This window comes from Oryctolagus cuniculus, chromosome 9, assembly GCF_964237555.1.
Source record: "Oryctolagus cuniculus chromosome 9, mOryCun1.1, whole genome shotgun sequence".
NCBI lineage: Eukaryota > Metazoa > Chordata > Mammalia > Lagomorpha > Leporidae > Oryctolagus > Oryctolagus cuniculus.
Genome location: NC_091440.1, coordinates 63,920,715 through 63,992,294, shown reverse-complemented (window position 1 = coordinate 63,992,294; position 71,580 = coordinate 63,920,715). Strand labels below are relative to the sequence as shown.

General features: G+C 46.9%; 1 long non-coding RNA gene and 1 pseudogene across 2 annotated transcripts; one reads left to right on the top strand and one right to left on the bottom strand.

Moving 5' to 3' along the window:
• Positions 1-7,720: 7,720 nt before the first annotated feature.
• On the bottom strand, positions 7,721-7,802 carry LOC138843923 (small nucleolar RNA U13; annotated as a pseudogene).
• Positions 7,803-34,998: 27,196 nt separating this feature from the next.
• On the top strand, positions 34,999-60,172 carry LOC103349058 (uncharacterized). Of its 2 annotated transcripts, none has more exons than XR_011378794.1 (3): positions 34,999-35,304; positions 35,498-35,578; positions 41,384-46,940. It is a non-coding gene; the product is annotated as an uncharacterized lncRNA (long non-coding RNA). The 2 variants fall into 2 exon arrangements; XR_007920972.2 differs by lacking the exon at positions 41,384-46,940 and adding an exon at positions 60,085-60,172 and having other exon boundaries at positions 35,018-35,304.
• Positions 60,173-71,580: the final 11,408 nt, after the last annotated feature.

Genomic DNA, 71,580 nt, shown 5'->3' with positions numbered 1-71,580 from the left:
CTGTGTGGGGCTGGCATCTGACAATGGATGCGCAGTCTGCTTGCCCAGAACCAGGAAGGGATGAAGGATGTTAGCTTTTTCCCAGCCCCGATATGGCCTGCTTAAGTGCTATGCACAGCAAGTAATGGCTGGTTTCTCCTGGGGGAGGGGTAACCCAGGCACCTCCAGGGGGAGGCGGGAACACCAGGATGCTGTGGGGGAGCTCCATGGCGTGCGTGTAAGGTTGACTTTGTTCCCATCTTGGATACCTTGGCTGTTTCAGTCTTGGGACGGCTGTTGGCATTTAAGTATTTTCTTTCTTTATTTTTTTTAAAGACTAATGTTAGTTATTTGAAAGAGTTACAGAGAGAGGTAAAGACAGAGAGAGAAAGGTCTTCCATCCACTGGTTCGCTCCCCAAATGGCCACAACAGCCAGAGCTGAGCCGATTAGAAGCCAGGGGCCAGGAGCTTCTTCCAGGTCTCCCACATGTGTGCAAAGGCCCAAGGACTTGGGCCATCCTCCACTGCTTTCCCAGGCACATCAGCAGGGAATTGGATTGGAAGTGGAGCAGCCAGGATTTAAGTATTTTTAATAGCATTTAAGTATTTTAAATCGCACATAGTTATGGGGACATCTCAAAGGCATAAAAGCTTTGCCTAAAAAGATGAGCCCTGGATATCGATGAGCTTCTTGCCTCAGAAACAGTGACACTGAGAATCCTGTTGGCCCAGGTAAGGGAGTCCAGGTGGCTCCCTAGAGACAGGAGAGTCCATGTCGTTAACTTAATGAGGGGATCAGATTTGCCACCAATAAAAATCGCATAGTAATGTCAACATGTGGCATTTTGTTGACCTTCCAGGAGCCTGAGTTTTATCAGTTGGGGGTCTCTTTTTACCAGCTTGATTTCCGAGTAAGGGGTCCACACAGGCTGAAGCAGAAAGAGGAGGTGGGTGGTGGGACCCCAATTACAGATGAGGGGTCCCATCCTGCCTCTCAGGGAGGCAGCCCCTTCTCTGGATCCAACCACAGGGCCTGCACTGTGCCTCCTTCTCAGACTCTGGCAGGGCCCCCTGGCCCTAGACCCCGCACTGCACCTGAGGGCCTGGGCGCAGGACGGGTTTACAACAGCTTGTGTTTCCCCTGTGCCTTTTCCTGGGTTCCAGCTTAGAACCCTGAGGCTCAGCAGACACCGGAAGGGAGGGGAGGGGGGAGGAAAAGGGAGGAGGAGAGTAGAGGGGAAAGGAAAGGAGGAGGGGAGGGGGGAGTAGAGGGGGGTAAGAATGGAGGGGAGAGGAGGAGAGCACTACATTACTCCCATCATCTCTGTGCTGGAGACTTGGGACCAATTTTGTTTTTAAAACAAAGATTCATATTTTTTAAGTTATATTTTTTAAAAGATGATGATGGTTACACTTTATTTTATTTTTATTTTTAAAGATTTTATTTATTTATTTGAAAGGCAGAGTTAACGGAAGAGGGAGAGGGTGAGACAGAGAGAGGTCTTCCATTCACTGGTTCACTCCTTAAATGGCCACAACTCCAGAGCTGTGCCGACTGAAGCCAGGAGCCAGGAGCTTCTGGGTCTTCTACATGGGTGCAGGAGGCCAGGCACTTGGGCCATCTACTGCTCTCCCAGGTGCATTAGCAGGGAGCTGGATCAGAAGTGGAGTAGCTGGGACTTGAATTGGCACCCGTATGGGATGCCGGCGCCACAGGCAGAGGATTAACCTACTACGCCACAGCGTCGGCCTCTAGACCAATTTTTCTTAAAGGATAGGGCAACTCCATAAGGTTAAAGTCAAGAAACAAATTTAAAAAGTGCACTTTTTTTTTCCTGAAGGGCCAACATCCTAGAGCCACGTTCCACATGGACAGGGGGTTGTGTGCTCTTATTTCTCTCTCAAGCCCAGAAGGAGCCACGAGTTATTCCAGCCTGAGCCTGGGGTCTGATTCCCTGTGAAGTCGCAGGAGGCTTTCCTGAGGGGTGGCTGTGAGAGGGGACCTCAGGACAGGCAGGTACTCTGTTTTCCTTGAGGCCCTGGTGCTGCACAAAGGGAGGTGCATTAACGATAAGAAAAACAAAAACCTTTAAGTCATGATTACTTTTTTCTAGCTATCAAATAAAGATATGTTCATCAAGGTGGAAAAAGGCTTTGTGGATTCTAAAGTTCATACAATTTGGGGTAGTTTTTAAAGGAAAAAAATTACAAAATCAGCTCTGGTTTGATTATTTGTTTTTGAAGGGGCTCCTGCAAAGGAGAGAGCTGAGGGTCAGCTTCATTAGCTTCAGGTTGAATCTGCCCCTTCTTCCCATCCCGCCAGACAGCCTCGTCCTTTGGCAAATAGCAGCTTTCTTGAGATGTGGTTCACATACCACACAAGTCCCGTGTTTAAAGAAGGCAAGTGCATGGTTTCCAGAACATTCTCAGAGCTGTGCAACCCTTCCCATAATCCCTGTGGGACATTTCCATCCCATCCAGTTTGGTGGGGGACATGCCTGTGTTTCCAAGGAACAGAAAGGGGCTGGTGGGGCAGGAAAAAGATGAGAGTGAGAAAATGAGGACCGGCACATAACAGGTGTCAGATCGCGTGGGAATTCCAGCGCATTCTAAGGACTTTAGTCCCTCAGTGTTTTGGCCAAAGGGGCATTTTCAGCAGGGCAGTGTCACCTGTGAGTGCAGGGCTGGGCCATTTAGATATTTATAGCATCATCTGGGGGCCATACAAATTAATCAACTTAAAAGATTAGCCTGCTATAGATTTATTGAATTTTGCATCCCACCTGTGGTTGCCTTGGCAGGGCCAGACTAAATGATTTTCCAGGCTTTCTATGGCCCATGGGCTGGACATTCCCCCATCCCTGTAAAGACAGCTCTGACTGCTGCCCCGGACACAACCTGGAGGAGCAGGGGCAGAAGCATTGTGCCTGGTCCAAAGGCTGTGGCAACGATCTGGGGGGTAGGTGATGGTGGTTCAGAGTAGCGCGGTAGTAGTACTGGGAATGGTTAGATTCTGGATTTGTTTATTTTAAAGGAAACTGAGATAGTATTTGTTGATGTGTCGGTTGTGAGATTTGGGACAAAAAGACAAAACCACAATGACAGCTAGGTTTTGGGGCTAAGTGGCTGGCCAATCACAGAGATGGAAAAAAACTCATGGCCTCATGGCTTAGCAGGTTTGGCAGGGAGGTGCGGACTCATGTAAGTGCTACTCTTTTAAGAGATTTAACCAAGTAAGGAAGGAGAGACACAGGTGGTAGCTGTATAGGAAATGAGATTGAGTGGGTTAAGGGCAGAGAGAATGGCGGGTTTCAATGCTGATGGGATCCGTTCAATAGAGAGAGAAATGGCTGGTGCAGACAAAGGGAGGGGAAGGCTGAAGCCAGGCAAGTGGGTGGTGGTGGGCATGGCTGTAACCCTTAAGCGCAGGGCTTGCTGTTCTGTAGTTGGAGGGGAGGGAGCAGGCAGGGGAGCAGAGTGGGAGTGCTCTTCGCAGAGCTTCAGGAAGCCCGAGAGCAAGGGTCTGGGAGGAGAGCTGAGGCTGGAAGGGAGCACGCACGCCGTGGGAAGGGAAGGCCGGGGGAGCTCCCTAGGATGTCCGGGAAGATTGAGGCCCCCCGAGGGTCGTGTTGGCTTTCCTTCAGCTGGGTCAGCTGCGGGGTGCAGGTTTAAGGTGGGGGGAGAGTTGGGTTTTACCAGGGTTGAAGAGTAAGTAAGCCTGGTTCAAGGAAGGAAGTCTGAGAGAGTATTATTGACCACAGATAGGAAAAAAAAATGCATGATGATACATTTCTGTACTTCTGTTTTGAAAAGGTATCTATTTATTTGAAAGGCAGAGAGGTAGAGAGAGGGAGATCCACTGGTTTCCGTCCCCCAAAACCTGCAGCAGCTGTGGCTGGGCCAGGCTGAAGCCAGGAGCCAGGAAATCCATTTGGGTTCCCGTGGGGGTGCAGGAACCCAAGTTCATGGGTCACCCTGTGCTGCCTCCCAGGTGCACGGCAGGAAGCTGGATGACAAGCAGAGCTGGGACTTGGTTCCAGGTACTCCATCTGGGAGGTGAGCATCGGAAGCCGCATTTAACCTGCTGGGCACAGTGCCTGCTGGAATTTGCTAAGGAGCAGGAGGGAAGAAGGGACATGGGGTGGGGGTGGGGGATGAGGGACAGTGAACAGCTGCAGGACCAATGGATTCCAAATGTCAGTGTAGATGCTGAAGCACAGCAGTGTTCCTTGTTTGTTTTCGGCACCTGGGGGCAATGGGTGCAGTTAGAAACGTACAGAACTGAAGCCACACGAACATGAATCCAGTGTCTCAGCTCAGTCACTCAAGAGAGGCTTAGCCGAGCCTTGTTCTCTCTTTCCTTTAGAGTTAAGTGAGCTGTCATTTGGAAGGCCCCCACGGATGGCCGCAGAGGGTGGCACTTGGTGGGGGAAATCCCATGTCCTCTGCGCACTGCACATCCCCTTGACTTTTGGAACAAGTCCTCCAACCTGCAGGGAAAGAACTTAAATGTTTATTTACATTATCGAATCACTTATTGCTCATATTAATAATTTTTTGTTATTAATTACTTAATTAATCATTTAAACCACACTTTGAAGAGAGTCATTGATGAGAAATTAGTTTAAAAGGTAAAGCGAGGGAGGGAAGTTAGAGGGAAGTTGGCCCATGGGCACCAAGCACGGTCAGATAGAAGTCACAGTTCTAGTGTGCACAGCTCAGCAGGGTGACTGCACTTCACAATAACAGATGATACTCTGTGTAAAGAACCGGAAGTGAGGTGTTGGCAGCCTCCAAACACAAATAAAAGATAAGAAAATGCTAATTGCCCAATTTGATCAGTTTCTACTGTGTACATGTGTTGAAATATTACACAGTACCCCCACAAAAATGTACACATTTTTTGTTGTTACAAGTTAAACAAAAATTTTAAAACATTTTAAATTAAAAATATATTTAAGGAGACAGAAAGGATAAGGGGAAAACATAAGTATAGCCCCCAAAATTCAAAGGTGAAAAATGGAGGCAGGAGAGAAGGGGAGAGGAGATGAGAAATTCAACTGTGGCCTTGGCCAAGGAAGCGCCCTTGGTCTGCTCTTTAACTTGCGCTCAGTTTCCCCTCCCCCTTTCCATTTACTCTGCATGGATAAGAGGCAAGAATTAGGCTCCAGGGCTGTGCATCAGGTGCTAGCTTCCATTCCTGTGCCTGGGATAGTGGATTTGACCTCAAGATAAGGTCTTTCTTTTTTTAATTTCAAGTTTATATATTTATTTTTAAAAGATTTAGTTATTTGAAAGGAAGAGTAACAGAGAGAGAGGGAAAGACAGATCTTCCATCCGCTGGTTCATCCCCACATGTATGCAATGGCAAGGGTGGGACCAGTCCAAAGCCAGAAGCCAGGAGTTTCATCCGGGTCTTCCAAGTTGGTAGCAAGGCCCCAAGCACTTGGACTATCTTCTGCTGCTTTCCCTGCACATTAGCAGGGAGCTGGCTTGGAAGTGGAGCAGCCAGGACAAGAGCCAGCACCAGTAGGTGGCCGCTGATTCTGCTGTGCCACACCAGGGGCCCTAAGATAAGGTCTTTCTTAAGCAAAAGTTTGGTGGGGGGGTCCTTCCGGAGGAGGGTTGTCCTGGAGGCATTTGTGGTGCCCATATTTTGGGGAGGCAGGTGCAGACAAGATTAGTACCTGACCCTGTCCACAGAAGGGTGTGACAGCTTCTTTCTCATTTCTCTCCCCGGTATTCATGTTTTGCTTCGGGATCTAGGCATCGTGTTCTCCTAAAGCGTGGTCCCTAGAAAGTGCTAGAAAGTAAATGTTCGTGAGAGATTCAGCTTGGGGAGGTGTGCAGTGGGAATGCTGTCCTCCCACAAGGGTGACCCTGAAGGAAGCAGAGACAATCACCTTCCACCCCCGCCCACCTGCATTCAGGTTCCGGCCTGGTGGGCGTGCCTCTCTGAGCCGGATTCTCCTTTGGTAAAATGCATAAAATGCGCGGTGCTCGCCTGGGTCTGCAGCCCTTGCTTTCCGTTCCTTCCTCTCCCAGAGAGCAGCTTCGCTGAAGGCAGGGGCAACTCTGGATTCCCTGTTGTGTCCCTGGAACTTCGCACGGAGCTTGTCACTCAGCTCAAGTGAGTTCCAGGTCCGCCAAGAGACTGAAGAGCTCTTTCCGACCTGTGTCAGGTTACCAAAAGCTCTGCGGTTTTAATCAGGTTTGCCTTTAAAAAAAAAAAAAATCTCGTCGTCCAAGGCCTCTCTGCTGGGAGTGATTTCCCTGTGACAAGCTTCTCGCTCAGACCAGGGCTCAGCCACAGCTTCAGTGGGCGATTCTCTTACCCTGAGGATTAGTCCTGGGGACCTCCTGCTATTTAAGGTCTGGTACAACGCCCGCCGCGTGAGTATCTTGAAGGAACGGAAATCCCAGGAAAGCGGTGGAGACCCCTTCTGCACTGAGGTTGCACAGAAGGCCATCTGTGGGCACACGTCCTTTCTTGCTCTGTTGCCTGCTGGCTGCCAGGGAGCCACTTGCTGTGTTGTGACAGGTCCCAGGGAGGCAAGGCGCTGATGGAAGCCTCTGGCCAACAGCCAGCGCAGAGCCAAGGTCCTCGGAACACCTGTGAGGAGCGGGCCCGATGACAACCACCTGAGTGAGCCAGGGCGGGGACGCTGTGCCCTTGAACCTGGAGATGCCTGCAGCCCCGGGCGGTCCTTGGCTGCAGCCGGCAGCGGCAGATGCTGAGCCGCGCACCACCAGCTAAGCTGCCTCTGGGTTCCTGACCCACAGACACTGGGACACAGCCAATGTGTGCTTTTTTAAGTCAGTGAATTTTTATGCGGACAAATGAAATAAATTTATAAGTTGAAGAGCACAGTTTTGTTTAAAAGGAAGAAGACAGGAGGCAGCCCCTTCTTGGGAGAGGGTAAGTGAAACACAGTGGTTACCGGCCTGGCTTTAAAGTTATCATGGGGGCCGGTGCTGTGGTGTAGCGGGTAAAGCTGCCACCTGAAGCACCAGCATCCCATACGGGCACCGGTTCAAGTCCCGGCTGCTCTGCTTCTGATCCAGCTCTCTGCTGTGGCCTGGAAAAGCAGTAGAAGATGGCTCAAGTCCTTGGGCTCCTGCACCCATGTGGGAGGCCCGGAAGAAGCTCCTGGCTCCTGGCTTCGGATCAGCGCAGCTCCAGCCAATGCAGCCATTTGGAAAGAGAACCAGTGGATAGAAGACCTTTCTCTCTGCCTCTGCTTCTCTGTAACTCTGCCTTTCAAATAAATAAATCTTAAATAACAACAACAAAAATAGTTACAATGGACATGAGCTGGAGCTTTGGGGCTGTGCTGAGTTGCTCTGTGACCTTGGGCAAATTACCTGAACTCCATCATTAAGAGGTAGCTTCAAAAAATTCATGGAAAATGTTTGTCATTTTTTTAAAAGATTATTTGTTTATTTGAAAGGCAGAGTTACAGAGAGAGGAAGAGATGGAACAAGAGAGACCTTCCATCCACTGGTTCACTCCTCAAATGGCTATGATGGCCAAGTTTAAGTCAGGAGCCTGGAACTCCATCCAGATCTCCCCCCTGGGTGGCAGGGACCATCTTCCACTGCCTTCCTAGGTGCATTGGCAGGGAGCTGGACTGGAACTGGAGCAATCGGAATTTGAACCAGCGCTCATATGGGATCCTGGCATTGCAGGTTGCACCACAATCCTGGCCCCTGTATGCCATCTTTTTTTTTTTTTTCTTATGTCAGATGGGTACTGTGCTGATAACATCTCACAGAATTGTGTATACACTCAGTCATCACGCTTGTGAACCACAGAAAAGATCCGTATGCCATTTTTAAATTCCATTTTCCTTGAACTGGTTGAAACCCCTGGTGTCAGCTCCCTTGTTTGTTAACTAAGTAAGGCCTCACTTTGTTGTGATAATTAAATGAGAGGCGCATATAAAGCATTGGTCTCCACAGTATTCAGTAAGCACAAGCGGAAGAAAGATCAAACAGGGACCCAGAATCCCAGGGCTGAGCGCCCCCCAGCAGTGTGGGAAGGGCGCACTCCACCCTCAGCTTATCTGGTATTTGGAGGGACTCCTGTCTGAGCTCCTAATTGTGAAATCATCACAGATCTTCCTTGCCACCCACAAGTTCGCTGTCGAAATTCCTGCTGGTTTCGATTTTCATTCTTCAATATTTTTTGGATGGAAATAAACCATGTGCAGTTGGGACCTGTGGAGACTCCAGCCATGCAAAAGGCTTCTCAACAGGAGCCCGGCTCCCCCTGGGAAGCCAGGCTTCCTCCCACCCACCTTCCCAGGCCTTCCAGGAGAGCTGCTTTAGGCTAGCTCAGGAAGGTGGCCTGCACAAATGCAGCCGCCCAGGACACACGCATAGGACCCTCCTGTCTCCTATGCAAGGCTCCAGGCCTCTGGGGTAGAAGGAGGGAACTGGCTTCTCCCTCCCAGGCTGGGGGGCAAAGGGGCTCCTGGACAGGTCTGGTGGCTGCACCCTGGGAGAAAGACACAGAGGGGTGGGGCGGAGAGGGAGCAAGAAACAGAGAGCAATGAGCAGGGGGAGGGAAGTGGGGGTGGGGGAGGATGGAGGGAGCACACACAGCAAGAAGTCCCTGCCTGTTGTAAACCCCTCTTGGAAGGGACATGCCGTCTCTCCCACCCTGTCCACCATGGGCCAGTCTCTAGAAGCAGCCACAATCAGGGGGAGGGACAGGCATGAACCAAACGAAGCAGCCGCCAAGGCGATTGGTACACTGGTGGACGTCCTGCTGACAAAGCCACCCAACTCCTATATGGAATGACTCTCCTTGATTTTCTTTTTAAAGATTTATTTATTTGTTTGAAAGGCAGAGTTACAGAGAGGCAGAGGTGGGGTGGGGGTGGTGGAGAGAGAGAGGAGGAAGGGGTCTTCCATCTGCTGGTTCATTCCCCAGATGTCCTCAGCGGCAGGAGCAGCGCTGATCTGAAGCCAGGAGCCAGGAGCTTCTTCCGGGTCTCCCATCCGGGTGCAGGGGCCCAGGGACTTGGGCCATCTTCCACTGCTTTCCCAGGCCGAAACAGAGAGCCGGATTGGAAGTAGAGCAGCGGGGACTTGAACTAGTGCCCATATGGGATGCCAGCACTGCAGGCAGCGGTTTTACCTGCTACGCCACAGTGCCGGCCCCAACAAATCTATATTTTAAAGATATGAAACTTCCCTCCATTCTCTCCACCTCATTTACACTGGTCTCAATTTCACAACCAAAAATTAATATCTCTGTCTCCTAGCACATAGTTTAAAAAGCATGCTGAAGGGCTGGCACTGTGGCGCAACAGGTTAAAACCCCAGCCTGAAGCGCCCGTATCCCATATGGGCGCTGGTTCTAGTCCCAGCTGCTCCACTTCCGATCCAGCTCTCTGCTATGGCCTGGGAAAGCAGTAGAAGATGGCCCCCAAGTCCTTGGGCCCCTGCACCCATGTAGGAGACCCAGAAGAAGCTCCTGGCTCCTGACTTCGGATTGGCTTAGCTCCAGCCATTGTGGTCATTTGGGGAGTAAACCAGCAGATGGAAGATCTCTCTCTCTTTTTCTCTCTGTAACTCTAATTTTCAAATAAGTAAAAATAAATCTTATTAAAACAAAAAAGCGTGTTGAAAATATATTTCTTTTTATCACAAGCAGAGGTGCTGTAGATCTTGATCCTTAGACAGATTTATTGACCAGTTAATCCAATAAATTTGCAGCCTAAGAGTCACGTGCTCCTCACTATGTGATGAGCTACAGAGTTGCCTGTTGGAGGGATTTTTTTTTAATTTTTCTTTCCAGTTATGTGAGCAGGGAAATGACTCATAGTAAAGAGCCTGAATCCATCACAGACCTAAGGCAGTCAGGATTGGCCAGGTGATCTAAATCTGGCCAGAAGCGTGCCAACAGGTACAGGGATGCCCCAGGTGAGTATCCTTACCTGCCAGACGGCCGTGCAGGGGTCACACACTCCAACAGAGCTTGGGCTCCATGCTCCTCTTCAGGCTCAGCTGTTCAGGCTCAATTCTGGGTTTTCTCAATGACAATTTCCCACATTCAGGAAGAGGCAAAGAGACTCAGGCCTATCTCGGTCTTCCCTTCCGGCACTGGCCAGAAGCATTCCTGAAGGCATAGCCAGGGCTGTCAGCACCTCCCAGCAAGGTTCCCAGGTGCAAGGGGCTTCAGGGACACACTTGGAAGCCTATGGTGTTGGGAGATCAGGAAGATCCTGCTCTTTGGCCTGGACCATCCCTAACCATTGCAGCCATTCAGGGAGTGAACCAACAGATGGAAAATCTCTCTGTCTTCCCTCTATCTTTCTGTAGCTGTGCCTTCCAAATAAACAAGATAAATCTTTTTTTTTTTTTTTTTTTTAAGTAAGGCTTGTTTTGAATTTTGGGGAAGAACCTAAGGAGAGAGTCCGGGGAAGGAGTGCTGCAGACACACACACACACACACACGCACAACTTGTGCCATCCAACTCTGATCATGGGGGAGTGGACACTGCAGGTCCAGCAAGGAGCAGAAGCAAAGGAGTGGAGACATGGGACAGGGGGTGCTCAGGGGAGAAGCAAGGTAGTTCGATAAGCACAGCAGGGAAAGCAGATCAGGGTCTTGTGTCGCTCCTGCATTCGCAGAGGAACGACACTGGACCCTGCGCTGTTCTTTCTGCCTGGCTCTTCCTGGGTTAGCTGCCGGCCCCTCCACCTCCGCGGAGGAGCGGCACACCGCCGGCCGGCTCTCTCGGGGGCTGCTCAGATGTTCCTGGTGCATGTTGTCTCTCTCCTCCTTTATAGTCCTCTTCCACCAATCCCAACTCTGCTACCCACACGCCAAGCACACTGCTCTCCTCCAATAAGGAGCAGGATCAGCTCCTGCAGCTTATCAGTCAAACTGATGAGGCAGCTGCGTAGAGGTTGTTTGCTCCCTCTCAGCGCCATATTGTGGGAGAGCAGATGCATAGAGTAAGTCTTAATTCCAGTAACTTAGTCTAGTCTCAGTTGCTCCCCACAGTCTTGGATTTGGTAAGTTTCAAAATGATGTTAATGGGGTCTTTTTACTTGATTCTTTCCATCCCCTGATGGTTGCCCAAATTTGGAGCTGAGGATGGTGAAGCAGCTCTTTGCTTGAACATCCTCGCTAACTGCTAGAGAGGAATGGGAAATGGTGGTCAGCAGACCCTAAGCTTTGGAGAGACAGGAAGAGTCCCCCTGACCTACATGGACTCAGAAGACTGTGGCTGGTGGCTCTGGGTACCTTCCACTTCTCCTCTGTCTCCATGACTCAAATAGTGGTGGTTTCCAGCTCCATGGCCTCGGGGCACCCAGAGGAGGCTGCCCAGCTTTGTGACTTCAGAACGTGGAAGACAGAAGAACCGGAGTTGGATCAGACAGGGCCCTGGAGAGGTTGCTGCTGAGTATGGGTGAGTCAAGAAGCCCGCAGCGCCTGGGTCTCGGGCATGGCTCATACCCCTCACACGCAGGTTCAACAATGTTTTTACTTTGTTTGCAAGGGGGACTCCTTTAGTGTAGTGCAAGTTCAGCAAATTATTGGGGCTCTAAATGCCTCTTTTATTCCAGTTAATCAGATTATATTGACTGATTAAATGCGATTTGTTATTAACATTCACTTAGGAGCAGCTGAGAACTTTATTAATAAGTCATTATGTTGGAGACTTTAAATACCTGGTGTTCAAAAGCAATTCCAAATGCCTTTGTATTGTAAACTTTTGGACTCCCTAAGGAAATAGCTTATGCCTGGTGTGTTGCATTCCTTTAATGCTCAAAGACATCATAGGAAAAAAACTCAGAACGTGCCCCAATCCTTCAATAAGTCAGTTCTTGCCTTGTTCTGGAAGGCGTGTTCTTTAGTTTGATTAGGATTTTCCCCCATCCTTTCTCTAGAAGAATTGCAACCCTGAGCAGCTCTCGGTAAAGAAAAGCATAATAAATATTAGTGAGGCACATTTGCTGAGAGCTCCTGCCTCCCATGACTTTGCCATCTGGTAGTGGATGAAGAACATGTACACACACGATAACACTTTCAAGGGTACCCAGAGAGTAAGGCACACAGGGTGGAAGCCAAGTGTCGCATAATCAAGCATGTTCAAAAGCCGATAGGCAACTTCCAGAGAGAAGTGGAGGATGGTACCAGGAGGTGGGAAGCCGGGTGAGCCTGCTGTACGGAGGAGTGGGTCTGTCTACAGGCCGTCCTTGCAATTGCCCAAAGCATCTGAGGGCTGAGTCATGCCCAGTAGCTACTGTAATCACCAATATTTGAGGTGAAAAGGCAAATACGGTGGATTGAAACTGGCAAGCAGGTGGATGCGTGTTGCCTGCCCCGGCTGACTTGAGGGAGCAGCTTCCTTGGCTGACAGTGGGCACCAGAGCAGCTGCCCAGTTTTACCAAGGACACCCAAAGGCTCAGGAACCCGTGACATAACATCCATGGATATGCGTTTGAAGGTGAGACTGGAACTATGGATACTGATGGAGAGTCTTTTTGAGAACTAGCTGGGTATCTTGATAGCTTCTCCCACCCAGCGTAGCTCAGGGACTGTTCATTTATCCTGGCAGGAGAAGGGTGTTCTTTTCTACAGGGAGTGAGAAAGGGGAGTCTCTGGCCTGGAGAAAACCAGGCAGGTTGATGGTGGAGACTGCACAGACAGGTAAATTGACTTCCTGCTGTCTTTCCTCACTAAGCTTTTAGAATAGTGAAAGCCAGGTCTAAAACCTCCAGGCAAGAAATCCCATAATCCTCCCCGAGAATCTGGCCAGTTCAGGAAGAAAGCCCTGAAGACACTAATATCAGAGGTTCTCTAAGGGAATGGCCCAGTCAGATCACCTTATGCTGAAGCCCACATCCAATAAGCTCCACCCATGTTCTGAGAACTCCTCTTACATATGCGCCGAACAGAAAGGTTACTAGAAATCTGAGACAAGTCTCTAAAAATAAAGATGGACACCTGTGGTGGAATGAGAAGGCCATGCCAAGATGGCCGCTGGCAAGCAAGCGTCAGTTACTCAGGAATGGCTTTGAAACCCACCTGGCAACGGAGCCTGCCTGGCAACAGGCTGTGATTGGATGGCTTTGGAAACTGCCTGGCAACAGGCTGTGATTGGTTGGGGCATAGACCGCCCCTTGACCGGATTGGCTGGTCTTGGCTATATAAGCTGTTGTTCTAACTGAAATAGACGAGTCTGCGGGCTGCTTGCCTCAAGCCCGCTTTCATCCAACTCCCGGGGTCTGTGTGTTAACTCCGCACCTCTTGCCCCCACCACGCTCCTCCTCTCAGAAACGAATCCACTGCAACATTGTTGAGAAATCAACTGCAACAGAAACCCAAACAAACAAATGACAAAAAAGGATTTGGAAGAAACAGAGATTATGTGTGAAAGAACACTTACAAGTATAATTAATATTCTCAGAGAAAGCACCCATGAAACAAGAATAGAATGCTATAAAAAAAAAAAAGCAAGGGAGTTAAAAAGAGTTTTTAGGAATTAAAGATTATCTCTGCAAAGGAAAGCTCACTAGAGGGGATAGAAGAAAAAAGTTGAGGAAACACCTCAAAAAGTACAAAAGAAAGGAAAAAGTAGGGTAAAAAAGGAAAAATAAGACTAGAAAAATGAGATTAAGTCACTGGTAATTCAAGAAAGTGTCACAGAACAGAAGCAGACAGAACAATGGTGAAAATAATCCCCCATCATGAGCTTTCAGACTACCTAAAAGGAGAAAAACCTATATGCCAGAAAACCAAGCTACATACAAAGGATTATAAATCGGAGTCATTTTATGTTTCTCAACAGTTCTGAAATCCATACAGCGATGGATCAATGCCATCATGTGTTGGAGGTGAAGTTATTTCTAGGCTAGGGTTCTATATTCAGTTAAATGTCAGCCAAATGAGAGGCTAGCATAAAAAGATTCTCAAAAGACTTAATTCCTAAGTATTCCTTCTTGAAAATTTCCTGGGGGGTTTAACAAAGAAAGAGGGAGACAAGGGGTTTAGGAGGCAGAAGATCAAACCTGGAGGACGAGAGCCAGGCAACTGGATCATCTGGAGCAGTGAGCAGCCCAGGAGAGACAGCTTCAAGGCAGAAGGCATAGAGAGTGGGTGCATCAGCATGGCTTGATTTAGACAACCGGATGTCTTCAGACCGTTTTTAAAGAAATTGGTAGAGAAGTTGACATTGACTCAATGACTAGTCATACAAAATCAGGCAAACAAAGAAAATGATATAACTGGAGAAGGACAAGTTTACGTGAGAAGAAATCAGAGAACGTTATTATAATAAAGAAGTCATTGTATTGATCTAACAAACAATGCACACAGGCCAGCGCCGTGGCTCACTAGGCTAATCCTCCACCTGCGGCGCCAGCACCCCAGGTTCTAGTCCCTGTCGGGGCGCTGGATTCTGTCCCGGTTGCTCCTCTTCCAGTCCAGCTCTCTGCTGTGGCCCGGGAAGGCAGTGGAGGATGGCCCAAGTCATTGGGCCGTGCACCCACATAGGAGACCAGGAGGAGGCACCTGGCTTCTGGCTTCAGATTGGTGCGGCACGCTGGCCATAGCGGCCATTTTGGGGGTGAACCAATGGAAGGAAGATCTTTCTCTCTGTCTCTCTCTCTCACTGTCTAACTCTGCCTGTCAAAAAAAAAAATGTACACATACATGACGATAGATCGATAGTTATATTGAGAAGCTGCCTGTGTGTTCATGGCTGTGGAAATGAAGCAAAATTCTCATCTTCCATAGTGGAAAGTCAAAGTGGAATGTTTACATCTAAAAAATTAGAGAAGTAATCCCAGCAATCTGATTTAATAAAAAGCCAGAAAATAATTAGGTAAAAAACCGTATCTAAAAATAATCTATTTGGGATAATGGAAGTAAATGCCAGGAGAATCAGCTTAAAAAGATAAGAAAGTCGTTGCCTCTGGCAAGGAGAAAATGAGAGACGTGGGTGAGGCGAGTGCCATTTCTCACACTAAACCTTGTAAAACTATTTCCCTTTTGAAATATATGTAGGTACAACACAGGTAGAAAAAAATACAATTGATGTGATTCCTATCACTACCAATTTTATCTTTGCCATGCTGATCCACAGATGTGAGTCTGTGTCACTGGTAGCATGCTGGCGTTGCACAGCAGACCTGTGTCTGCGAGCCGTCCCGCCTTCCTCCGTGGGTACCTGCTTTCGGAAGTGCTGGGAATTTCATTTGAAGTTGTGTTTTCATAAATGTCTCTTGATGTTAAGAGAGAGCTCATTTCTCTATTTGATGCTACAGGAAATAGCGCATTGCTGGTCTGGCCTTAAAGCTTTCCTTAATGAACAACTTTAATTTTTGATACATTTCAGGGTCCACAGGAGCCAGTTGTGTTCCTTTTGTTTTGGCATCTATTTTTCTGCTATTGTGTAGTGGTGAAATTACTCCTAAATATGTATAATATGAAAGGGTGAATCTGCTTAAGATTAAAAGTTTATGGTCACTTGTTAACAGGAGGTAATTTCTAGGAAGTTATCATAAGAACAATCAGGAATGGAGCTAAAGATTTTCATACAGAGATGTCCTTCAGAGTCCTATTTATATCAGGAAAACATTGTGTAGAAACAGAGAGAATGACAATAATTTAAATGATAGAATTGTATGCAGCCATTAGGTAACATATTTAGAAGAATAACTACGGGTAGGAAAACATCATATATTGATAAATGAAATCAATGTATCAGCAGGCAAAGACTTCAGGCCTAAGTACCTAACTTTTATCAAAAATCATTATATCTTATGTAAATCCAAAGGAAGGGAATGACATTAAAATGCTTAAAGTAGTCATGACTGGAACGTAATTTCTTAAGTAACTTTCATCTTGTTTTTTTGTTTCCAACTTTCTCTACAAAGCACAAACAAATTTTATAATTAAGAGAAAAGTACTTTTTAAAAAACAAAACCAAACAGGAAGGATACCCAGCCATTAAGACTTGGCTTTGCTGGAACTGAGATTATTGGAGGAAAAAGAGGAAAATCTTTTAGGTAGCTGCTGTCTTTTCCATGGTCCTGGGTTTGGAAGGCTTAACACATTCTGAGCCAATTGGAGTTATTTGTTCTGGCTGTGTGAGTAGACTTGGTTCTTATCGTCTTCTGGATTCTTCAGATTACTGCTATTTTAAGCTAGTTTATAACAGTATGGTTACTCAAACCACTCTATGATATCAGATTTAGTAGATTTGTTATTTGACTTAAATCAAAGGCTCTATGATTGAGCAGTGAGGTAGCCTGCCAGTTCCTGGACAATTAGAAGATTAGACTCGCCATATGTTATTTTCCCCTACCTGCTTGCACAAGAGGTTTTTGTTACCGTATAAATCTTTCATGCTACACTAGCAGCAGCAGTGACAAGGAATACTGAAATTCAGTAAAACGCTCCCACCAGACCATGGAACGGAGGCTACAGCAATGGTATCTGTAACAGCCATTGGCATGGTGCCAGGGAACAGACTCAAACCCACAGCTAACGCTCGCATAACTGCTCACAGATGCCCAGGCCGGGGCCTGGCTGGGGAAAGGTCCAGGGTGGTGGGGAGGCAGGTGGCTGGGATGGCTCCTTGCATTGTGTCCCTGGAGACAGGTAACTCCATGAGGGAGAAGATGCTAGTTGGAGTTTAGTGATAAGCTGTCTGAGTCATTAAATTTTTTCTCATTGAAAGGGTTGTGTTTGTAAGGCACTAGGAGATGTACTCAGCAACACACAGGCTTCCCTGAGCACACAGCATGAGGAAGAATGCATGCAGGTGGAACCAGAAATTGAATTAAGCCAACCGCAAGACAAATACTAATAAATATTTACACTGTGTAGCTATGAAGATAAATGCTTTCAAAGGGTGTTGAGTGTATGAGGACTCTCAAGACAGGTGTACCACACTCGGTCTGATGAAAAGTAAATCCAAGTTCTTGGGACATTTCTGAATACCCGTGAGGTGGTGTTCGTAATTGGATCCACTTGCTTGTTTCAACCCTCTCTAATCATGTCTTCCAAGCACCACGCAGGACTCTGTCCCTTATTTACTCAAACTATGCAAAACAGGATCTGTGCTCCATAGGAGCTTTTTCTCTTCTGACATCTTGACCCCAGGTGCCTGATCTTGAGCCTGACCTTGTGTGGCTATCATAAGAATCAAGAGCTCCCAGAAATTCAATGTCCTGTTGTCTACATGTGTGTGATTCTCAAAGCAGTCCCTGACCCATAAGCAGTTGAGGAACCACTGCCCTGTTTGGGGGCTATGCTTGGTAAAGGAAGGAACCTCATCTCTAATTTGTTCTGCAGTAAGATTTAACATCCATTTGGTAAAATCTTATCAGACACCATGCCTGGTACTTTAATATCCAAGTTGAGTATCCCTTTCCCGGAATGCTTGGGACCAGAAGTGTTTCAGACTTTGAATTTTGTTGGGAGATGGATGCTGTTGGAATATTTGCATGTGCATAATGAGATTTTGAGTAAGAGACCCAAGTCTAAACATGAAATTCATTTATGTTTCATATGTACTTTATATCCATAGCCCGAAGATAAGTTTTTACAATACTTGAAATTATCTTGTGCATGAAATGAAGTTTCATGGGGTGGAATTTTTCCCATGTGTCACTGCATTGGTGCTCAAAAAATGTCAGATTTTGGAGCTTGTCAGATCTTTCATTTTTGGATTAGGGATGCCCCACTTGTATGTCTCCTAACTTAGTGCCCTTTCAGCCTGGGACAGGTCACACCATCTCCCTTACAAAGAGAAGTGGCTTGCCGAGGATCTCAGCTGTAACAAGGGTCAGGGTTGTGTGTGGTAAGCCTTCTTCTCCTCTGAAGTGAAGCCTTGTCTTCCCCGTAACTCCCTGCAAAGTGTCAGACATGACACATAGCTCTCCACAAAGCCATGATCAAAATTTGCTGATGAGTTGATGAGTTGTATAGGTGGACATCAAGGTACAGGTGAGAAAAATCCAGAAGATTCTATCTCTGCAGGCTGCATGAAAAATCTGAAACCCTAAACAAAGGGTCAACCCTGCTCCATCTCATATCCAAAGGATCCCTCATAGGATTAGAGTGTAAAAAGACAGTTAGTCATATTATTCAGCCACAAACAGGAATGAAGTTCCGACATATGCCACAATGCAGATGACATAATACTTGAGAATGCCATGCTATGTGAAATAAGACATTCATGGAAAGCTAAAACCTGTAGGATTCCACTTCTCTGAGGGAGCTGGAGGAATCAAATTCATAGAGACAGAAGTGGGATGGTGGTTGCTAGGGATGAGGGGGAAAGAGGTCTGGGGAATGATTGTTAATGAGTATAGAGTTTCAGTGCAGGCAGCAGAAGTGTTCAGGTCTGGAGACTGTAAAGCACTGATTAGGCCACATGTGATTCAAATATACAAATAAAGGTGGCTGAGATGGTAGGCTTTTAGTTACATGTATTTCAACACAAATTTTAAAATATTTTAAAAGATACGCTATTTGGGATACATGTTGTAGTGCAGCGGGCTAAGTGACTGCCTGAGACATTTACAGCCCATATCCTAGTGCCGGGTTCAAGTTCTGGTTACTCCATGCTTCTGATTTAGCTTCTTGTTAATGGGCCTGGGAGGCAGCAGAGGATGGCTCAAACATTCAGAATGCTGGCACGCCCGTGGGAGACCCAGTGGGAGTTCCCAGCTCCTAGTTTTGACCTGACCTACCCCTGGCTGTTGTGGGCATTTGGGGAGAAAGCCAGAGGGTGGAAGATCTCTTTGTCTCTGTCTCTTTCCCTCTCTGCCTTTCACATAAATAAATTAATACATTTTTTTTTCTTTATAGACAGCTCGTTTGTAAGGTCTGGATACTCACACTAAAGTTCTAGTTTCATTGGTGTGTGTTGTTCACACCTCTCCAAGAGGGACCAGCTGCCTGGGAGGAATCGCTGTGACTGGGACACCCTCGGAGGCAGATCCCTGCGCCATTCCCGTCCGTACACTGCTACCAGGTCTACTCATGTGCTAATAGGCTGCAGCCTTTGTCCTGAATATCAGCTGGCAGGGTGGTGTTCTAGGTTGCAGTCTATTTGAGAATGAGGAAGTGTTCACCACGATCCCTCTATTAAATTCTAGTGCAAGTCCCCTCTCGTCTCTTGAACAACTTCTCGTCTCTTGAACAACTTCGGCAGCAAAAGCAGAGGCTTTCTCTGGCCAATGTCATGCACACGCTCTGAAGGGCATCCAACAGGGAGCAAGAACACCAGGGTATCTGTCTTCCAACGCTAATAAGCCTCGCTCCTAGAGCCTGGGCGGCCTCTCCAGAAGTCATCCTACCCACTCGCAGGCCGAGGCCCCTGGGAAACCTCAACCCCGAGGCGAGCAGGGTCATCAAGATGAATTGCTGATTCTCTGAATTTCCCTGCCTGGGGTGACAGAGCCCGGCGCGCAGGGCCACTCCGAACGGCTTCACAGCTGCGCTCCGGCAGCCTGGGAGCTTGGCCGCATCGCAGCGGTGAACTGGTGCTACTCCAACCCAAACAGATTTGTCACAGTGGCACCGGCTTCCAGGACTGCCAGAGCAGCATTGTGTCCAACAAATGAGGCCTCTGTCCGGACAAAGGGGGCTCTTAGTACTCATTCTGCTTTGGCTGCTTCATACCCAGCGAGAGCCAGGGGACTGCTTTTGTCAGCATGGGGCAAACAAAAGTGATTCATTTCACTGTGCACCGTCACCACGTTCTCTATGGTCACCCAGTGCAGGGAAGCCTTGCAGCCGGAGAGCCCCTATGGCTGCTGCCTACCAAGGGCCTCCTGAGGGCCAGGGACCGTTCTAGGTACTGGGCACACCTGCCTAAGTTAATCCTCCCAACAGTTCTGATGTAGGGGTGCTTCCCTCTGCAGCCCAGTGGAAACAGCCATGGAGAGGTGACAGAAGGTCGCACAGCTCATGAACGGTGGCAGAGCCAGAAGTGCTACCCAGGCTGGACCCACTCTTAGCTGACTACTGTCCCCAGCACGTCCCTGAGAAGCCAAAGGAAGTCCTCTCCTCTGATAGTCCATTTCCAGGCATGTCAACCAGGAAGGCCTGGAAATGTCCCTGACATTCAACAGGTACCTACAGCAAATGGAACAAAAGCAGAAAGATGGAAGGGGGTAGAAGGTTGAGATTCTCTCAGAGTTTCTTCTAAAAGACACAGAAAATGCCCCTGCTTCAACACAAGGACATTTATATCGGCATTTGTAAAGAGAAAATAAATCAGTATAATTGAATCTGTAGATTGCTTTTGGACATTTGATGATGTTAACTCTTCTAATACACAAACATGAAAGAACCCAGATATCCATAAACTGATGGCTGTATAAAGAAAGTGTGGTATATATACATTATAGAATACTACTCAGCCATAAAAAAGAATGAAATCCTGTCTTTTGCAATAAAATGGATACAACTGGAAACCTTTGTGCTTAGTGAAATAAGCCAGTCTCAAAAAGACAAATATCTTAAATTTTCTCTGATATGTGGCACTTGATATAGAATATAAAACAATGTATAGGAATGAAATGATCATTTTAGGATATAGTTGTCATTTTTAGCTCTTATTTATACTCCTGGGGAACTGTGGTCTTCCTAGTTCTTACATATTGAATATTATGATTAATGGCAAATTATGCCCATGAACATAGAGTGGATTAAAATTATATCTTTGCAAAAAATTGATGAAGAGAAAGGAGGGAAGGAGGGGAGGAGCAGAGGAGTGAGAGAAGTGTAGCTGTCTTCTTGGAACTGTACTTATGCAATGCATGAAGTTTGTTCTCTTTACATTAACACAAAGATTTTAAGAATATGTTGAGTATATTGCTTTGTTCTTAATCATTAAAAAGACATTAAAGAAAATTACTTCAAAACAAGTCAGTATAAGAAAAAATGCAGGTCAAGGTTTCTGTCACACTTGAGCCATGGATCCCTCCATCTTGGTATTCATCCCATAAGGGCCAGGAGTTCTGGCTGAACATGTTCCTACTTGGTTGTTCTGCTTAGTTTGTAGCCCTGATAATAAATTTCACATGTAGCAATGTCCAATCGCTTTTCACAGCGCAGGTGTCCTGATCCTGCATTTGTGTCTTCACCCAAAGGAGGGCCTGGGGCAGCTGAGCTGTCTCCTTTTTCACTGCGGGCTAATGAAACAAGACAGTCTTTCCTCACAGTGTGTCAGCACGCTCTCATGGCAACCAGGAAACGCCCAGGTATGATGCCTGTGGATCGGGGAGTCCCTTCCACAAGCTCCAAGGTCGCCTGTTCACGCCAGCTGGGGTGTGTGGCTAGATTTTCAGCCTGCCGCCTTCTGTACACAGCCACGGCCCAGCGCATCAACCACTTGTGTCACATTTTCTGCTGACATTTTTGGCAGAGTTCAAATACCGGTTTAGGACATCAGGATTTTTACAGATGTCCCAAGCTGCAAATTCTAATTTGTTTTGTTTTGTTTTGAGGAGGTGGCGGGTAATACAATTTTGGGAGCAAGGCCAAACAGGCAAATCTTTAATGAAGGAATGGAAGCAAAGAAGAAACTAGGAAGAGAGAGAAGGAAAGAGCAGAATTATCTCAAAGCTGAAACAAAATCTATTCCCTATTTGTCAACCTGTTATTTCTCCAACAATATTTATTGAGTATCTACATTTACCAAAGCACTAGGTACTGGAGATATAGTAATGTGTCAGTCAGGGTCCCAGCAGAAAAGAAATGGTTAATTTGAAGGGAATTAATGTAGGAAATATTTGCAAAGGCATAGGCGGGGCTATAGGAAGAGATGGGGAAGACCCAAGATACCAATAACAAGAAACCATTAGCACTGTTGAACCTAGAGAGGAAAGGCAGGCAGGCAGAGAACACAGCTGTAGGGAAAGGTGCCTCTGAATGGCAACTCTGGCCTTTGGGGAGGAAAGCTGCTGCTGTCAAGTCTTGGACCAGGGTTGAGAAATTAGGGGTAACAGATACCTGAATATGGAAGCCAGAAGGGAAGAGAGTCCAAGGTTGCAGTTCTTAGTGTTTCAAGAACTGGGGCCTAGAGCGAAGTGGAGAAGAATGGGGAATGGGTTGAACCTGGGGGCAGCAGACAGGCAGAGGGTACAGGCCGTGAAGAAGGCTAGGTTTGTTTCAGGGTCTAGAGATTTGGAGGAAGCTGGACCCAATGCCTACCAACATATCAACTCAAGGGGTTAGTTTTAACAACAAAGTCACTATTAGATCAGGAGCTCTTTGAAGTTCTGGAAGGGCTAGGTAGGTAGGTCCCATGAGTGAGCAGCCAGGGATCCAGGGAGGCCCGGTTCATCTGACTCTCTCTCTGGAGCCCTCCCAGGCTGTCTCACAACATTGGCCTCTGCCCAGTGATCTTGACTCTGGTGGGTTCTGCATCAGTGGCCCTCCCTGAACCGAAATTCTTCATAACTGCCGTCCCCACCGCAACAGGGTGACCAGGACAATGGAGGGGAATTCTTTACATGAATAAGAAAGCAACTACTTTCAAACTCCCATGGAGCTTTATCATAAACAATGGAAAGCTAATTTCAAAAGCATCCGTATTTATTGATTAAAGCAGATCCCCTAAACGGTCCCCCGCAAGCAGCACTTTGTTGGCCTACTTTATATTTTATGTGCACTTGAAAGTAAAAAATTGCAACTTTAAAGACATCCTGTATATATCTTTTTTTTTTCTTCAATTTCTTCTTGACATTCTCACAATCAGTCTGATTAGCTGAGACTTCCTTGAGTACCTCTGCAAGACAGGGAAATATATATGTCTAGGTATCGGTGGGTGGGGACTGAGCCTTATTAAGAAAATACTGCGCTTTTCAGTTCTTGCAACAATGAGGGTCTCTTTTGGGAAGTGTTTAGAAGGTGAGAAAGGTACGAGGACAGGAGTGGTTGGAAGGTTGAGTTATCATCTGCTTAATGCAAGGAAGGTAGAATGAAACAGTGGGAAGAACATTGGCTTTGGACTTGAATCTCACTTCCATCACTATCCTGGGTAATTCTATAATACCTCTGTCTCCATTTGTGTATTAGTCAGCTGTTTGTCACTATCATAACCTATCCAAGAGAAGGTAAATTCATAAAGAGATTTAGCTCACAGTTTTGGGGATTCAAGTCCAAGATTAAGTGGTCCCATTGGCTTAGCTTCTGGTGAGGGTGGTGGATGACAAGGGTGGAGCACCTGTAGAGGAAGGATCCAATGGAGACCCAGGAAGCAGAGAATACGGCTGGGTCCTACCTGCACTTTTGTAACCAATCTTCTCATGAGAGCTGCCTTCCAAGGGCAAGTCTCAACTGACCTAAGGGCTTCCCACTAGGCACACCTGCTAGACGCCACAATTGGGTTAGGTTTTCACCCTCTTAGGGCACGATTTCAGGAGTTAAGTCATGTTTAAACCATAGCAAAAATGGGGACAATGTTGCATACCTCCTAAGGCTGTCTGAGGCTTAAATGAGATGAGGAATGAAAAGCATCTAGCACAATGTCTGGTGCCCTCCAAATGGTCAATTCTCTCTGTTTTACAAAAGTCAGGGGCCAGGGGCCCGGGGAAGTACTAGCAATGTGGAGAAACCTCTGGTTTGGAAAGATGAGTGGGGGATTGTATTGGTTTCCAGCTTGTGCTCCGGGTGGCTTAGAAACAAATTTATTCCTCATAGCTGTGAGATAAGACATCTGGAATCAAGGTGTTGGTAGGGGGTTCCCTCTGAGTGCTGTGAGGGAGAGTGTCCATGCCTCCCTCCTTGAGCTCCTTGTTGGCAGATGGCATATTATCTTCTCTCCACGCCTGGTTCTGTTGTCTAAATTACACTTTCTGGCCGGCGCCGTGGCTCACTAGGCTAATCCTCTGCCTTGCGGTGCCGGCACACTGGGTTCTAGTCCCGGTCGGGGTGCCGGATTCTGTCCCGATTGCCCCTCTTCCAGGCCAGCTCTCTGCTGTGGCCCGGGAGTGCAGTGGAGGATGGCCCAAGTCCTTGTGCCCTGCACCCCATGGGAGACCAGGATAAGTACCTGGCTCCTGCCATCGGATCAGCGCAGTGCGCTGGCCACAGTGCGCTGGCCGTGGCGGCCACTGGAGGGTGAACCAACGGCAAAGGAAGACCTTTCTCTCTGTCTCTCTCTCTCACTGTCCACTCTGCCTGTCAAAAAAATAAAATAAAAATAAATTACACTTTTTATGAGGACACCAGCCATATTGGGTTAAGGTCTACCCTAATGACCTCATCACACTTGATCATTTGCAAAGACTCGTTCTTAATAAGGTATATTCACAGGTACTGGGGCTACAGCTTCATCCTCCTATGGAGGAACCTACTTCAAGAGTTATCTATAGGCTGGCGCCGTGGTTCAATAGGCTAATCCTCCGCCTTGCGGCACCGGCACACCGGGTTCTAGTCCCGGTCGGGGCGCCGGATTCTGTCCCGGTTGCCCCTCTTCCAGGCCAGCTCTCTGCTGTGGCCAGGGAGTGCAGTGGAGGATGGCCCAAGTCCTTGTGCCCTGTACCCCATGGGAGACCAGGATTAAAACCTGGCTCCTGCCTTTGGATAGGCGCGGTGCGCTGGCTGCAGCGCGCAGGCCGCAGCGGCCATTGGAGGGTGAACCAATGGCAAAGGAAGACCTTTCTCTCTCTCTCTCTCTCTCTCACTGTCCACTCTGCCTGTCAAAAAATAAAATAAAATAAAAAAAAGAGTTATCTACAACCTTTCTACCATTATAGAGAGAAAAACCATGTGTTTCTTTCCACACCGTTTTTGTGATTAATTTTAAACAACCTCCCTGATCTGGGGTCCTCTTGGCCACACTTAGCATTGAATTCTGGTCAGCAGGATGTAATTATAAAGATAAAGGGTACCACAGGGCCAAAGGTTACATTCAGCCAAGGAAACAGCATGCGTGTGTGTGTGTGTGTGTGTGTGTGTGTTTCCCAGCATGTGGGTAGGAGAAATGCTGGGTTACACTGGCAAATACATTATATGGAAATGTCCTAATTTATTAGTTAAATATTTTATTAATACTCACTTCAAAGGGTTGTTGGGAAAATCAAAGGAGATAAGCTACGAAATGTGCTTAGTCTAATGTCCAACCCAAGGTAAGTGTTCAACAATGTTACAGATTTATTTTCTTACAAATGGTTTAGTATACTCTTATGTTGGCATACTCAAAAATATATATAATAGGCCGGCGCCGTGGCTAACTAGGCTAATCCTCTGCCTGCAGCGCCGGCTCCCCAGGTTCTAGTCCCGGTTGGGGCACCAGATTCTGTCCCGGTTGCTCCTCTTCCAGTCCAGCTCTCTGCTGTGGCCCGGGAGTGCAATGGAGGATGGCCCAAGTGCTTGGGCCCTGCACCCGCATGGGAGACGAGGAGGAAGCACCTGGCTCCTGGCTTTGGATTGGTGCAGCGCGCCGGCCGTAGCAGCCACTTGGGGGGTGAACCAACGGACAAAGGAAGACCTTTCTCTCTGTTTTTCTCTCACTAACTCTGCCTGTCAAAATATATGTATGTATATATACACATATAATAATTATAATTATAGCAAACATTTGTTAGCAATGGTATACACAAAGCATTGAATGCTTGCTCCATGTTACCTAATTCAGTCTCCACAACCATCCCAGTGAGGTAGATGCTATTATTTCTGTTTTACAGCTGCAGAAACTCAGGCTTAAACTGACTAAGTAATCCACACCTGGGGCTCCCCTTGTATTTGATCTTGTAGGGACTTAAATGCAGAACTCTCTCCAAAGTCTATACAGCTCACTGTGAAGCACTGTGTCTCTTAACTGCAAGATAATTTAAATTCTAACTTGGTGTTACAGAAAATTAACCTACATGGTGTATTGATGTGGAGATACTAATCTAACCCTTTGATCCATGGAGGGACATGATGGTTTCGGGGCTCACTTATCACGTGTACCTTCATGAGACCAAGTGGGAAGCTCCATTCTGGCCACTGGGACTAAGCTGGTCCAGGGAAGATTCAGGGAGGATTTGAGTTGGGCCTGGAGGGTGAGCGGAATTCTGCAGACTGAAGAGGTGTTGGCAGAAGACAAGGCCATGACAGCAGTGCCCAGCAGGAGCTCACATAACATGCCTGGGCTACTTAGTTGGCTAAACTACATGGAGTGCCAGACAGATGGCTGAGGAAGGTTAGGTAGGAAATGGGTGGGCCCAGTTACGGTTTGATCAGAGAGAGGCAGAACAGTTAGGAAGGAGTGGTGGGAGCCGATGGAGAACCTGGCAAGGCTATTAATGTTGAGTCTGATGTTGAGCCTGAAAAGTCCACGTGTCCCTGGTTGGCAGTAAGGGGGAAAGCTGGATAGGAAATAGGATAGGGCAAGAGCTAATGGGAACCCATGAGGACCGAAGCCCTCAAGAGCACGCTGGATTCCCATTATTCTCCTGCCACCCCCAGCCCCGATGACACAGGTGACGTGCCTGTGATGGGACTCTTTGCCTTGGAGCTGCACACGCACCTAGACTTGGAGAAGCTCAACGGTGGCATCTGGCAGGCACCAGCCAGAAGGTCCAAGCTGGAGTCTGTGAGCTGCTTGCAGTTGAACCTACTCTGACCATCAGCTAATAAAAAGTGGCTTCTCCTTTGCTCTTGCCTTCCAAATGTCATGCAAATTTCTCTTGTGGGCAACCCTCCTCGGGAGCCATTTGGGGAAGAGATCAGGAAAGCGTAGTTCCAAATCAGCTAACTCTGCTTAGCACAGACCCATCCCTGGGTTCACCTGAGGAGTTGTAGCTTCCTCTCAAAGGCAATGGTAACACAGAAGTTTCGATGAAGGCAATGATTTGATGAAATGCATGCATTGAGGAAGATTAATCTTCTGTGTAAAATGGGTTGGAGGAAGACAAAAAGGGAGAGTGTGGTGAAAAGCTTATTGTAGTAGACCAGGTATGAGGTTATAGAAGTCTGAAAGAAGGCAGGAGAAAAAAGAAAAAAAGCAGAAATTAGGTGACAGATTTGGGAAACACATGAAAGGAAGAATTTCTAGAACTTGCTAAGCAGCTGCATTGGAGAGTGAGGGCAAGAGAGAGAAGCCAGAACACTTTAGAGGGAATGAGCCCAGGTGACAGCGAGAATTGTGCTCCTTGGAAGGAAATTGCTTGCTTCAAAGTTTTTCTAGTCCAATAGACTAGCCATTCTACTCTACTGAGATGCCTTACAATATTCAGAGAAGTTTGGAAGTTTATAATATTCAAAGAGTTTACAATGGCAGGGCCGCAAGGGAGTGAGTGAGCGTCTCGGAAGCGGGTGGAGGATACTCCATGGAGCTGTGTATGGCTTGGAGTCTGAGGACCCGTGTCAGGCTGACTGAGAGATCTGCAAGAAGATGGCCTTTCTGCGTGGCTTATGCTCTGACTGAGAAGGTAAAGAAAGGGAGAAATATTCATGGGGGGTTTGGTTTTCTTACTCTTAGAACACACATTGTTTTATTTTATTTGAAACACAGAGTGACAGAGAGGGAGAGACAAAGAAAGAGAGACCTGCCTTCCACTGGTTCACTCCCAAAATGGCCACAGTGGCTGGGGCTGAGCCAGGCTTAAGCCAGGAGCCAGAAACTCCACCTGGGTTTCCCACATGGGTGGCAAGGCCATCTTCCATTGTTTTCCCAGATGCATCAGTGACAAGATGGATCAGAAGCGGAGCAGTTGAAATCCTAACCAGCGCCATGATATGAGATGCCAGCATTGCAGGTGGTGGCCTAACCACTGCTCCACACTACCAGCCCAGAACACAAATTTTTAGCCCGAGTGTCTTAGATTCCTTAGAGTTCCAGGGAGCATGTTAAGTTTCTCAAGTGCTTTCCAAGACTTTGGGTGTTTTGTGAATTGTTAAATAAAAATGTACAGGAGGGCATTGATTTGGACTGAGCTTCTGCCCTGAACCTCCAACAGAAAAAACCAGAATGGAGTGACTCGTGCTAAAGATCCCATCACAAAGCTGAGATTCAGTTGTTTAATCTGACCTTTTGAGGAATTAGGAGAGCAAGACAATAGCTGGATCTCCGACAGGCAAGTTTTAACTGCTATGACAAGGAAGTGCTCTCTGCTTCAGTCTTGCTGGGGAAAGTAACCTGACGTTCATCAATCTACTTTCTTGGTTATGCTGCTTCCTTGTTCCTGCTCAAGCTACCCTATAAAAACCAATTGTTCTGCCATGCCTGGTGTAGAGACACAGCCCAGTTCACAGATCACAAATAAAAGCCAATTAGATTATTTAACTAAATTGGCTGAAATTTAATCTTTTGCAAGAAGATATGAATGGGTTGGGGGTGGGGTGAGGCAGGGACTTCCATTAGACCTGGTTTCCAAACAGGTGACAAATCCTTCCATATTGAGAGACCACGGACAGTGATCACTTGTCCAAGCCACACTCAACTTCATTCTAGGTCCACATTGTGATCCAGGGCCTGGGGCCTGACAGCGTAAGAGAGTAAGCCCAGAAAGTCCTAGAAGTAATGGGAAACAAACTGCAGGCAGAGCAAGGGGCCAGCATAGGAGAATTTCCTCTTTTCTTTCCTGCCAAGTGAAAATAATGTAAAAGTAGAGGGGGTAGAAACTCAACGCCTATTTATTTTGCAAGGGTGGTTCTTTTGTACATAGTACGCCAGCTGCATAACCAATGTACACTAAGTACTTTTCAGTAGACTAATTGAATCAAGAACTCTTTCCAATATTTCTACAGTGTTGTGGCATAGTAGGTTAAACCACTGCCTGCAGCAGCGGCATCCCATGGGGCCTTGGTGGTTTGAGTCCCAGCTGCTCTGCTTCCGATCCAGCTTCCTGCTGGGTGTATGTGGAGCGGGGGCCATGTATAGTTCGGTGGTGATGGAGTGCTGGCAAGGTAGTATCTATTGCCCCGCCTTCCTGGGATGCCTGCTACCTTAAATCATGGTTTGGTAGTCCTCTTATGCCTATCATCAGAGTCCTGAGATACTTTTGTGCATAAATTAACAAGATTTGGTCTCTGTTGTTTGCAATTAGGAATTCTTGAGCAACAGGAAAAAGAAAAAAGATAGTCTCTCAAGCCCTTTAATCCCCTTTGCCATGAAGCATGGGTGGAAGCAGAGGCCCCAGTTTTGAAGTGAGTCATGCAATGGTTAACTTCGTGTGTCAACTTGACTGGGCTACAGAGATGTTTGGCCAACCAGTGTTCTGGATGTTTCTGTGAGGGCACTTTTATAGGAGCACACCATTTAACTCATAGACAGAGTAAAGGGGATTGCCTTCTGTCTCGATCCATTTGGGCTGCTTATGACAGAGCAACCATAGACTGGGTGGCGGATTAACAGCTGAAATCCATTTCTCACAATTCTGGAGCCTGGAAATCAGAGATCAGGCTGAGAGCATTGTCGGGTTCTGGTGAGGGATGTCTTCTGGGCTGCAGACCGACAACTTCTCACATCCTAACACAGTGGAAAGAAGAGCAAAGGCGCTCTCTCAGGTCTGTTCTAGAAGGGCACCAGTCCCTAGGACAAGGTCTCCCCCTCACGACCTAATCACTTCCCATCGCCTGTACCTCCTGATGCCCTCATCCTGGGGGCTGGGATTTCAGTGTGTGCATTTCCATTGAACACATGCCATTGAACACACGTGTGCATTTCCGTTGAACATATGCCTTCCCTAGTAAGGGGAGGGTCTGATCCAATCAGTTGAAGGCCTAAAGAGAACAGAAAGGCTGACCTCCCATGAGCCAGAAGCAATTCTTCCTGTCTGACTGCCTTCAGATTGGGACATTGGGTTTTTTTCTGCCTTCAGACTCAACTATAGCATCAGCTCTCCTAATTCTCAGGACTTGCCAGTCTCCACAAGAGCCGATTCCTCAGAATAAATCTCTGTATTTCTCCACATGTCTCTATCTCCATCTCTGTTTATTATTTCCTATCAACTCTGACTAATACGATTCTCCTTTGTACTGACTTATTGGGCTTGTCTACCAGGCCAGCATGAGAATCTAACAGACAAATCTAGGGAGAATCTCCTGGTGGATAGGGTGAAAAATTCCAGACTTGATTCTTCCCTACCATAAGGAATGGGCAATTTGGGATAAAGGAAGGGTCCTTTCCAGAGATAATATTGGTTAGAAGATTTTGGGCTGATGATTTCCTTTGAGTTTGGGTTGTATGACCAACGTGCTTCTCCTTTGAGTATTTAAGTGTCCCAAACATCTCTATTTTATTTTTTTAAATGAACCTTTTAATACTTTGAAAAATTATGATGCTTACTATAAAAAGAGAAATTCAGAGATAACGACAAAAATAAAAATCACTAGACCATTTTAATTGCACATATCTTTCTAGACATAATATTATTTGTCTATTAAATGTATTCATTTAAAAATGGGGTTGACTTTGTCCCGGAGGATGGTGTTCAACAAGACATACACGGTCCTTGGTCTTGCCCCACGGAACTGTGGCTTATTGCAGAAGACATTCATCCTAGCATGTGGCTATGTCCCCACACAGGTAGACATGGCCACAAGGCTAATCCTTTAGCAGTTTCTAAAATGGACTTCTTCTTTTTTAAAAAAATTTATTTTATTTATTTGAAATGCAGAGTTACTGGGAGGGAAGAGAGAGAGAGAGAGAGAGAGAGAGAGAGAGAATCTTCTGCCAATTCACTTCCCAAATGGTCACAACAGCTTTGGCTGGGCCAAGCCAAACCCAGGAGGTTGGAGCTCCTTCTGGGTCTCCCATGTGAGTGGCAGGGGCCCAAGTACTTGGACCATCTTCTGCTGCTTTCCCAGGTGCATTAAAGGAAGCTGGATTGGAAGTGGAGCAGCCGGGACTCGAACTGGCACTTGCATGGGATGCTGGCATGGCAGGCAGCGGCTGAACCTACTGTATCACCATGCTGGCCCCTGGACTTCTTGCTAACATTACAAAATCATCTTCCTTTCAAGTATTTACTAGGTCTTACTTCACTGAGCTGGAAACCAGGGAGAGTATTTTACCTTATGTTCTATTAGATTTTTTTAATGTAAATCTGTTTGAGATGGTGAGAAAAATAATAAAAACTATCCATATCATCTGTTATCTTTCTGTCTTGATTTATCAGACTCACCTCACATCTATATTCGAATTCACCCTATTCCCTCCATAGGTTCCACTCTCGTGTTCACGTTCATTTTCCCTTCTTTGTTCCTCCTTTGTCAAGATGGTGCAATCTACCTAGTTCATTACTGAGTAATGTGATAGAGGCCCTGGGGGACTGTTGCCAGCCATTGCCTTGAGAGGGTGAGATGTCTGTGAAACTTCCCTGGGCATGTCCTGGCTTCTTCATCTTAAGCAAATGCTTACCAACAACTGCAACCCTTGTGTGTGATCTCAGTTCCAGGCTAAAGCCCTATGCCTGGAAATCCCTTTTGGAAAAGATTGTAAAGCAAATAAGGCCATAAAAATCAGGAGGGCGACCCCGGGGACAAATTAAAAAATACTAAAATAGGAAAATGGAGTTTCAGTATAGACATAATCCCAATTCTAGAAGTTTGAATGTTAACAATGCCACTCTGTAACAAGATGGTAAGCCATTCTTTCTTGGTCAAATGATTAAACCTTATGGTATGTTGTCAAAACAGGAAGTCCTTCTATTTCAAATTGTGCTCATAAAATGATCTGGAAAGAGACTATGCTTTCAAAACGAAAGCATACGGGACCAGGGATTGGGAAATATGGATTACAGTTGTCCATCTACTTTTCAATAATTTATTTGGTGCACATTGCCATGTCACTTATATTTTTGATAACTCATGATCTTTTTTTAAATTTTGTTTTGTCTTCTTGTTTTGAGAGCAATAATACTGTTACTTTTAAAAGATATGAGAATAATATATAGAAATCTGGAAATGATAGCATTTATGATAGTGCTTGAGATGTGACAACTCCTAAACCAAACAGCACTGTTTGCTGTCAACATTTCTAGATAGTTATCCAAACCTTGTCCCTATCCTGCATGTGAGAAAGAACTCAGAATTTTTCTCAGGGGTTCCAGCTTGGTTTTTTTTTTTAATCCTTTATAGGAACGATCCCTTCCTCAGAGGGCTAATTATTTACTTGAACTTCAGATAGAAGAGGTTCACTTTGTGCAAGCCTTCACTTCTCTTGGAGAACATGAAAATAAGGATTTGAGCTACAATGTAAAAACATTTTAATATCAGCATGAACTTTGGAGTTAGAGAACCCTAGGGTCAAAATCCAATTCCCACCATTGTACTGTTTGCATTTTCTTGAGTAGGTCATTATCTAATTTCTCTGATTTCAGATCTTTTCGTATAAAATAAGAATAAAATACCAGGAAGGGCTGGTGTTGTGGCGCAGTGGGCTAAGTCACGTCTTGTGACACCAGCATCCCAAGCATTGGTTCCAGTCTCAGCAGCTCCACTTCTGATTCAGCAATCCCCGACTGCACCTGGGAAAGCAGTGGACCCCTGCCACACATGTGGGAGACCCAGATGGAGTTCCTGGCTCCTGGCTTCAGCCTGGCCCAGCCTGGGCTGTTGTGGCCATTTGGGGATTGAACCAGCAGATGGAAGAACTCTTGCTCTGTCTCTCCTACTCGCCCCTCTGCCCCCCTCATCTCCATCACTCTGCCTTTCAAATAAATAAATAAATCTTAAAACAGATGGTAGGAAGGATTTGCTCAAGTTGTGTTTATCAGTGCCTAGTGTAGACTACTTGGCATAGGGGCACAGTGTCTGTTAGTATGAAGACTTTTTAAATCAAGAATAATAGAACTATCAGTCTACGGGTAGAATTAGGTGTTGTCTTTTTTTTTTTTTTTTTTTTTTTGACAGGCAGAGTGGACAGTGAGAGAGAGAGACAGAGAGAGAAAGGTCTTCCTTTGCCGTTGGTTCACCCTCCAATGGCCGCCCCTGCAGCCGGCGCACCGCGCTGATCCGATGGCAGGAGCCAGGATCCAGGTGCTTTTCCTGGTCTCCCATGGGGTGCAGGGCCCAAGCACCTGAGCCATCCTCCACTGCACTCCCTGGCCATAGCAGAGAGCTGGCCTGGAAGAGAGGCAACCGGGACAGAATCCGGCGCCCCGACCGGGACTAGAACCCGGTGTGCCGGCGCCGCAAGGTGGAGGATTAGCCTATTGAGCCACGGCGCCGGCCTTAGGTGTTGTCTTAATCTGTTAGTGCTGCCATCACAGAGTACCTGAGACCAGATGATTTACAAAGAACACAGATGTATTTTCTGACAGTTCTGGAGGTTGGAAAATGCAAGACCTAGGCACCAGTAGGTTCATGGTCCAGTTTCTGATTCCATGACGACCCCTTGAACACAGCGTCCTCTGAAAGGGAGGACTGCTGTGTCTTCCCACGGCAGAAGATGCTTGAAGTCCTTTTGTAAGGGCACCTCATCCCGTTCACGAACTCCTGGAGACCATCTCTCCTAATACTGTTGTTTTGGGGATTGTTTCAAGATGAATTTTGGAGGGGTCAAGAATATTCAAACCATAGCAGGTACAATATATGAATCGGTATCTTGAAAAAACTGTGTTGTGGCATAATGGGTTACCGCCCTGGCCTGAAGCACAGGCATCCCATATGGGTGCCGGTTCGAGACCCGGCTGCTCCACTTCCAATCCAGCTCTCTGTTATGGTTTGGGAAAGCAGTAGAAGATGGCCCAAGTCCTTGGGCCCCTGCACTGCATGGGAGACCTGGAAAAAGCTCCTGGCTCTGTCTTCGGATCGGCACAGCTCCAGCCGTTGCAGCCAATTGGAGAATGAACCAGCGGATGGAAGACCTATCTCTCTCTCTCTCTCTGCCTCTCCTCTCTTTGTGTAACTCTGACTTTCAAATAAATAAATAAATCTTAAAAAAACAAAAACAAAAACAAAACTGTGATCTCAATTAAAAGACTAATCATAGAAGCATTAATGAAATTGACCAAAAATGAATAAGGCTAACCATCGGGTACAACCTTAAAATTTTTCCACGCTAGGCCTCACTCAACTGGCTGAGTAACCAGACACATTTCTTCACTTAGCTGCCCAAATCGGGGAATGAGGGATTTACTGTATTTTGCTGGGCAGTCAGTGCCATGTGCTGGGAGATTCTTGGGCAGAAGATTGAAATATCTGAAATATTGCTGTTGACAGAAGTAAATCGAATGTCAAAACCTTCAAGGTTCTGCTCATCACTTCAGCAAAGAAAGCTATGTAGAACATTTCTGGTGAAATAGAATCCAGAACCTAATACACATTTCTTGCAAATTAGTTTCGTAGGATAAAGTACCATTTCATTGTGACAGCCATGCTTATGTTAACATTTGACTTGGAAGAAACCCTCAAACCTGCCAACCAAAAAATAACTGAATTGCTCTCTTTTTGTAGATTAAAAAAAAAAATAGAAGAAGAAATAAATCCAGGAAAAAAAAAAGACCCAGGAAAGGAAAACGTTCATAGTTCTGCTAAATTTTACTTGAACTTCCCCAGCTATCAACAGCAAAGATTAGTACCAATGCTTAATTTTGATGGCATCTGTGGGACATCAGATAAAACTACACAGTTCTTTTTCTGGGATTGGTTACTTCTAGCATATATCTTCAGATACTTTTCAACAAAAATAAGAGGCAAAGAAGAAACAGAGAGGTGGTAACTTTCTCTGCACTGGCCTCCACCTCTCATCCGGCCCAGTGGAGTAAAGGCCTTGAAAATTCAGACCAAGCCAGCTGTGAACACACTCATAGAGAGATGATCTGGGGGCTGTCCTCCAGCCCAGGATCCCAGACGTTCCGGGGCCCAGGCACACTTGGCAGAGCATCCTTGGGACAAGCATGTTTGGTTACCAGGTCAGCATCCTACTTCCCCGACCTTGGAGTCAACCGAGGAAGACAGGAGGCAAAACCATGCTGACATTGATCAGCAAGGACCGGGCCAGCAAGCCGGAGAGCAAACTAAAGGCACTGCTGTGATCTGGACTAGAGAAATGAAGAGGTGTACCCTCTGCCTGCATCACATAGGGTGACAGTAACAAAGGCCCTATCAACACAGCTGGCTTGTCCTAAATACAAGGCATTTTTCCTACTGGGGAGTTGGGGGGAACAACCCTGGCCCAGCCGGACATAATAAGATAAAGCCTAACATGCTTACCAGACCTGGACTTTCCCACTGCAGGTCAAAGCCAGTGGGCAGAAATTTCAAGAGGAAACTGGTTCTGGCCTCTTGTTCATAGATCCATTGCCATTTAGTTAACTGTACTCAGACTGTAAGGCAACACCACGTGTCCAGAGCTGACTGAGTGATAAGACAGCTGAAAAGTTCCTGGAAAAAGCAGTAAGTGCGATCTGGGGGCCAGGGTGGGGTAGAAAAGGGTGGCTGGAATTTTCTGGTTGAGTGTATTAGTGACAAAGTCACTCAGAGTTTTTTGACCTGTGTTTCCGGGGTGGATTTATCCCTTGCATAGACAGGAAATTCTATGATGTTCTGATACCCATCACTTCTGCCTACCCTACTTTTCTCTTTCAAGGTCAACGTCTCAAAGCCGCCTTACTAAACCCCAGGCCCTGTGAGGTGTTACTTCATGTACTCATCAAAGTCACCCTATGAGGTAGGTACTGTAATTAACTCTATTTCAAAGAAAGAAATGACTCTCACCCACAGTTGCCTGGTTAAAGGGACAGAGCAGGGACTCCCATCCAGGTCAGCTTTTGTCCAAAGCCTGTACTTATTAATCTCAACATTGTATTGCTTCCCACTCACAGCTTCTTAATTCGGAATTGAGAAGAAATTTGATCCAAAGTAATTGCAAATAGAGGGAAGCCGCTGTGAGTGTGAGCATGAAGTGTAGGGTTGCTGGTGGGTGAGGGGCAATGGGGGCAGAGGCAGGAGACAAGACAGAGGATGCCATAGTGATTTTCCCTGCTGACCCAGGAGGAACCTCACAGCCACTGTAGCAGGCGCTACCACGTAGCTGCCGGCAGCTGCAACTTGAACTATGAGAGCCAGGGTCAGGGCCGCAGGTGCATAGGACCCCAGAGAAATATACTTCCTTCCCTCACTGGCGGAGCTCTCTTGACCTGTCACTTTTTCTCCAGGTTGGGATGGCAATTTTGCCTGGCCCTCAGCTGTAGTTCTTCCCTTCCTCCCTCCCTCCCTCGCTCCCTTCCAAGATTTATCTAGTTTTTTGAGATGTAGCATTACAGAGAGAAAGGGAGAAACAGAGGGAGAGCTGCCATCCACTGTTTTACTCCCCAAATGGCAGCAGACTGGGCCAGACCAAAGTCAGGACCCTGGGACTCCATCCAGGTCTCCCACATGGGAGCAGAGGCCCGAGCACTTGGGCCATCTTCCACTCTTTCCCAGGTGCATTAGCAGGGAGCTGGCCTGGAAGTGAAGCAGCTGGGACTCGAACTGGCATCCAAATGGGATGCCAGCATTGCAGGCGTTGGCATAACCTGTCACACCACGATGATGGATGCTCCATGCTGTCTTCTACCCTGGCTGTGCTAATTTACATTTCCAGTGTCAATGTGTAAGAGTTCCGCTTTCTCCACCTCCTCACCGGCTGCTGTTACTTTCTGTCTTTTTGATAACAGCCATTCTAACAGGGAATGTGGCATCTCATTGTGCTTTTGACTTGCATTTCCCTGATACCTAGAGATACTGAGCATTTTTTAAAAGTGTATTTGTTGTCCATTTGTATTTCTTCTTTTGAGAAATATCTATTCCAATCCTTTACTCATTTCTTTACTGGATTGGTTATGGGTTTTGTTGCGGTTGTTACTAAATTTTTTTTTTTTGAGTTCCTGATATATTCTGGATAGTAATCCTTCGTTGGTTAAGTAGCTTGTCGATATTTCCTCCCATTCTGGGTCAGATGTCTCTTTCACTCCGTTGATTATCTACCTCTCAAATACAGAAGCTTCTGTGTTTGATATAATCCCATTTGTCTAGTTTTGCTTTGGTTGCCTTAATATACTTTAGAATGGATTTCTAGAAATGGAACTGCCGGGCCCAAATGCAGGCATATATTTAAAGTTTTGGTTCCGTGCTGCCAAAATGTCACCCATCACTGGCAGCCTCCCGCTGTCTCCTTTGATGACCTAGTCCTGGATCCTCCCCGATCCTCCTCGATCAGTTGAAGGCTGTGTATCCCAGGCTCCCAGAGCCTACCCTTCCCAAGGGCGGTTCAAGGCGTCTCCAGCAGAGAGCCCGCTGAAAGTGTTCCGCATTTGCTTGATTGCTTGCTTTCCCCAAATTATGCTCTGAAAGTTATTGATCATGCTCTGGCTTTCATCTAAAAGCTTTGTCATGGGAATGGCTACTTAACCAACCAACTAACTGACATGACTCTCTTGTCTGATGGGGTAAGAGGAAAGGGAAAGTACAGAAGCTCCAAGGACCATGCCTGCAAGGGATTTATATGACCTGTGTGGACATAAGGTGAAAATAAAATTCAGCTAGATCAGCTAGCATAAAAGTTGATGTCAGCATACAGAACAATAGGAATTACAAACCCTGAGAAAAAAGAAGCCAGACGCAAGATATCTAAATAATCTACTCCCCACTCAGACCGTGACTCAGGCGTATGGCCCTGCTGGTTAGTGCAGGTGCTTGGAGCTCCCTTAAAGAGACAGACCTGAAGCTTTGTTTACACACTTGGCTCTCTCTGAAGTTTCCTGATGGTGCCAGGGACCAGAAAAACAACCACTGACTTTGTTGTCTTGTAGATCTGAGGTTGAATCCAGCTTCCCCACTCATTAACTGCATGGATTTGTTCAAGCCACTTATCACCATTGTGCCTCTGTTTACTCATCTGTAAATGTGGCTATGACCTGCTTGGTGGGGCAGTTGTGAAAGTTGAATAAGTGAATATCTTTTTTAAAGATTTATTTATTTATTTGAAAGTCAGAGTTACACAGAGAGAGAAGAAAAGGCAGAAAGAGAGAGGTCTTCTATCCACTGGTTCACTTCCCAGATGGCTGCAAAGGCTGGAACTGCACTGATCCAAAGCCAGGATCTAGGAGCTTCTTCCGGGTCTCCCATGTGGGTGCAGGGGCCAAAGGACTTGGGCCATCTTCCACTGCTTTCCCAGGCCATAGAAGAGAGCTGGATTGGAAGAGGAGCAGCCAGGACTAGAACCAGTGCCCATATGGGATGCCGGCACTGCAGGTGGCAGCTTTACCCACTATACCACAGCGCTGGCCCCACAAATAAATATTTGTAAATGGCTTAGCCCAGTGGCAACCTGCAGGAATTCCAGAAGTGGTGCCTCGATATGGTGAACTATTTTAAAATATTTGTTCTCCATATTTCCGTGGCATTTATTTTTCAAACGGACTTCAAAACCTTTCTGTATTGTGCTATCACTATTTGTCTCTAGGACACTGTCTCGTTCATCTATCTTTGAGGCACATGCCTGATAAAAGCTTTTTTGCTGGATGTCCTAAACAGCACTCTGGCCTCAGAATCAGCCCGTAAGGCACACGGATCTGGCTGAAAAGCCCATGAGAGTATTTCAGGCATGGAAAGCCAAAACACTCTGGCAAAAAACAAACAAACAAACAAACAAACAAACAAACAAACACCTAAATGAAAGATCTCTGCGAGTGAGATCCCAGTAAAAAGAACAGGTCATCAAAGAAGGAGGTACCTTTCTCTGAAGGGAGGAGAGAACTTCCACTTTGACTACGACCTTGTCTAAATATGATCAGAGTTGGTGAACTCAAAGGCTTCCATAGCCTTGGCAGCTCATAACAAGAGCCTAGGGAGATTACTGATGCCATAAACAAGAGTGTCAATTTGTTAAGTCAACAACAGGAGTCACTGTGCACTTACTCCTCATGTAAGATCTTTGTCCTTAGTGTACTGTACATTGTGATTTAATGCTATAACTAGTATTCAAACGGTATTTTTCACTTTGTGTTTCTATGTGGGTGCAAACTGTTGAAATCTTTACTTAATATATGCTAAACTAATCTTCTGTATAGAAAGAGAATTGAAAATGAATCTTGATGTGAATGGAAGGGGGGAGGGAGAGGGAAAGGGGAGGGTTGCGGGTGGCAGGGAAGTTATGGGGGGGGGAAGCCATTGTAATCCATAAGCTGTACTTTTATATTCATTAAATAAAAGTTAAAACAAACTTTTCTGCTGGTTGAATAGAAGTAAATTCCAATATGAAAATAGATTCACGGTTCTTGTCGAGAGCCCTGGAAATCACAAGTGGGCTTGGAGACTTCTGTCACGGCCAGCTCTTCAGCGTCTGGCTAATCAGTGTTTGTCAATCGGCTTCTTTGGAAGGCAGTATCCGAAAGTGATGACAAGTGCGGTCCTTGGGATCAGACGGCCCAGGGTTTCGGTCTTGGCTGTGCCATTTCTTAGCTCTTGGGCAAGTTTTGCAACCTTTCTAAGCTTCCGTTTCCTCGTCTGACAATAGATCTAATAATATTATCTGCCTCACCTGGTATTGCAAATATTCAAGGGGATAGATACAGCAAAGCACTTAGCGTGCAGTATGCTGGCATATTGTAAGCGCTCAGCAAATGCTGGGCAACATATTTTAAAAGATCTTTCAAGGTTTTTTTCAACAGCAGTTTAGGATTCTTCTTTTGAATTTTTAGGATTCAAAGTCAAGAGTTTAGATCAGGGGCTGGTGCTGTGGCATAGCCGTAAAGCTACTGCTTGTGGCACCCGCATTCCATATGGGCGCCATTTCTAATCCTGGTTGCATGCCTTCCAATCCAGCTCTCTGCTAATGGGCCTGGGAAAGTAGCAGAGGATGGTCCAAGTGCTTGGGCCCCTGCACCCGCGTGGGAGACCCAGAGGTAGCTCCTGGTTGCTGGCTTCAGATCGGCCCAGCTCCAGCTGCAGCCATTTGGGGAGTGAACCAGCAGATGGAAGACCTCTCTCTCTCTCTCCCTCTCCCTCTCTGTAATTCTGCCTTTCAAATAAATAAAAAAATAAATCTTTTAAAAAAAGAAAGAGTTTTGTGCCTTCTCAGGTATGTATTGACTGCTTACCATGTGTCAGGTATTATGCTAAATACTTTACATTTCATTCTTAAGGCAAGCAGGGAACTACTGTTGCTCAAACAGGCTCAGAAAGGTTGAATGACTGGTTCAAAATCACAGAACTCTTAGTGGTAGAGTCAGGACTTGGACAGGGTTTTTGTTTTGTTTTGTTTTGTTTTTTTTTTAGAAGCTTTGTTTATTATATTTAAAAGACAGAGACAGAGACAGAGATGGGGAGAGAGAGACAGAGAGAGATCCTCCATCCACTAGTTCATTCCCCAAATGGCTGTCAAGACCAGAGCTGGGCCGATCCAAAGCTAGGAGCCAGGAGCCAGGAGCTTCTTTCGGGTCTCCCACGTGGGTGCAGGGGCTCAAGTTCTTGGGCCATTTTCTGCTGCTTTCCCAGGTGCATCAGCAGAGAGCTGGATCAGAAGTGGAACAAGCGGCAGTCAAACAGGTGACAGGATCCCAAGCACATGGGATGGCGGCCCTGCAGACGGAGCCTTAGCCTTCTATGCTGCAGCGCCGGCCTGGACAGGGTGTTTTTCATGGCACATTTCTCATTCTGGACTATGGAATGGAGGATCTTTCTAGAAAGTAGTAGGGCTTGAGCTTCCTTTTACAGGAAGGATAAAGGATTGGTAAAGGAAGACATTAATTTTCTCTGCTATTTTGTTGTAATCTATTTGCAGGAAATTTTTCCCCTTGGGAAGAAATAATCAGTGCAATGTCCCTTAAAATTACAATCAATTGCTGACCTAATATTTGGGTTTCTTTTCTTGCAGGGAAATTAAGATATTGACCAAAATAATAATGTTCTGAAAGAGAATACAAAGTCAGATAAATGTAACCTTAGCTGAACTTGCGCCCACAGCCCAGGAGGAATCCAGGCTCACCGAGGGGCGGCAGGAGAGCCTGATCCTCTGCTTCACTAGCAGGCCTGGCACCCTTGCCACAAGCCACGTAGGAAATTGCCACTGGCTTGGAAGGAATTGGTAACTAAGCGTAAATATCTAGCTACCTTTTCTCCTTGCTGCTTCTATAAACCTTATCGCTGTGGTATCTGTGGGCTTTTATAATGTTCCCATGAATATTTCACCAAGGCTTGGACATTGAGAGCAGAATAAGCCAATGTGTTTGGGTCGAGGTTCCCAGGGGCAGATTTCCACGTGGAGATATGCACTTGGACTCGCTCACTCACTCAACGCTACTGCTGCTCCGACAGTGTCAGCACCCAGGGGCTCCTCTGGTAGGCTGAGGAAACTGGGCCAGTCAACCAGCCTCGCCAACCTCGCAGTAAATCTACACTTGGTTCTCACCCTGGAGGGGATTTTTAGTCTAGGGAGGAAGCCGATTTGTAGTGATCCAGACATCCAATTGTCCACCTTTCTTTCTATTTGCAGATACATGATAAGCAGTAGAAGAGCCACAGAGTATCTTTCATCTTGTTAATCACCTTAATGGTTTCTTTCTTTTCTTTTTTTTTAAAGATTTATTTTATTTATTTGAAAGACAGAGTTACAGAGAGAGGTAGAGACAGAGAGAGAGGTCTTCCATCTGCTGGTTCACCCCCCAGATGACTACAATGGCCGGAGCTGCAACAATCTGAAACCAGGACCCACGAGCTTCTTCCAGGTCTCCCACGTGGATGCAGGGGCCCAACGATCTGGGCCATCCTCTACTGCTTTCTCAGGCCACAGCAGAGAGCTGGATTGGAAGAGGAGCAGCCAAGACTAGAATCTGCACCCATATGGGATGCCAGTGCTTCAGGCCAGGGCTTTAACCTGCTGCGCCACAACACCAGCCCCTAACAGTTTCTTTTTAATGAGAGAAACTACTAAGACCATCTTTTTAAAAGCCGCTTTAAAAATGCATTCTTGAGAAACTTACGCAAGGTTTTTCCAGGCGTATATGTGGAGAAATTACAGTCCTAAAATTGAAGTCAGCTTACATGAAGTCATACCTGTGATAAAATTGTACAGGGATGGGTAGTGTGGCACAATAGGTTAAGCTACTGCTTGCAACACCTGCATGCCATATCAGTGTGTGAGTTTCAGTCCTGGCTACTCCACTTTCAATCCGGCTTCCTGCTACTGTGCCTGGGAAGACAGTGGATGATGGCCCAAGTACTTGGGTCCCTCCTACCCACATGGGAGACCCAGATAGAGTTTTTGGATCCTGGCTTTGGGTTGGTCTAGCCCAGGTTGTTGCAGATACTCGATGCAAACAAGTGGATGGAAGATCTCTGTCTCGCTGTCATTCTGCCTTTAAAATAAATAAATAAATCTTAAAAAAATTCATCTTCACACTCATACACACACATGAGCAAACGCACAGGTGTTGCAATGTGAATACACCCTGTGAATTAGACCAGTGTTAGTTTCCTGATTCTGCTATTGTGCTATAGCTAACATACGATGTTAGCAGTAGAGGAAGTCGGGTGAAGGGTACACTGGACTTCCTTGCACATGGCTTTTATTGGATTTTTGTTTTTGGCGATAATTTCGTGTGGACCCGCAGTTTCAAAATAAAAGATTTCTTAAAAAATGAAAATAAAATTGTAAAGAAAAAAGTGAAGTTAGTCACTATACTCTAAAGAAAAAAAAGCTCCAAGAATTTGGCACATTCAAAAAATAAAATTATAGAAAAAGATGTTCAGCATAATAGTGTTTATGTAAAAAGCATAAAACAAAAAAGCAGCTATGTGGGTTTATTGAAACAGATAACTTCTGATTTATCTGTCATTGGAGTTTTTAAAAATAATAACTTGTTTATTAGAAAATAAAAAATGAAATCCTTGGAGTTATACTGCAAAAGTCCTTGGGAATGTGATATTGAAAAAAAAAAAAAGAGGCTAAGACAGAATTCTGGTGACTGTTTTCTCACACTGATGGATAAATAAAACATAAGCTTTAACTCACTGAGAGTCAGTATCAAATGCTGGAATTCAGGAAAAACATCCCAAATACCTCAGAAGCATTTGTGGTCAGTTTTATGAGTTTCAGTTTTAAAAATAATCCTTCCGGGGCCAGCACTGTGGCATAGCAGATAAAGCCTCCACCTGCAATACTGGCATCCCGTATGGGCGCCAGTTCAAGTCCCAGCTGCTCCGCTTCCAATCCGGCTCTCTGCTGTGGCCTGGGAAAGCAATGGAAGATGGCCCAAGTCCCTGGGCTCCTGCACCCGCAGGTGAGACCTGGAAGAAGTTCCTGACCCCTGGCTTTGGATTGGCCCAGCTCCAGCCATTGTGGCCCTTTGGGGAGTGAACCACCGGATGGAAGACTCTCTCTCTCTGCTTCTCTGCCTCTGCCTCTCTGTAACTCTGCCTGTCAAATAAATAAATTAAAAAAATAATAATCCTTCTCACGTGATTTACTTCCCATGAACTCTGCCTGCAATTCATGCAGTTGCCACCATTAAGTCATTAATTCCTAACCTCACGTGGTAAGAAGAACTCAACTTAGAGCAAGATAAAAATAAAAACAAATACTGAAATACAATTTGCTACCTTTAGCATTTAACATTAGGAGCTAATTACCATTGCTTCATCTAACTTCAGCTTAAACTGGTTAGTGTACCTACATTTCTCATTTGAGCCCAAATTCTTCGGATATAACCATTAATCTCTGTCTCTAGCACTTTGGAAATGGAGAACCACTCACATTTTGGATCTCTTGACATCAGGTTGAAGATTTTGGCTCATGATTCATAACTTGTTGGGGGAAAAGAATTTATTGATCTTCTGCACATTCCCTAATTGCTTTTGGAGTTTTGATATTTACTGCCCCTTTGACTTCTAATGGGAAAACACCCTGTCTACTGCTCTAGCCAACTTGGCTTAGCTTGAGAGAGAGGCCATCTGGTGATCTACTTCTCCATGCCAGCTGTCCAACAGCGGTCATTTCTAACTGGGTTCGTCTGCTGATCACTCTGAACATTTTTCTCTCCTTCCTTCTCCAGAATGTATTTGCCTCAGACTATCCATTTCTAATCCATGAAGGCTTGCAGTCATTTTAGGAGAGATTTGCAATGGGATAGGCTCTTTCATCATCTGAAATTTTAAAGCACATTCAAATTCATAGTTCTGAAATAGAACTCTGCAAGTGGGTTGTTTCAACTTACTAACAGGCAGTGTGTGTTGCGGGGGGGGGAGGGTATTTGTGTGTAAAACTAATCCTATGTATACAGATCAGGTATGTCCGTCTGATGTAGCCAAATAGAAAATAAACAAAATAAGAAGCCTGGAGAAACTTGATTTGGAAAATCTTGGCCTTTTCAGATGCATTTGTCATGGTTTTTTCCATGGGCAGTGGTTAGAATTGAGATGGCATTAATAGTTGCCTTCATTGAATTTCTTAAGTTTTTTTCTCCCCTTTCCTGTGTTCCACATTTCGTGTTTATCAAACCACAGTTTGCTTCATACTGAGAGAAGAATTCAACTTTTATATCCCAATGACAGAATCACTGCCCGGGTATCCTTGGAACTCTAACAAAGGATGTGAACATCAGGATCATTTTTTTTTTTTTTTAAAAAAAGCCTATGAATGAGACACAAGCTCAAAAGTAAAAGTTTTTTTTTTTTCTTTTGACAGGCAGAGTGGACAGTGAAAGAGAGAGACAGAGAGAAAGGTCTTCCTTTGCCATTGGTTCACCCTCCAATGGCACTGCACTGATCCAAAGCCAGGAGCCAGGTGCTTCTCCTGGTCTCCCATACGGGTGCAGGGCCCAAGCACTTGGGCCATCCTCCACTGCACTCCCTGGCCACAGCAGAGAGCTGGCCTGGAAGAGGGGCAACCAGGACAGAATCCGGCGCCCCGACCAGGACTAGAACCCGGTGTGCCGGCGCCGCAAGGCGGAGGATTAGCCTAGTGAGCCGCAGTGCCGGCCAAGAAAAGTTCTTTAAATCTCTGCACAAGCTCCTCAAATCAAAATGGAGTAATAGCCACTTCTGCAGTTTCGGCCAACTTACCCACCCCGACACCGCAAACCAAAGATTCCAGCCTTAGTGACTCGGGAATTCTGACTGCACCCACGGGGCCGCACTGCAGTGGCTTTCAACTGCTGCTGGTATTTCCCTCTGTACTGACATTTACCTGGGGACGCCAGTGGGGGAAGAGATGCCATTTCTTTCCCAGCAGCCCCTGCAGTTGGAGTCCCTGCCCTTAGAAGGGAAGTGCTCCGGTGTCCCTGACGTCACGCTTTTCCCTGCTGGAGCCCATAACTGCCTTACCACAAGCCGTGGAGTGGGTTCTGCAGGGTGCAGGCTTGCCCTGGTCTTCCCTAGTCTACCTGTCACCCTAAGCTGCCCACACTGGAGTAGTCCAGTTTCCCACAAATGTTACCTCATTCTTTGTTCCCCCTCCATATCTGGCTCATGCTATTGTCCCCATCTGAATTACATGTCTCCTATCCCAGCTCTGCAAAATCAAATCAAACCCATCTTTCAAGGTCTGTGAGCCTTTCTCATAGGTTCTCTCTCTCTCTCTCTTGTTTTTACAAAGATATGTAGGGATATGTATAATCATATGGTTTATACCAGGCTATTTTAAAATGATCATGGAAAAATTTAATGAAAAGTTTATTCTGGTGTGAAATATTTTTGAAATGCACACAGATGAGGGGTCTTCAGAAAAATCATAAAAATGTGTATTAGGAAAAAACTATGCATGGATTTCAAATTTTTTGTACCAAAATAAACATATTTTTATTTCATTTCCCATGAACTTTTTGATGTCCCTTCATATTTGTTGTAAGCTTCAGGGATGACAGGTCTGCTGCTTCTTCATTTTTGTGTGCTGGTCTCTGTTAGCATAGCTTTTGCAAAGACTCAACGACTACCTATTGACTTAAACTTGAAACTAGACATGCCTGCACTCTGTGTGTTATCTCCACTCCCGACCCGATCTCTTCTTCCTGAACTGTCTGCCCTGGTAATGAAAATCCAGCCACTTCATGTCGTGACAGAAAATAGACCATCACTCTCCAGTCTCTCAATTCCTCAACCACCACCTAAATCAATAACTGAATCCTGTCTGTTCTACTCCCTAATGGCTCTTTAAAAAATTTACTTATTTATTTGAAAGGCAGAAATACAGAAATTATCTTCCATCTGCTTGTTCACTCCCTAAATGGCTGCAACGGCAGGAGCTGGGCCAGGAGGAAGCCAGGAGCCAGGAGCTTCCTCCGGGTCTCCCACATGGGTACAAGGATCCAAACATTGGGACTGTCTTCTGCTGCTTTCCCAGGCTCATTAGCAGGGAGCTGGATCAGAAGTGGAGTAGCTGGGACTTGAATCGGCACCTATATGGGATGCCAGCACTGCAGTTGGAGGTTCAACCATCTAAGCCACAGCGCAGACCCCTCCCTAATAACTTAGGTGGATACTCCTGATCTTTCCTGCAGTGCTATGACTTTAGTGCTCCTCACCCTCATCCCTCACCTACACTGTCACAACCCCTCCTAACTGTTGCATCTGTCTCTCTTCCTGTCCTCCCCTCCACACCCGCTAAGTCCACTGCAGCCAGTGTGATCTCACTAAAATGAAGACTTCATTGCTGTCACTTTCTTGCTCATGATGGTGAAGGTCAAGTTCAAATTCTTTCATACTACATACAAGGTCCTTTATAATTTGACTCCTTGTTTCCTGTACCACTCGTGCATCTCTGCTCCATATCTTGGCCTACCCAAAACCCAAAGTCCATCCAGGCTGAACGCATACATTTCATGAAAGTAGCTGTAGGATTTCTACAGATGTCTGACCCAATTTTATGCTATAAATATATTCAAATTACTTTTAAAAACTATAAGAAAAAACATTCATATAAATGTACACAGGGTTTTCAAAAACTCGTGGAAAATTGCAAAAAAAGCTATGCATGCATTTCAAAATTGCTATTGCAGCAAAATAAACTGATCTTTTAAAACAAATTTTCTTTATTTTCATCTACTTGAAAGGCAGAGCAAGAGAGAGAGAGAGAGAGAGAGAGAGATCTTCCATCTACTGCTTCACTCCCCTAATGCCCACAGGAGCTAGGGCTGTGCCAGGCTGAACTAGGAGACTGGAACTCCATCCATGTCTTCCATGTGGGCGGCAGGGGCTCGAGCACTTGAGCCATTATCTGTTGCCTGCCAGGATGCATTAGTAGGAAACAGGATGGGAAGCAGAATAGCTGGGGCTTGAAATGAGGCGCCTGTATGGGGTGCTGGTGCTCCTCGCAAAGCCTTAACCTGCTGAACCGTCACACCCCCCTGAAAGTGTTCTTTCAATTCCATTTTGCGTGAACTTTCAGAAATACCCTCATATTATACGCCACAGTTCCATGTGCTCTTTGAGCACCATCTAATTGCAGATGTTTATGTTCATCACAGTTATCTTACTGTTCTGATTGAGATGTAAATATTCAAAATAAAATATTCAAGATGAACTTATACAAGTAAAATACTATATTTATCCATTTTGTATATTTGAAAACCATGACAAGTTGTATTTAAAAAGATGAGTTCCAGTGATTTAAATTTTTTTTTTCAAAAAATTATCTATTTATTTAAAAGACAGAGCTACAGAGAGAGGGAGAAACAAAGAGAGATCTTCTATCCACTGTTCACTCCCCAAGTGGCCACAATGACTGGAGCAGGGCTGGACCAAAGCCAGGAGCCAGGAGCCGCCCCCAGGCCCCCCATGTAGACACAGGGACCCACTCTCTGGGCCATCCTCTGCTGCCCTCCCAGGCACACCAGCAGGGAGCTGGATCAGAAGTGAAGCAACCGGGACTCGAACCCATGACCCATGTGGGTTGCTGCATCTCAGGCAGGAGCTTTATTTGCTAAGCAACAATGTTGGCCACTTTTTTAAAATTTTGAGAACCACTGCTGGAGCACCAGACTCTCCCTCTTGATTCTAGTAAGGTATTTGCAACATTCATTCATCGTCCTACTGCAGACGTGCAAAGCCAAATTCCCTGTCCCAGCCAGGATTCTCTCTGATCCAAAGGGAGACTGTCCATTTCCCATGGAGACCTGTCCGTTTCCCACTGGCATTTCCTGATTGTTTCTGGGGCAGATGAGATATGGCTGACTCTAGGCGGGATCTCAGCGCCGTCTCTGCCTCATCCTTTCCCCGTGGTGGTGCTGAGAGCACGGCCATACATCTTGTTGCCCTTTGCTTCCCTCCCTCTGCCCTTACGTCTCATAAGACACATTATCATACTGTTTCCACTGCTCTGAGGCACAGAAGTTGCAGTGCACAACTAATAAACTGCAAAAACGTCAGATGACACCTTGCCATGCGTATTTTATAAACAAAGAAGGCACCTCTCTTCATTGCGGGGATGTATAATTTCTAAGATTTAGATCTTTCCTCAGGAAGTAAGAAATAATGTTAGTGGCCGGTGCCGCGGCTCACTAGGCTAATCCTCCACCTTGCGGCACCGGCACACGGGTTCTAGTCCTGGTCGGGGCGCTGGATTCTGTCCCGGTTGCCCCTCTTCCAGGCCAGCTCTCTGCTGTGGCCCGGGAGTGCAGTGGAGGATAGCCCAGGTGCTTGGGCCCTGCACCCCATGGGAGACCAGGAAAAGCACCTGGCTCCGCGGCGGCCATTGGAGGGTGAACCAATGGCAAAGGAAGACCTTTCTGTCTGTCTCTCTCTGTCCACTCTGCCTGTCAAAAGATAAAAAAATAAAAAGCAATAATGTTAGTTATGTATTTTGCTGAATCTGGCTTTGCTACAGAGTGTAAAATCAATGGCATGCTTGGTGCGTGAGGCCAGCAGAGTTAGATGGCAGCTAGGCTGGTCACAGCTAATACGCCATCCATACAGACACGGGTGGTGACGATGCTAATTCCACTTGGTTCAATTCCAGTGAGAGGCGCTCATGACTGCCGGGAATGGCATTGGGAAATCCGAGTTTGTCCTTGTCCTTCTGACCCCCACGCTGTTGGATTCCTGAGAGCTCTAACTCTTCCCGGTGAATAGCGCTGGTCTTTGGCTTGGTCTTTATCAGCCCCAGAAGCCAGGAAATTGGGCACTATCTCTCTCAGATTAGATCACTACAAGCCTCATTGGGTAAGCATGGCGGAGGGAGGGTGTGGCCAGGCGAAGGCCTTCGCTCCCTTTACTTAAAACACCCTTTCCAGAAGCAAACCCTGGGACTTTTCCTCCCAGCCCAGCCCAGGACAACTCACCAGGAATTTATTGATTTACTTCTTTAAGAGCCCTTTACATGGCAAGCCCTTCCCCTAACTAAAATGCTGATTTAGTTCAAGATAAGGTGCTTTTTCTCAGGTTTCTGTGTCTCCCATTCGCTGTTTCCTTCAGGTTTTATTAACTCTCTTGCCAGGCTGCAGGCATCGGCTTGGGACGGGGCATTCAGTTCTCTAAGGAACTCACGTCACCTTCCTGTGCCTCCCAAGAGAGTCCTCCAAAAAGGGAAAGATTAAAAGGAAAGGAGAAGAACTCTGCCTCCACTCTGCAGTGGTTCTACCTGAACTTTATTTTATTTTTAATTTTTTTTATTTGAAAGGCTGAGAGAAAGAAAGAAAAAAGTAGGGGGTGGGAGAAAGAGAGAGAGAGAGAGAGAGTTCTTCCATTTGCTGGTTCACTCCCTCAAATGCTTGCAACACCAGGGTTGGGTCAGGCCAAAGCCAGGAACTAGGAACTCCATCCAGGTCTCCCATGTGGGTGAAAGGGATACAAGCACTTGGGCCATCACCTGATGCCTCCCACGGTAAACACTAGCAGGAAGCTGGATCAAAGGGGAGCAGGGATTTGAACCAGGTATGGTGGTTGTGGGCATCCCAGTTGTCCCACAACACCTGCTCCTTTAAAACAGATATCTTTCTGGGAGAGACGTCTGGCAGGGTGGTGACCGCTTGATGGCTGTGAGGAGCCCTGGGCCCCGAGATGCTGTCTCGGGGGCAGGACCTGCATCCCCCCAAGACTTTATAGTGTTCCGTTCACCATGTATTGTCCCTCCGCCTTGCCATCTTGTTGTCTGACCTCCCGATTCCCCAAGCTGGCCGCAGCCTCCAAGCCAGAGGTGCGGGAGTGCACGGACACTCCGGGGCCTTCCCAGCCGCCTTGTTGCTCCCGGGGTGTGGGCAGCTCCGGGCAGGTGCCTGCTCTCTGTGTCATCTTCATGAGGGGAGCTGGCTGTCTGGGAGCACCTGCTTATTAAGTGCTTCCTCATTGGCCTTTTGTGTATGTACTTGTTTTAATCCCAGGAAGGATCGAGAAAGGAAAGTTTTCTCTCTCTCCTTGCCACTTTTCCCAAGTGCAGTCAGTGATGTGGGCAACATATCTGTCCCTGAGTCACTGGGGGAACTGGGGGCCTGGGAAGGGAAGTGACTGGTAAGGGAAGAGAAACGCAGTGGGAGGAAGGGAGCGAGGGCTGGCTAGAGGACTGGATCCCAGGATCTCTGGAACTCAGGTCAGCCGCATTCATGAGCAAATCAGCCATCTCCGGGGTCTTGACCTCCTTTGGGCATTGTGAGGGCTGGTGAGCTCATGCTTGTACAGAGTGCAAGCCTTTAATTGTAGTATAATTAATAATCATCTGATAAGTGAATAACAATAATAACAGTGATGTAATCCCCTCCCCCACAGCCCTGCTTCTGTTTCCTTGGGCAGTGGTGCTGGGAGGTGCTGTCCCGGTGAACTCAATTAGCCAGAGGAATCCTCACAGCTCTGTGCTTGCTGGCCCTGCCTGCCGGCGGGGAAGCTCCTGCCCAGAACAATGCGGCAATGTTCTAGAAGTGTGGGGCCGCTCAGGTAGTGGGAAAGTTCAGGTTGTCTCAGGACCCAGGGAGCAGACACCCACCTGTTTCTTGGCCTCCCAGGCAGGGCAGCCCCGTTACTTCCTTCTGTGCCTCCATGTCCCTTGCTCAGTACGGTGAGCCGTGAGCCTCCCCACGGGGGTACTATAACCAGGCTGGGCTGCTGCCTCCATACCCTTGACTTTGAGAAGGACTGTGGACCCCAGTGAGCAGGTGACGTCTTGAAATGAATGGAGAAGCAAAAGTTTTGAGAAAAAAAGAATCATTTTTGTTTCTAGGCTTGTCATTGTTGCATCTATAAAACAGACTCTCCAAGGGTTTAAAAGAAGTGGTTAGAATAGGAACCAAGAAAAGAATAAAAGGATGAAAGACACAATTCATCATCCACTTTTACCCTGAAGGCTTCTCAGGCCAAAAAAAAATTTAAAAAGCTGAGATAGGCAGAATGGAATCTGTAGCTAGAAAAGATAATAATACCTTTCAATAACTTACAAACAATTTCGTTTACAAAGCACTTTCGTGTCTCATGACCTCATTGGAGCCTCACAATGTCTCTGGAAGGCTGGCCGACTTTATTATCCCCAATTTACAGATGAAGAAATTGAGGTCCAAAGAGGCCTACTGGCTCACACAGAGAAGAAGCGGCAGAGGCAGAGCCACGCCCACATATCTGCTAAGACGATGGGACTGCTCCATAATGGTGGATTCCACAACATTTATTTAACTAGTAGGTAAAGGAGACTCACTCTGCATCAGGCATTCTGTTGGCCATGGTTTGATCACATTTTTATTAGTTTGTGGCTTTCTTGACTCTCTGGTCCATGGGGTCCTTCTAGAGAGTTCTGTGGTAGTGAAAGTCCTTTTGGCCACACAGTAAAAGCCAGCTTTGGTTGGCTAATGCATAAAGGCAGATTTATTTGAAAAATTATGGAATCTCAGCAAATGCTCCCTCCCAAGCTTTGAGAAGGCCAGGAACCTTCCTCAAAAACTTTTGAGAAGGGCACTGAACAGGTTCTCAGTAGCAGCAGGAGCGAAAGAACCTCCCTTCCAGTGTAGAGTCTTCTATCAAATTCAAGCGTCCAGCAGAGAATCTTCCTGGCCACCTTGGGCCAGTGTCTCTGTACTTGGAACAATGCCATCAGACTAGCAGGGCAGGGTCCCACACAGCAGCCATCACCACCACTCTGTTTCCAGGGAAAAGAAACCACTGAGCACCTGGGAAACCCAAGACCTTAAAGTGTTTGGTGTAACCCACCTACCCACCTGCCCACCTGCCCCCCTACCCACCTGCCCACCTACTCACCTGCCCACCTGCCCCCCTACCCACCTGCCCACCTGCCCACCTGCCCTCCTACCCACCTGCCCCCCTACCCACCTGCCCACCTACCCACCTGCCCACCTGCCCACCTACCCACCTGCCCACCTACCCACCTGCCCACCTGCCCCCTACCCACCTGCCCCCCCTACCCACCTGTCCACCTACCCATCTGCCCACATGCCCCCCACCCACCTGCCCACCTACCCACTTGCCCATCTGCCCACCTGCCCACCTACCCATCTGCCCACCTGCCCACCTACCCTGCTGTCCACCTACCCTGCTGTCTACCTACCTACCCGTAGTTCACCCACCCACCTGCCTACCTACCCACCTGCCTACCTACCCAACTTCCTACCTGCCCACCTACCCACCTGCCCACCTGCCCACATACCCACCTGTCCACTTACCCTCCTGCCCACCTGCCCAACTACCCATCTTCCTACCTACCCACCTACCCACCTGCCCAACTGCCCAACTGCCTACCTACCCACCTTCCCACCTGCCCACCTGCCCACCTACCCACCTGCCCACCTACCCATCTGCCCACATGCCCACCTACCCACCTGCCCACTTGCCCACTGACGCAAGACTTCACGTGTCCGTGCAAAGGACAGCAGCTGGATAGATTACAGATGCTCTGTTAGTGCCTCTCAAAAGGTGTTCTCTCCTTTTTATTTTCTCCCGGATAGATTGTCTCTCAAAATGCAAATAAACCATTTTTAATAACTGTATTCTGAAATCTGTATGTATGAAATGGTAAAAATGTCCAGGATGTTTTTCTTTACCATGCTCCAAGAAACAAGAAAGAAAGAGAGAAAGAGAGAAAGAAAGAGAGAAAGGTAGAACCACACAAGATAAGATGGACAAACGTGAAACTTGCTGAAGCTGGTGAGGGGTACATGTGGCTTGTTTTATTATCCTTTCTAGTTTTCTGTATGATTGAAAATGTCTATTTAAGAAGTTACACAAATACAAAGGGATTTTTCTGTTTAATTATATTCCTTTTTTGGGCCCTTTAAAAGCGAAAGTCTTTTTTTTTTTTTGTAAAGATTTTTTTTGGGGGGTGATTTCTTACTCGCCTTGTTACCACTTGTATTTGATGTTTCTTGAAGGCAAGAATTACTCTATCGATTTTAAAGATTTATTTATTTATTTGAAAGGCAGAATGACAGATCTTCTATCTTCTAATTTACTCCCCAGTGGGTTGCAACAACTAGTGCTGGGCCAGGATGAAGCCAGAAGCTAGGAACTCCATCCAAGTCTCCTATGTGGGGGGCAGGGACCCAAGTTTCTGGGCCATCCTCTGCTGCCTTGCCTGGCACATTAGCAGGAAGCTGGATCAGAAGTGGAGGAGCCCAGACTCAGACTGGCACTCCCATACGGGATACAGGTGTTGCAAGCAGTGGCTTAACCCCCTGTTCCACAACCCTGTCTTTCTGCCAGTGTGTATTGAGGTTCTCCAACTGGTTAGGCAATGTCTTACTTCCAGGGCAGTGAACAGCCCTGGCCGTTTGCAGCTCTTGTCCGTGTATTTCCTTTGCATGGGTTGAACAACATGTTTTGGAGACTTGTTTCTGCGGTTGCCCTGCTCCCCCTGTCTTGCTGGCTGCCCTCCCCACGATGGGAGCACACCATCCTGAGGAACAACGGCGCGAGAGCTTGGGAAGCTTGTGGGGCTTTTACACCTGCAAGTGGTGTATTTTTGCTGGCATCAGATGTAGCACATAACTGGGGACGTTGGTCAACTGCTCTGCGGTCAGGTCAGGTTCTAAGACACGTTTAGGAAGGAATCTTCATTTTTTGCACCCAACAGCAAAGAGGAAAAGAAAGGCAGCTTGGTGGGGTCAGCCAGGTCAGACAGCTTGTAGCAGGTGCCCGGTTGTCTTGACTTCCAGCAGTTCCATTAACACTTGGCAAGCCTCACTCACCTTCAGCCATTGTAACAGGCAATTGTTGACACAGCTACTATGACCTCATGCTCTTGGGCCTTTGTGTGTTCCCTTCCCACTGTAGTCAGCACTCAGGCCCTGTAGGGGTCATGTTCTCTGTATGCTGTTCGTGTAGATGCGGGGAGAAGGTTCAGCCACCCAGCTCCCGTCGGCCACCGTATCCTCCTACCAAAACGCGGTGCCCTCATTTTTCCTTTTTGGATTGATGTCAAGCACTTAATGTAATTGCCTCACAGGAAAAAAAAAATAGCCAAAGATGTACAGTCAGCCACCCCATGGCCTCATATTTCAAAACCAGCCAGGCTTCTTTGTAAAAGCTCCTTTCCAGGGTGTGAAATCAATCATGTCGTGCCTGGGTCTCCTGTGACACCGGGGGACAGGCGTCTCATCTTACTCCAGAAGTGCAGCCAACGATGACTCGGTACCTCCTCCCACTCCCACCCCTCCATGCCACCCCCGAGACGTTTATCCCACAACTTCCCAGTTGGCCCCTGTCCAGGGAGCTTCCACTTTGGGACTTGGCAGCTTGCTCTGTGATTCTTATTTGCTTTCCATAAAGCAACCGTGACTAAACCGTTAACGGTCTATTCTCTCGCCTGATGTCAACCTGCACCTTGCCTTGTCCTCTGCCGGAGCGACTGCAAGTGACTTTCGCTCCAGCTAATTTCTCCATGTGACTCAGCTCCTGAAGCCTGGCCATTTTCTTTACCCTCTCCTTCACCTTTCCCACCCTGGCCACGTGTTCTTCTTCACAGAGCGGCCCTGGCTGACGGCAGATCCATGATGGCAGTGGGGAGATAGCTTCTGACAAGTTGTTCTTTGTGTTAGGGGGTGAGAGCAGGAGTAAAACGAAAAAGCAGTTCGGGAAAGTGCAACCTGAATCTAAATGAATTAGTAAACGTTACTGACCTTCTGCCTCTTGCTGGGAGTGACAGTCAGCAACTCAACGTTATAATTCGCTGCCGGTTACTGCTCCGCCACTGCTCTTGCCTGAATGTATCCTTCCACACTCATGTGCTGGGAACTTAATCCCCACTGCGTCTGTGTTGAGAGGTAGGACAATTGAGAGGTGATTATGTCGTGGGGGCAGCACTCTCATGAATGAGTTAACGCCAGTGCAGCCGCTGTGGTTGCTTATAAAAGGGGGAGGGGAGATTCACGCCTCCACCTTCTCTTTGTCTCCCGTGATGCCTTGCATCATGTTGTTAAGACAGCCAAAGCCCTCACCAGGTGCCAGCACTTTGATGTGAACTGCAGGTCAAATAAACTACAATTGTGTACAAATTCCCCAGTCTGTGATATTTTACTATTGCAGCACAAAATGGACTAAGACATCCACTGGTGGAGAATGATCAAGACGTATGTGAAGGAGATGTAGGCAGAAAGGAAAACAGGGCCCAAAGGGGTAGGTGGCCTCTAAAGCAGACAGCCTGCCTTCCGCGGCACTGTCCCAGCCCTGCAGGGTCAGCCACTCCCCCCCCCCCCCCCCATCTCAAGGTGAACCAGGGAACCTGAAACCTGCAAAGAATTTCCCGCCTTTATTCCACTTGGCATTGGATCTGCTCTTTGTATCACTTCTGCATGGATGTGCTGGGGTATCCTGGGAGGTAATGATCCAGTTACTAGTGTTAGCAACTCAATTCTGTTGAAAAAAATCAAAGCACAAATGCTTGACCCCCCCCCCCCCATCTCACCTGTTCTGATCGGCGTAAATTTTTCCCTGAGCCCTTGCCCGAGTGCACACACGCACTCACCCAGCTGAGGCGCTGACCCATCTCTGCGCTGTCTTCCAGCTAACAGCTTAAAATCTGTATTTTGTAATCTGCCTTCTCCGTGGGTCACGAGTCAAGAGTTTGTGATATGGCTTAGTTTGGGATCGTAAATACAAATAAGATTGTGCCAAGGATTTCTAAATGCCAGGTTGTGCAAAAGAGACCACCATTGCCTCTTGGGGGATTTTTTTTCTCTGTTTCCCTAGAATATTAAGCTTGGTTCTTTACTCTGGCCAGTTATTATGTGTTCCCTCAAAGACTGTTTGTTTTGTAGATTAGCTTTGATCTTTGTCCACAGTTCACATGATGGGGAGTTCAAAATATGCTGAATGGAAATACAAGAAGAGGTACATGTGACAGATGCCAAGGGCAGGTCCCCTGCCAACTCCATTTGCCTAAGCAGAGGCACAGCTGAGGGCAGAGCCCTCAGCGCACCGTCATCGGTGTCTATGCCAGTTTAGAACTAGACAAGGCAGATGGCATCGCTGCCCTCATGGACAGCGCAGTCTAGTGAGGTGGCAGACTTCCCAAGTGACCAATTGTATGCGACCACACTGCATGGGCATAAAAGCTGGAAGCTGCCACGAGGGTGGGACACGCACCCCAGGCTGGAGCACAGGAAGATGCTGTTTGCACAGAGCAGCCCAGGCGGCCGGAAGGTGGCAGGAGTGACGGGAGGGGAGGGTGGGGGAGTCTATATGTTGCCAACGCAGATGGTGAGGGGCGGGGCTGTCCCTTATAGCAGTTCTCATCTCCCTGGCAGAAATGTCACAGCCTTCAGGTTCTCTGGGGAGTTCGTCACCAACAATTTGGAAAGTAGGGGTCTCCTGAACACCGACCACAATGACACCACTGACACGGCATCCCAGCTGTGCCTCTCCCCGGGTGTCAGGCACCTGAGTGAGGCCAGTCGCTGAGAACCCCAGGAGGCAGCCCCTGCCTGGCTCCCCAGCTCTGCCTTATTTCTCTGTGGTGTTTCCCACCATCTGACCTGCTAGGTTTCCTGGTCTACTTGTCTACCATTGAGCCCTCTGATTGGACAGTAACCTCCACGAAAACTGGGACTTTTCCCAGGAGCTTCCAGTGCAGTTTGACACATATTTGGTGCTCAAGAAATACATGCTTGTTAGAAGAAGATGAGGCAGTGTTGTGGCCTAGTGGGTAAAACTGAGACCTGCACGGCCAGCATCCCATATGGGTGCCAGTTCATGCCCTGGATCCTCCACTTCCCATCTAGCTCCCTGCTAATGGCCTGGGAAAAACAATGGAAAATGGCCGAAGTGCTTGGGCCCCTGCACCCATGTGGGAGACCTGGAAGAAGCTCCTGGCTCCTGGCTTCAGCCTGACCCAGCCCTGGCTCTTGAGGCCATCTGGGGAGTGAACCAGTGGATGGAAGATCTCTCTCGCTCTCTCTCTCTCTCTCTCTTCCTCTCCCTCTGTAACTCTGACTTCCAAATAAATAAATAAACCCTTTTAAAAAATTAATGCACTATTCATTGTGCAGGGGAGATTTGCAAAATGGAAACAGTTGTGGAGAGACTACACCAATCTGACTTACAGCCCTTATTTGGTTAAATGCATCCTATTTAAAGAGTCCCAAAATTAATCCAATTTGGTATTATAGTTCTAAATGGTTCTGATTTTATAAAACAGAGGTTCCCCAAACGAGGGGCACGTCAGGACTATCTTGGTTAGAAGAAGCCTTGTGCCAACCTGGGAACTTGCAATCTAAATAAGATTGAATCTTAAAACCTTGAAGATCCCATAATGCAATCTATAGCTAGTGTTCCCGGAATATTCCTGAGAGCTGACATCTCAGTATCTCAGCCTGACTACTAGGAATATGAAACACGGCCTGTGGAATATGGAAACATGGTTTACTCACTTGACTTTTTCAGTTGAATTGAAAACTGAGATGTCGTGCGGGTGTGTGCTTTAAAGATTTATTTTATTTACTTGAAAGACACAGTTACAGAGGGAGAGGGGAGACAGAAAGAGGGAGATCAATCTTCCAACTATTGGTTCACACCCCAAATGGCCAGAACAGCTAGGGCTGGGCTAGACTGAAGGCAGGAGCTAGAAGCTTCCTCCTACCTGGGTACAGAGGCCCAAGCACCTGGGCCATCTTCCGCTGCTTTCCCAGGTGCATTAGCAGAGAGTTGGATTGGAAGTGGAGCAACCAGGACTCTAACTGGCACCTATAAGGGTTGCCGGCGTCACAGGCGGCAGCTACATCACAACACCAGGCGTTTTGTGCGTGTGTGTGTGTGTGTGCGTGTGCATGTGTGTGCCTGTGTGTGCACGTGTGCATGCGTGCATGTGTGTGTGTGCGTTTTAAAAAGAGCTTGGAGTAAAGAAAGCAGCAACCCTCCACGCTGTGAGTCCAAGCATCAGGCAGTGAGTCCAGTCTTGCTGCACTTCCTCTCACTGTATTTTCCTGTTAATCTGGGTGGAAATTATTTTGGCCTCTGGAATACATGACTTGATCCTGAAGACCTTGGGTGAGTTCTTTCCTTTTCACTGATTATTTTTCAGCCACGTAGCCGTCAATAATTTGCTTTTAGGACCATCTGCGTGGTTTTCTCTTTGTGCTTGGAGTTGTCAAAGAAAGGAACTGGCTTTGACCTCTTGACTTCAGCTTTTGCTTTCCGCCCACACATCCCTGAATCAGAAATCCTTAACCTCTTTTTCTAAGGAAACTATTTCTGCGGTTTGGCATTTGTTTTGTTATTTCTTTGACCACTTACCATGTCAAAATTGGTGAGCAATTCCAGGTCCCTTTCACACACCCGACTTAATGCTGCCTTTCTGGGTATCTTTATATCTTTGTGCCTGTCCCTGTTGCTTTATGCATCTTAAATACATTCTTTCTCACACATGCACAGATGTACAAGAAGTTGTGTATTTATGAGGTATTTTGTACTATTGTCCAAATTCATCAAATTGAACACGGAAATATGTACTTTATTGTATATAAATTATATATTAATATGAAAAAGGGTTTGTGTTTACAAACTTAAAGAGGGCTGAGGTCTCTTGAGTAGATTCGTGGATTGATCACAGCTCCAAAGAATATCTCAGTTGGTGCTATTGCTGTCTGAGAGAAACAATGCTTGTTGCTATGAGAAACATTCTAAGTAACCATTTTTCATAGGGGCCAAGTACTCCGGTTTTAACTTGTGTGACTCCTCCACATGTGACCAGAGCCATTGGAAGCCTTGGCAACCCCAGGGTGATGTCTTTGCAGTGAGGAGTGGAAGGGCATGATGATTCCAGTGAATGCCTTCCCATGAGGTGCCCAAGACAAGTGATGCTGTTTCTCTCACCCTCAGAGTCCTTCTCCACAAAAGAGGGTAACGTTTGCTATGCTTACTTCTCAAGGTTCTTATGAAGGTAATTAGATTTAACTCACTTACGAATTGAGTGTCTGGGGCTGGCATTGTGGCGTAGCGGGTAAAGCCACCGCCTGCGATGCTGGCATCCCTTGAGGGCGCTGGTTTATGTCCAGCTGCTCCATTTCCAATCCAGCTCCCTGCTAATGTGCCTGGGAAAGCAACAGAAGATAGCCAAGTTCCCGGGCTTCTGCATCCACATGGGCGACGCAGAAGAGGCTCCTGGTTTCTGCTTGGCTCAGCTCTGGCTGTTGAGGCCATTTGGGGAGTGAATCAGGAGATGGAAGACTCTCTCTCTCTCTCTCTCCTGCTCTGTCACGCGGCCTTCCAAGTAGATGAATAGAAATAAGTAAGCATTTGCCAGCGCCGCGGCTCACCAGGCTAATCCTCCGCCTTGCAGCGCCGGCACACCGGGTTCTAGTCCCGGTTGGGGTGCCGGATTCTGTCCCGGTTGCCCCTCTTCCAGGCCAGCTCTCTGCTGTGGCCAGGGAGTGCAGTGGAGGATGGCCCAAGTGCTTGGGCCCTGCACCCGCATGGGAGACCAGGATAAGTACCTGGCTCCTGCCATCAGATAAGCGCGGTGCGCTGGCTGCAGCGAGCCGGGCGCGGCGGCCATTGGAGGGTGAACCAACGGCAAAGGAAGACCTTTCTCTCTGTCTCTAGGTAATGCAGAGCTGTGCTGTTACCACCTTCCGGCTTCCGGAAGCTGGAGTAGACAGGGTTGACTTCATGGTCTCCTCCAGTCTCAGAGGAGGCAACGGTGCCTCTTAAGTCCAGTTTAGGAAAATAAACACCAACCAAAGCTTTACAGTTACATTTCCTTTCCATCCTCCAAAATCTTTCCCCAAATCCTCTCCATTTAACTCTTGCCTTCCATTACCACATCACCTCTTTTCCCTACAGGGAACCCAGCATGGAACACTGTGCTGCTTTCTAGCTGTAGGCTAGGAAGCAGCTCCTTTAATTGACACAAGACTGACAACTTTGCAAACTGCTGTGGTTCTTGGTGTGTTGGTAAATCTGTAAGCGGTGAAGTCTGGTGGAAGATGGTTAGTTCATAGGGGCACTGCCCTTGCAAAGGGATTGATGTAGGTCTCATTGGAGTGGATTAATTCCCACAAGAACAGGCGGTTATGAAAGAGTGAGCCTGGCCCCTCCATGTTCTCCTGCTTCCTTGCTTGACATGAGCTCCTTCCGCACACAGACATCTCCCTTTCTGTTTTCCCACCATTCCGTGAAGCAGCCGGGGGTGGGGGTGGGGTGAGGCCTCATCCTAAGATGAAAGGGAATTTAATAAGTGTGATACCAGATGATGAAACAACCTTGCCCTTGCGCAGACGGAGGCAACACCGTGGAAAGAGGACTACCAGGTGGATGGTTTGAAGTCCCCGCTGACCTCCTGCCCCTTAGGTTAAGGGCCTGGGAGAGTCCTCTCCAATTCCATTTATCTCCTTTTCAAGATCACTAGCATAATTGCTATTATGAGGTACAGAAACCTAAGTAGTTTGGGACTATGCATACAGATAATGCCTCTAGCATTTCATTATTTACTTAGAAAAAACACTGGCCTTGTGTTCAGGAAACACTGTCAAGATCTAGAGGGAACTATAGAGGCATTTCACTTGTCTCCCCCAAGCCTCAGGTACCTGGCATAGACAATGTCATTGTTAACTCGAAAACATTATTAAACGTAGACAGGCAAAGATTGCTCTATGTTGTGGCACAGTGGATTAAGCTGCGATGGTGTTGCCATCTCATATGAGCCCCAGTTTGAGTCCCGGATGCTGTACTTCTAATCCAACCCTCCGCTAATATGTCTGGGAGAGGAATTGAAGGTGGTCCAAGTGTTTGTGGCCCCTGCTGCCCATGTGGGAGACCCGGATGGAGCTACCAGTTCCTGAATTTGGCCTGGCCCAGCAGCAGCCCTGGCCTTTGCGGCCACTGGAGGAGTGAGCCAGTGAATGGAAGATCTCTCTCCCTCTCTTTCTCAGTCACTTTACCTTTCAAATAAATAAATAAATCTTAAAAAAAAAAAAGTGGTGTATGCATTTGTCTTTCTGGGATGTGGTATTTTATAAGGGAATAAATGATGAACTTTCAAATATTAAATACAATGAGAAAACATTCTAAAATAAGCTCCAGTTGCCACTGTTTTCACCCACTAACCCTCCAGGCTGTCCAGATGGGTTCTACTTGTTAAACGCGGGGAGGGTTGCCCGGAATCCAGGCTCTCATCAAGGCAAAGCATGAAACTAGTGTTCACTTCGCCAGAACTTTGATTCAAATGTGTTTCTTCCTAAAATTATTGGTTGGAGGAACCATCTCTTGCCAGTAAAATGAAGTTTTTCTTAATTATGCAAAAAAGCCTATTCATTAAAAACACCAATGTTTTTTGAACTGTCATTGTATTCCAAGCACGGGAAGTCTCTGCTGGGGCCAGAAAGCATAAACAGCCATTGTCCTACAACCAGCTCAAACCAGCCCTGAAATACTCTCTAACAATTCCATTCTGGCCACGTGCTTATTTTGTGATGATCAGCCGCACTGTGAAGGTCTTTGACTCCCCCCCCCCCCGCGCCTTGCTGGTCCCCCATAACTCTTCCCCCCAGCATCTGCACCTTCCACCAGTCCCTCCCCTTCCAATTTCCCTCTCCTCTGGGCATCTCAGTCCCTCTAAGGTGCTAATGACGGTCAGCACTCAGACAACTTCCCTTCCCCGGGTGCCTGCACAGTAGCAGAGTTCAATGCCCTCTCAACAGCACTTTATCCTGCCAAACCTAGATTCGGTCTTAGGACCCATCTGTCATTACCAGTGAAAGTTGGCACTTGTGCTGAACACTACTTATCATGGTTTAAGCTAAGGCTGGAATTTCAGGGACCAGAAAGCAAACAATAGTTTTGCTTTTTGAAGGGGGGTTGGAGGGGAGTTTTTGTATTCTTCCAGAGTCCTGAGAAGCTAAGTGACAGAGTCTACCCCTTATTATATGTAAGGTCTTAACTTAGGGAAAAGCAAAGCCCATAGATGGTAATTAGCATGTGGACATATTCTTTAGCAAAAAGATAGTCTCCACGGTGCTGAAAATTTTGTTGCTGTAGAAAGCGAGGGTGTGGCATTTATATTCCTATACAGGCACAGTCACTTAAAATGCTCATATGAGGCACCAACTGCAGTGCATGGCATTTTTTTTTATTTTGTTTGAAAGGCAGAGAGACAGCGACAGCCAGAGATTTTCTATCTAAAGGTTACTCCCCAAAACACCAGGGCTAAACCAGATGGGAGCCAGGAGCTCAGAGATCAATATGGGTCTCCTGCAATGGTGTCCATGACCCAGCCACTTGTGCCACCATCACTGTCTCCGAGGGTGTGCCTTGGAAGCCGAGCCAGGACCCAGAGTCGGGCACTTTGATATGGGATGCGGGCATCCCCATTGCTGCCTTAACGGCTTGTGCTAAACACCTGCCCCCTCTAACAGTATTTAAATGTGAACCTATCCATTAAATTTGAGTTCCTGCAGGGTTATACTAGGTTGTAAAAATGTCAATATTGTTGGAGAACTGCAAATGTGACACTCTGTACCCAGGACTATAATAAAAACAGAGGGGCTTAGTCCCTGTACCCGCATTATTGGAGTTGACAGTGACGCACAGCACCTCCCTGCATAATAGGTGTGCTCACTGCTCCTTCCTGGTAGGGAGTTAGGAGATACTACGCTGTTGGTACCATCCTTGTTGCAGGTGCTAACTGGGCACAGGCCAGGTCCCCTCAAGAAACTCTCTTCTCTGTGTACAAGAGGACTTCAAAAAGTTGTAGAAAAATGAAATTAAAAGCTGAGTTTATGTGCAAGAAAAATTTGAAGTCATGCACATTTTTTTCATAATATGCATTCTTCATGAAATTTTTGAAGCCTCTCATATTAGCTATGAATTTTTGAAACTCTTCTCCAGTTGTGGAAAGTGTTTGTGCACTTACCTGTAAGTGTGGTGGGTATAGGGATCTAAGCACCTTAGTAGTCCAAAGAGATGCTTCGTGAGTATCTATACCCACGGGTAAGGAACTGCTTGGGACACCCACTTCTCATATTAGGGTGACTGGGTTTGACTCTCGGCTCCACTTCTGATTCCACCTTCCTGCTAGTACTCACGCTGGAAGGCAACGGGTGATGGTTCGGGTACTTGAGTCCCTGCAGCCTGCGTGGGACACCCAGATTGAGTTCCAGGCTCCTGGGTTAGGCCAGGCTCAGCCTCAGCTGTTGAGGGTGATTGGGGAATAAGCCAGCAGATGGATGATCTTTCTGTGTCTGCTTCTGTCTCTCTCTCTCTCCCTGTCACTCTGCTTTTCAAATAAAAATAAATTAATTAAAATTTTTAAAAATATGCTCAAAGTTATGTTTTTTGCTAACATCTCCTTATCAGTGTAAAAGCATCAACTACTGTTTTGGTCATTAACATCAATTATTTACTAGATAATGCTTTAAATTCCCACTTCTCTCAAAGGTACATTTTTAGAGTGCTTGATTTTCTTCTCTCAATAGTTTTGTGTTTCTTTTACCAAATTAGAATTCTTCTATAACTTTTCACACCTAAATGTAAAAAGCATTGATAGTTAAAAGCTCATAAAATGCTTTCATTATTTTTATCAGATTTTAACCACAGGCTTAACATCCTACGTGTGTGTGTGTGTGTGTGTGTGTGTGTAATATATCCAGGAGTTTGTCTTGACAGAACAAGGTTACCTTGAATATTCTTTCAAGGGCATTGCCATGTGAAATGACTACCTGTCCCCTCCTGTGGACTCAAAACCTTATGCAGCACTCTGAAAAATGCTTTCCCCAAATGTAATTTTGCTAGAGTCAGGTAAACAATGAGATTAGAGACTAGGTTTTATGCCCAAACCTGTCAACAACCAGATTACCCCTTATACAAGGAGGCATCTGTTTATGGGAGCCTTGATTTTGCCAGCCCTGTGATGGGAGGAGATAGTGTTACAAAGAAGACTACCTCAGCTGGCGCCGTGGCTCACTAGGCTAATCCTTTGCCTTGCAGCGCCGGCACACCGGGTTCTAGTCCTGGTTGGGGTGCCAGATTCTGTCCCAGTTGCCCCTCTTCCAGGCCAGCTCTCTGCTGTGGCCAGGGAGTGCAGTGGAGGATGGCCCAAGTATTTGGGCCCTGCACCCCATGGGAGACCAGGATAAGTACCTGGCTCCTGCCATCGGATCAGCGCAGTGCACCAGCAGCAGCGCACCGGCCGCGACGGCCATTGGAGGGCGAACCAACGGCAAAGGAAGACCTTTCTCTCTGTCTCTCTCTCTCACTGTCCACTCTGCCTGTCAAAACAAACAAACAAACAAAAAACAAAGAAGACTACCTCAGCACTCGTCTCACGTAGAAGAAGAATTTCCATGTGGATAAGGCAGTGAGCAAAGCAAGATTTATTTGAGTCAGAAACCTCTTGCTGCAGCAGCCAGGAGGGGAGCTCTGAGGTAGACCTGAGAAATTGTCTGTCATGGTGGAGTCTTTTTTTTTTTTTTTTTAAGATTTATTTGAAAGTCTGAATTACAGAGAGAGGTGGAGACAAAGAGAGAGGTCTTTCATCTGCTGGTTCACTCCCCAGATGGCTGCAATGGGTGGGGCCAGAGCTGAGCTGATCCAAAGCCAGGAGCTTCTTCCAGGTCTCACATGTGTGGAGGGGCCCAAGGACTTGGGCCATCCTCCTCTGCTTTCTCAGGCCATTACCAGGGAGCTGGATCTGAAGTGGAACAGGGGGGCTTGAACCAGCGTCCAAATGGGATGCTGGCGCTGCAGGCTGGGGCTTTAACCCGCTGCACCACAGCACCCACCCCAGAGGTGGAGTCTGAAGCACAATTCTAGGAGGAAAAAAAGCAGAACAGAGAACAGAAGGAATCAATCAGAACAGCATACTGTCTAGCCCGCTCTTGATAAAGCATAAAAAGCCATCAGAAGGGTGGGCTAGGTAACTACTTTTTTTTTTTTTTAAGATTTATTTTATTTATTTGAAAGAGTTACAGAGAGAGAGAGAGAGAGAGAGATCTTCCATCTGCTGGTTCACTCCCAAGAAGGCCACAACGGCTGGAGCTGCGCCGATCCAAAGCCAAGAACCAGGAGCTTCTTGTGGGTCTCCCACACTGGTGCAGGGGACCAATGACTTGGGCCATCCTCTACTGCTTTCCCAGGCCATAGCAGAGAGCTGGATTGGAAGAGGAGCAGCCGGGACTAGAACAGGCACCAATAAGGGATGCCGGCGCCATAGACCAGGGCTTTAACCTGCTGCAGGCCCGGTAATTTCTTTCTATTCTCATGATAAAAATAGAAACTTCGAAGGGTGGTATTGAGCTTTTGTTTTGTAAAAGATAACTTTTGGGGAGAAGCATGCATCTATACACTCTTAAGAGACTTCCCCCTTTTCTCATTCCCATAGGTACCTGGGCTAACTGTCTATTAGTTTATCTATCTCCTCACCATGGCATTTTTTCCATATTAAGTAGCTTATTTAATTAAATAGCATTTAATAACAAAATTTTTGAAAAAAACTTGGAAACGTTCTCATATTAAACAAATATAAGACTTTACAAGACTTTCTCTTCCATTTTACTACACCTGGACTTTATTGGTCCCTGTGTGCTCTAACAAGGCGGAAACATAAAGGCTTGTTGGCCACCTGCTAGCTCAGTCATATTCAAAGCAAGGTCAAGGGGAGCCCACCTGGCAGAGTCCTAGTTAACCGCTCCCTGCAGTGGATGCCTCCTCCGTCTGATGATAGGGCACCCGTTTCCCATGAAAAAACATTTCTTTCTTTTCTTTTTTTTTTCTTTTTCTTTTTTTTTTTTTTTTTTGACAGTCAGAGTTAGTGAGAGAGCGAGACAGAGAGAAAGGTTTTCCTTTTCCACTGGTTCACCCCTGCCAAATGGCAGCCCCGGCTGGCGCTGTGCTGATCCGAAGCCAGGAGCCAGGTGCTTCCTCCTGGTCTCCCATGGGGTGCAGGGCCCAAGAACCTGGGCCATCCTCCATTTCCTTCCCGGGCCACAGCAGAGAGCTGGACTAGAAGAGGAGCAACCGGGACAGAATCAGGTGCCCCAACCAGGACTAGAACCTGGGGTGCTGGCGCCGCAGGCGGAGGATTAGCCTAGTGAGCCACGGCGCCAGCCTGAGAAGCATTTCTTTCTGATTTCTTAATCCGTGTGGAGATTGGAAATAACAACCACCAGAGCCCCACATTCTTCTGGGCACAGCAACTTCTTCAGCAACAATTCTAAGATCAAAGCAGGAACTTGCAAACTTAATTTTAGAATTTTAGAATTCAGGGCTGGCGCCATGGCTCACTTGGTTAATCCTCCGCCTGCAGCGCCGGCATCCCATATGGGCACCAGGTTCTAGTCCCAGTTGCTCGTCTTCCAGTCCAGCTCTCTGCTGTGGCCCAGGAAGGCAGTGGAGGATGGCCCAAGTGCTTGGGCCCTGCACCCCATGGGAGACCAGGAGGAAGCACCTGGCTCCTGGCTTCGAATCAGCGCAGCACAATGTCCGTAGCGGCCAGTTGGGGGTTGAACCAGCGGAAGGAAGACCTTTCTCTCTCTGTCTCTCTCACTGTCTAACTCTGCCTGTCAAAAAAAAAAAAAAAAATTGAGGAATAAGGCAGAAGCTTTCTTTGCACAAGAAAGAGGTAAAAAGGAAGTTAGGAAGTCAGCCTACAGGAGCTGGCTGCCCTCTTACCACCATGTGGGTTGAACTCTTACAACTGACCCTAAACTGACTGCTGAAACTCCCAGAAAGTAGGAAAAGAGGAAGAACACATTCTGGATGGCCTCATTGGAGTTCTGGGATCAGCTCATGCCTGAGATTTTATTTTATGTGATTTTCAATTATCCAGCGTATGGATTTTTTTTTCTCGTTTGTGACCTTGGAGCTGAGTTTCTGTCACTTGCCAAGGAAAGAGCCCTGGCTGGTGCATGTGTTTCCTTGTATGAAGAAAGAACTCTGATGCCTACTTGTGTTGAGATTGCTAACAGAGTCCTAGATGCCAGGGACGCTTCTGTGTGTGGCCTTTATTCTACCCTGCATGGATTCCCTGGGGCCGGTGTCTGCCAGGACTGGAGCAGCCTTGCTCATGCTCTGATTTACTCCTGCATGTGACACTGAACTTGAACTCTGATTGCCAGCTGCCTCTACCCTGCCTGAATAGCTCCAGCCCTTCTTTCTCAGTTTTCTCTGGCTCCTACTTAGGCAATTCTTGCTTCCCTTCTACCATCCACTTTTTTTTTTCATTAAAATATATATATATATATATATATATTTTAATTTGAAAGACACAGAGAGTTGGAGAAAGAGAAATTTCCTCTATTCTCAGATTCACTCCCTAAATACCCATAACAGCTGGGACTGGACCAAGCCAAGCCTGGAGCTCTGAATCCATTTGGATCTCCCAATGAGGGTGGCAGGGATCCAAGTACTTGAGCCGTCACCTGCTGCCTCTCAGGGTGCACATTAGCAGGAAGCTGGAAGCGGAAGCGGAGGTGGAACTTGAACACTGGCACTCCTATGTGGGGTGTGGGCATCCCTAGCAGGACACACAACATCCCAAACACGTGGGCACCAAAGATCTGCCCTGGCCCCTCTCCCGTTCTTTGGGAGTGATGAGAACAATTTCATTGGTAGATCCCTACACATAGATACAGGTGTCCTGAATCTGTATCTGGACCTGAATTTTTTTTGCGAAACTAAATAAAATTCTCAATTCCTACATATCCAGTGCCTTCCCATTCTGTCCCCTGCGACTCTGAAATCGAATCTCTCACTAGAGTTTTCTGGTCAGGCTCTGCCTTGGAAATCAGCCAAAGGCAGTCTTGGCAACTACTTGGCGCAGTCCCGTTCATGGCAAGGCAGTTGGAGAACATGTGATTCCAACAAGGCTAGGCCTGCCTGCCGTTCAGCTCACCTGCATTTTGGCACTCAGAGCAGGGAAAGTGGAGAATGCCCACTGAAGACAGGCATGACTGGAGGCTCCATCCCTGGAATTGCACCCCCTACCCAGGACTTGCTGTAGAAACGATGTTAAATGCTCACTGGGAAGGCTTTGATGGCTGTTGGTAAGGCTGGGGCAAATGGGTCCCATGGCCCACCCTCTTGTTCTCACCTGGTTACTTGAGCTCCTCCTACCCAAAGGATGCTGGGTTCCCTGCGTGGATGTGCTCAACTCCCAGACCTAGGCTGCGTTGTCCAGAAGTCGCCCAGCCCAGACCACAGAACCAGCCAAGACTCTTCTCTCCTAACACAGCCTGGGACCATCTCCTGTTCTGAACATGACCAGTCTGTGGAGCTCTTGCACCACTGAGGGCTGATGGAAAGGAAATGGAGCCAGGAGCGTAGTTCGGAATCCCCCCAAGGCAACCTCACTCAGGAGAGGTTGATTCTCAAACCAGGAGTCTTACTGGGTCGGACTCAGAGAGGGCCTGATGCCTTCCTTCAGAACTGATCCAGCGGCTGAGGCCCGGGGGCAGAGGTGATAGAAGAGCAGCCGGAGGCCAAGGTGGGGACCCTGCATCTCCCACTCAGCCCCCTCTGTCCTTCCTGTTGTGGGGGAAGGGAGCAGGGGTGAGTTCCCAGCGACTGAGCTATAAATGGCGACATGGCTAACACTTTCCACATAAACAATAAATGCTGGCTACGCCCTGGGCTATCCCACAAAGGTCTATTTAACGCGTAATATAGGAAATGAAGACTTGTGATTACAAGAATTTTTATTTTCCTGTGTTGAAAAAAGAAACCTACCAATGAACTTGGGCGCACACCTGCTGTGTAAGCTGGAGACAGCCTGTACCGTAGCTGAGTAAACTCAGACTGGTTCTGAACATATGGTAAGTGCTTGAGGGCCACTCCATCCGTGATAGACTAGTTATTTCTGTAAAAGAGTCCTCATGTTCTTTTCTTTTGTTTTCTTTTTTGGTAACTCATCTTTAATTAACTTCAGGAGGTGGCATTCAGGATCCTAACAGGGCCGACATCTTTAAGTGTACTTGGCCCGGTGTCACAAGGCTTCCTTTTATTGCAATACAGTCGCTACAGTGTTATCTATGTAGTAGATAGGTAGGTAGGTGTCTTACAAGGCAAAAATTCATTTCTTTTGAGAGTTGACTAAAGACTTTCACCACTCCTATAAAAGGCAGATTTTCCTTAAGGGGAAAGTCTTGTTTTCTGAAAGACCTTGGTATTAACCATCTTTTGTGACTATACAAAAATACCAAAAAGAGGCTGCTTTATAAGGAAAAGCAGTTTATTTGGAAGTACAAGGTCGTCACAGTACTGTGCAGGCCCTGGAAAGGAACCACCTTGGCTGTATCACATCCGGGTGAGAGCACAGGTGCACCTCCATCCATGTCTGTGTGGTCTCTCTGTTTCTGAAATTACCAGAATTCAGTCTGGGACTTCCACCCGAATGATCTAATCCCGTGGCATTAGACTCCACTTCTAAACACCAGAATTGGATTAACTGTCCCCACTCTCAGTATCATTAACATGAGTCTTTTGGGGACTAAATTCCCATATGAATTTGAGAGGACAAATATCCAAGTCTGGGCCCAAGGGCAGCATGGGGTAAAGCATTTCAACAGGTTAAATCTAAGGCCATGGGGGAAGTGCAGATGGAGACCATTTTCTAATAGGAGGACAATATTTTTATTTATTTATTTATTTATTTAGTAACAAAGCAGGAAACTTGGCGAGGCAGTGGGGGTACCGGGAGGCTCCATGTCTTGCGTTTCCCTGGTGCAGGGGATAAGACGCTGTGTGCAGGCGGCAGGGCCCCACGTGACAGCCTGCCTCGCTGTGTGACCGTGACTCAGCTCTGGCAAGGCACACAGCTCGTCATTCATGCCCAGTTCTTGAAGATCAGCATATTTTTGTTTCGGAAAGACAAAAACCAATTATTGATAGCTATGCTGAGCTCAGAGGTTCGATGTCTCTTGGCTAAAAGGTCTTTTTCAGCTGCATTATTGGCAATCAAAGGTAACCCTGGACTTGACATAATGACAGGAAGACAAAACAACAGTCACAAAAGTAGAGCATTTCCCTAAATTCGGTGTTTTGATCACCAGCATGGTCCTGCTCTTCTGTTAACCTTCTTTCCAGGCGTGTCCCTGCTTTGTCTTTCCAAAGCATCCTTGGGGTCTCACTGGGCACCACTGTCAAAGCAGGTTGCCACGCAGTTTTACCCACCTGTCTGCCTCCTCTGTGAAAATGTGTTCCCCAGGGGCCTGAGCCATAGCCAGTTCACCCCTCTCTCCTGGACTGAGGCCAACAAGCACTTCAGATACAGCTCAGCAGACGCTGCTTGCAGCCTTCAAGTCGAACTTGCCTCTGTCAACTTATAACTGAAACAAGATTTGGATTAGGATGATTTTCTTATCCTCGCCAATCTCAGCCCCCACAACCCCACTCCGCACTTCCGATGGGAATCCCAGGAACCCCCGCTCTGCACCTTGCTGTGCCTTTGCCTTGTATCTGCTCTGAGACGAGGGTAGGAGTGGAGAGGAGCAGGTGGACTCAGGAGCTGTTGCAGGGGCTTGGGCCGTGGAACCTGGGGACCGGCCTGGCTGTGGTGAGCCAGGGGACAGAGATAGAGATGTCTGAGAGATGATAGGGCTGCTGATGGAGAGAGAGGAAGCACCAGAGACTATTCGGGGGTGGACATGAGCTGGGGGTGATCACTTGTGTTCTGGACGTTCTGGGTGTGAGGCGGCAGTGCAGCAAGCAAGGAGAAATGCTAGGAGCACAGGTGAGCAGAAATCTCCGGGCTAGATTCGTTCTGCCTGTCGACAAGTCTTCATTACAGTCCTGGCAGAGGGTCCGGGGGCATATGGGAGGACGGAAAGGTTTTGAATTAAAGGAGCTTACATTGAAGCCCGTGTCAACAGTGTCTGAGTGACCTTGGAGGCCAAATGGGTAAATAAGGCACTTGGGGATTGTACATAGGGTGAGAATAAAAGGGGACTTAGTTATCAGAGCTTGGCTTCCTCATCTGTAATTATCCCATGAGCTGTGATGTTTAAGGAAATTAATATACATAAATTTCTTTATTTTTAAGGTTTATTTTAATTTATTTGAAAGGCAGAGCTGGAGAGAGAAAGAGAGAGATCTTCCATGTGCTGGTTGACTCCCCAGATCCGGGAATTCCACCCTGGTCTCATAACTACTTGAGCCACCACCTGCTGCCTCCCGGAGTGCACATTAGCAGGAAGCTGGATCAGAAGTGGAAGTGGCACTCCATCCCGAGCACTCCCATATGGAACATGGCAGCTTAAGGCACAGTGCCAGAACACCTGCTCCTACACAGAGCATTTAGAACAATGCCTGGTACCCAGTGAACCAGTGTGCATCTTACTGTGGTGAGCG